At 41.8% G+C, this 72,089-nt stretch overlaps 2 pseudogenes; one reads left to right on the top strand and one right to left on the bottom strand.

Annotated features, from left to right (window-relative positions):
* The first annotated feature begins 38,830 nt into the window (after positions 1-38,830).
* LOC138083434 (phosphatidylethanolamine-binding protein 1 pseudogene) lies at positions 38,831-39,531 on the top strand (annotated as a pseudogene).
* Positions 39,532-46,286: 6,755 nt separating this feature from the next.
* LOC138083433 (pregnancy-associated glycoprotein 2-like) lies at positions 46,287-56,438 on the bottom strand (annotated as a pseudogene).
* Between the last annotated feature and the right edge of the window lie 15,651 nt (positions 56,439-72,089).

Here is a 72,089-nt window from a genome sequence, read left to right as displayed (position 1 = left end):
AACCGTGAAAAGACATCTGTTTTTTGAGAATCAGGGAAATTTGAACATGGGCTGGATATTAGATGTTAATATTTTGGAAACAAAATACATTGTGGTTATGTATATTTTGTGAAATGTAATTTCTTCCTTAAAATATTTCAGGAAAAATTAATAAATAGTAAAAAAAAATAAATGAGAGTGTCTTAAAACAGGTCTGCATGGCTGCTATGGATTGAATTGTGTCCACCCCCCAATTCAGATGTTGAATCCTTAAATTCTGATATGATGGTTAGGGGGTAGGACCATTGGGAGGTAATTAAGTTGATATCAGGTCTTGATGGTTGTCCCTCATGATGGGACTAGCCTTTCCCTCTTTCTATCTCTTATTCTCCCTCTTCCTCCTTCCCCCTCCCTATGACATGTGAAAACATAGCAAGAAGGGAATTGAAGCAAGTCAAGAAGGGTCCTCACCAGGAACCCAATTGTCCACCACTTTGATCTTGCACTTCTAGCTTCTGGTATGACAACTTGTGGGACTAAGAGAGTAGTTTTGTACTTATTGATGAGAGGGAATTTCAGAAAAACATCCACTTGCTTTCTTTATGATCTACTCGATGTTGGCAGCACTTTAACAGCATCATCTTTTAGGATTTTTAATAACTCACCTCCACTAGCTTTGTTTCTAGTAATGCTTCCTAAGGGCCATTTGACTTTATACTCCAGGATGTCTGGCTCTATGTGAGTGTCCCCAGCATCAAGCTCATCCAGGTCATTAAGACCTTTTTTTATCTAGTTCTTCTATGTATTCTTGCCATCTCCTCTTAATCTCTTCTGCTTCTGTTAGATCCTTGACTTTTCTGTCCTTTATTGTGCCCAAATCTGAATGAAATATTACTTTGGTATCTTCAGTTTTCTTGAAGATATCTCTAGTCTTTCTCATGCTATTTTTTCCTCTATTTCTTGTTCACTTAAGGAGGCTTTCTTATTTCTCCTTGCTATTCTCTGGGACCATGCATTCAGTTGAGTATATCTTGCTCTTTCTCATTTGCCTTTCTCTTCTCTTCTTTTTCAGCTATTTGTAAATCTCCTCAGACAACCACTTTGCCTTCTTGCATTTTTTCCCCTCTGGGATGGTTGGTCACCTTCCCTGTACAATGTTACCAACATCTATCCATAGTTCTTCAGGCACTCTGTATTGGATCTTCAGCTTCAGCATCAAATCAATATTGTTCTACTACTTCCCAAAACAAAACACATGCTTTCAATCACGTGACAAATAGTCAACTTTGGGAAAGATTAATACCACTGGGGTCCTGTCCTCAATACTGTCTCTACTCCAGGTGGAGAGAACTTATATCCAGCTTTGCCAACAGCAAGGTAGCAATGCCAGTCTGAGTGTAGAGTCAAAATTCTGAATTTTAAAGCCAATTAAGTAATGTTTTGTTATGTACAGATCCCCTGAAGGAGGAAGTGGCATTCAACTCCAATATTCTTGCCTGGGAAATTCCATGAACAGAGAAGCCTGGAGGTCCATGGGGGTCACAAAAGATTCAGACACAACTGAGCGACTAAAGAACAACAACAACAAATGGCAGGCAACACTTTTCATTCACACTAGTCAGTGCATGAATGAGCACATGCTCTTCACCCTGCCATGGCAACTGGTGACACTGCAGATGGTGAAGCATTCATCAGTCTGTATTCCAGGAAGACAATGTCCCAGGTCAGAGCCCCAGACAATAGTGAGATGCTTTCTCAGTGTCTCCCTCCATGCCCCACCCTCTTGTCTTCTCTGCATTGCTTCCAAGTTCCCTAAGCCCAGGACTAAGGAGCAACTGGATTGACCATCAGACAGATCTGAATTCAAATCTTGGCTGTACTACTTAAGGCCCTATATCCTTCAGGAAGAGGCTTAATGCCTCTCAACCTCAATTTCCTCATCTGTAAATTAATGACAATTTCACGCTTTCAAGGTGCCCATGAAAAGCACACAGGTAAATGCAGTCAGTGTCTATGGGCTTTTCAAAAGGATCAGGCTCTGTCCTTGTGAGACTGGAGTGGGCAGAGAACGCCTGCCTGAGGAAGACACATTTGAGATGGTGCTGAATGTGGAGAAGGAACCAGCCATGCAAAAAGATGGGAGAAGAACATTCTACATGTGGGAAATAGCCATTGCAAAGGCCCAAGGTAACCAAGATTAATAAATCGATACTTTTTCACCTCCAATCTTCCTTCCACTCTTGGAACTTGGCTACAGGTCACCCACCGAGACTTCATCAAATACTTCACTCATGAGATACCAGCAGGGAATCATCTCAACCTTCCAGAAGGGAAACCCTGGGGCTGTCACAGGGATGAGTCAGCTCTGAGCCCGGGGTCCAGTACACAAGGTGGTTATTGCCAGGGGCACCACAAGTGACTCTTAGCTGTTCCATGTGCTTGTCCTCTCCCCTAAATCCCCAGGGAACTGATTGAACTAAGAGACAAGTAATAGCTCCTGACTCATCTTCCCCTGTGTGATGATCCCGTGGTTCCCTGATCATACTGCTCTCTGGACACAATCTGTTTCCTCTATTCCTTCTCTGAAGGTGGCTTGTGAACAACATCAGCACCTGACCCTGAAGAATGGTATCTGGAACTTAACTGACAGTCAGCTAGGACTCAGGGATGCCTAGCCATGTCCTGTGCATCTGTCCTTTTCTCCAACCAGATGAATAAACCAAATCCTCAAAGAACATCACGATTCACTCCCTCTCAAGGCCTTCACAGTTCCAAGGGCTATTTTGAGCATCAAAAAAGGAACATATCCCTTGAATTTAGGCTAGTCTCAGCCTCCAACCTCACTCCGCCAGGGGTTCCTTGAGGAAATAGTAAGTTACTGCATCGAATTTGCCAGAGGGTTGAACAGAAAATGCTCCTCACTGTGAACACAGGTCTATGTGACCCAGTCTCCCAAGGGTCTGTGTTGTGTGAATGAGGACCGGGAGCTCTGGGCCTGCTGAGCTGGGAGTGAGTCAGCTACCACCTGCATGACTGCTTCCTGGGGCCACTCCAGCTGGGGCTGCCTCCACTGTGTCTGGAACCCAGCAGAATCAGCTCCCAGTATTGCTTTTCTGCTGCTACTGGAAGGCAAGTCAGCTGATAGAATTGCAGCCAGACTTGAGGGACAAGGAGAAAGGACTTTGTCACCCTGGCGCTTACAGACCTCTGAGAGCTGCCCAGCATTGGATGCAATTGAGTTTCCTCAGATCTTTGCTTTCCCAGAGGTCTCCCAGCCCAAGAACCAGAGGTCTTCGGTCCCAAGTTTTCACTAAGTTACCTGCAGCCTTAGAGTGAGTCACACACCCCAGGGTTCAGTTTCCCATCTCTTGGATGAGGGAGACTGGACTTTCTCCAGAACGCTTGTTCCAGACTGAAGCTCAATGTCAATCAGTGGACAAGTGGCTCAGAGGTGCATGTTGCCAAGGATGCTGAAGCTGCATCTGGTGGGCAAGGGGCCGTGACTGCCTGGTGATGCTCATGGATCCTGAGCTCATGACTGGGAGTGATAGACCACTTGGCACACAGCTATGTGAGGCCTTGCCTACTGACACTTTCCGTCACTTGGATTCTGTGTGATGAGGTTCTGTGTGATGAGTTGACTCATTGGAGAAGACTTTGATGCTGGGAGGGATTGAGGGCAGGAAGAGAAGGGGACAACCAAGGATGAGATGAACTGAAATCAGAAGTTGCCAACTGGAAGGCTGTAGATTCCTCTGCAGAAACCTGAGTTGGGCTGATGAATTAGCTCTCCGAAAGGAATTCTGGGAACAGGAAATGCCAGGACTCTTAGATAAATTAGGAAGTATTTTAAATGTTTTAGATGACCTGTCATTTTGCTGTCTAGCTTCGGATGATGCCCACAGTTAGAGTGGAATCAAAGGGCCCCTGGAGGGTCCCTCTCCCTATGGCTCATTAGCAGTGAGTATGGCTCTATCCCTTCATGTCCAGAGCAGGAATTCCAGCAGGAAGGAAGTGACCTTCAGTAAGGTTAACCAAAAAACAGTAGGCCTGGTCCTCTCGTAGGCACCATTCTTTTCCCAGTGCTTCTTCCTTCCTGGATCCTGAGCAATCTGCCCACCTTTTGGTAACTGGGTTATGAACTCCTGTTCTTTTCCTTTCCAAATGTCCCCACAGCCCCACTAGTGGTTCCCTCCCTACCCAAGCCCTCTCCCTCACTTGAAGATGGCACTAAAGAAGAGAAAATCAGGAAGCAGCTGCCCAGTTCATTCTTTTAAAAAATGTCCCCGTTCCTTCCACCTCCAGGCCATGACCTGACTCATCAAAGTCTCCAGCTGGATGAACAAGCAAGTTAGCAGGGGGGTGCAGGTGGGGGTGAGGGTGGGGTTGTTGGCTGTGGGTGATGGTGATCAGATGACAGAAGAGCTGGATAGAGAGCACGTGGGTCTCCAACCACTCAGTCTTTTGGGGGCCTGCCTGAATCTGCTTTTCTTGGGCCCCTCAGGGTACCACTAAGACAGAGACTTTAAAATAGACATTTTGTAAACTTCTGACTACAAAATGATTTCAAACATAACAAAAGTAATAAAGAATAGTGTCATGAACCCTGTATTTCATCACTCAGCATCAATAACTGCAAAACTACTCTCTTAGTCCCACAGGTTGTAGTAAACTGGAGACTAGAAGTGCAAAATCAAGGCAGTGGACAATTGGGTTCCTGGTGAAGACACTCTTGTTGACTTGCATCAGTTCTTTTCTGGCTGTGTTCTCATATGTGGTAGGAGAGGGGACAGAAGAGGGAGAATAAGAGAGAAAAAGAGGGAGAGGCTAATGCCATCATGACGACCCTACTATCATAACCCCATGTCAACTTAATTACCTTGCAAAGGCCCTACCCCCTAATACCATCACATCAGGATTTAAGGGTTCAACATTAGAATTGGGGGATGGACACAATTCAATCCATAGCAACTACGCAGATCTGTTTTTAAATCAAGACAGATCCTCACTTATTAAATTTCCTGAAATACATTAAGGAAGAGATTCAGTTCAGTTCAGTTCAGTTCAGTTGCTCAGTCGTGTCCGACTCTTTGCGACCCCATGAATCGCAGAACACCAGGCCTCCCTGTCCATCACCAACTCCCGGAGTTCACTCAGACTCACGTCCATTGAGTCAGTGATGCCATCCAGCCATCTCATCCTCTGTCGTCCCCTTCTCCTCCTGCCTCCAATCCCTCCCAGCGTCAGAATCCTTTCTAATGAGTCAACTCTTCTCATTAGGTGGCCAAAGTGCTGGAGTTTCAGCTTTAGCATCATTACTTCCAAAGAAACCCCAGGGCTGATCTCCTTCAGAATGGACTGGTTGGTTGCAGTCCAAGGGACTCTCAAGGGTCTTCTCCTACACCACAGTTCAAAAGCATCAATTCTTTGGCGCTCAGCTTTCTTCACAGTCCAACTCTCACATCCATACATGACCACTGGAAAAACCATAGACTTGACTAGACGGACCTTTGTTGGCAAAGTAATGTCTCTGCTTTTGAATATGCTATCTAGGTTGGTCATAACTTTCCTTCCAAGGAGTAAGTGTGTTTTAATTTCATGGCTGCAGTCACCATCTGCAGTGATTTTGGAGCAGGAAGAGATTACCATTTCACAAAATGTGCATAACCACAGTGTGCTTTGTTTCAAAACAATTAACATCTAATATTCAGCCCATGTTCAAATTTCCCTGATTCTCAAAAAACAGATGTCTTTTCACGGTTTTGTTAGAGAATGTGTTCATATGTTGCACTTGATTGTTCTCTTTTGAAACTAAATTAACTGTCTCTCTCCCAATTTTTATGCCATTTATTTGTTCAAAAAGTGGAAGGAGGTAGGCTGGTTTGAAGAATGTCCCAAATATTGGATTTAGAAGAGGGGTCCACAACACTGGTACCAGGACAAGTACCAGTCCTTGGTCTATTAGGAACCAGGCCACATAGCAGGAGGTGAGCAGCAGGCCAGTGAGTGAGGCTTCATCTGTATTTACAGCTGCTCCCCATCACTCTGCCATCACCCCTAGATGGAACAGTCTAGTTCCAGGAAAACAAGCTCAGGGCTCCCACTGAGTCTGTATTATGGACAGTTGTATAATTATTTCATTGTATATCACAATGTAATAATAATAGAAATAAAGTGCACAATAAATGTGATGCCCTTGAATCATCCCGAAACCATCCCCCCCCCCACCCCGCCACCCTGGTCTATGGAAAATTGTCTTCAAGGAAAGCAGCCCCTGGTGCTAAAAAGGTTAGAGACCACTGGTTTAGAGGATTGCCTCTCTCTTCCTTTCTATGTGTTATTTCCCTGAAAACTGGTAGTTAGATCTACACTTGAGTTCAAGCTTTTTTAATGGAAAATTTCATATGCAGATACGTATTTCTAATGGCACACTTCAAGAGGTTCATAATTTCTAGTTGCCTCACTCTGATAGATGCTCATATGCACTAGGTCCTGATGTTGCCAACCTCATACATGCATTATGTACTCCCTCTCTACCTTTCATTCATTGTTTTAGCATCCATTGATACCCTTTGCCTAGATCTGTTTTTTCATGAAGATGTTGCAGAACAGTGCTTTCCTGTTTCTACCACTCTTTCTGAATTTAATTACTGAAATTCTTCAATTTAAAAGGAGATTCTTTGGAGAGATTGGCCAATACCCTCCAATATTCTTGCCTGGACACGGGGAGAGGGGAGGAGAAGGTGAGATGTATGGAAAGAGTAACATGGAAACTTACATTACCATATGTAAAATAGATAGCCAATGGGAATTTGCTGTATGGCTCAAGAAACTCAAAAAGAGGCTCTGTATCAACCTAGAAGAGTGGAATGGGGAGGGATATGGGAAGGAGCTTTGAAAAAGAAGGCATATATGTACACCTATGGCTGATTCATGTTGAGGTTTGACAGAAAACAGCAAAGTTCTGTAAAGCAATTATCCTTCAATAAAAAATAAATTAATTTTTTAAAAGGCTTCTTTAACTGCAGTTACATGAAATATGTTTCATATAAACAAAAGCAGAATAAATATTGATAATTATTTTCCTTTCTCAGTGCTCAGAATGGTGAGTTGATGCCCTAGCAATCTGTCACAGTAACCGATTAGATGTTGTCTCTTAACTTTTAAAATACCTGACTTTTTAATCCATTTAATTTGTTCCAAAATATTGGATATTACGGCAAACTTTTCTCACTTTTGGCCTCTTAATATGAAATTCTAAACTTTCTGTCCAGTCCCCTCTGGTCTTTGACACCTCTCAACTTTCTGGACCTTCAAGATTCCCAAGATTATTTGGTGCATTTCTTTACCCAATTCTGAAATCAGTCATCTCTTTAAGAATCCATGGATCCTCTAGTGGGAATTGCATTTAGAAAGCACAAGTTTGGCCTCAGGATAGCTACAGTTATCAAGTTGTCATTGCTTCTAGGCTTTTCAGTGTTGAGAGCCAGATTTTCCTTAAATAAATAAAAAGGAATTAATTGGTTGGTACAAACTAATGTTTTCAACAGAAATTTTAAGATAGCGGGGTTTTACTTAAGCTCCCTTATGTGTGGACCTCTTTTCTCTAACCACTGAAAGTCTTACTTCAGAACATTAGCTTTAATTACTGAATTGCTTTAGCCTGTAAAATACACACAATACTGTCACAATAACAGAAGCGATATCAGCAACAATAAGTTATTGAATATAGTTTCAGATTTCTTTCCTTTTCTGCTTTTGGGTTTCTTTTGCTTTTGTTTTGGATGGGCAGTATTTTTGTTTGTCTTTGTCCTTAGAAGATATTCCACTGTGAATGTTGAGTCATAATTCTGAATTTTAAAGCCAATTAAGTAATGTTTTGTTATGTGTAGCTAGTCACCAACTTGATGTAATTAGACTTTTGTTCTCAATTTTAACAGATGTGATTTATCTATTTTTTGGTGCTGTAACACACTTTCATGGTTGCAAATCAAAGTATAAAACAAGAAAAATCTCACTTCCCTGCCCCTCACCCATAAATTACATTTTAGTAGTTTTTGGCTTATTCTTCTACTCTTTCTTAATGAAAATAGACATATGTGCTTACATAAAAACAACAGAATATAATAACTATTTTGGACCTTCCTTTCTTTTTTTTTTTTTACTACAAAACAAGTTATAAAAAGTTCTTTAATTGTGAATTGCCCTTGTCCACACTTTTCTCTTTCAATCATTCAAATTACAAATCTAGTTGAAAAAAAATCAGTAAAACATGATGAATAAGCCAATTATTTTCCTCTAGTGCTAGTCTTTAGGTGAAAATAGGGACAGCAACTTTACATACCATTGGTATGAGACATTTTAGTGCTAATACTATGAAATAGGTATTATTTTTATTAAAACTTCTAGATAAATTGTACTTATTAAAATTTTTTCCCTTTCATTTTCTTTTTTTTAATTTTTATTTTTTATTTTATTTTATTTTTTACTTTACAATACTGTATTGATTTTGCCAGACATTGACATGAATCCGCCACAGGTGTACACGAGTTTCCAACCCTGAATCCCCCTCCCACCACCCTCCCCATATCATCTCTCTGGGTCATCCCAGTGCACCAGCCCCAAACATCCTGTATCCTGTATCAAACCTAGACTAGTGATTTGTTTCTTACATGATAGTATACATGTTTCAATGCCATTCTCCCAAATCATCCCACTCTCTCCCTCTCCCACAGAATCCAAAAGTCTGTTCTTTACATTTGTGTCTCTTTTGCTGTTTTGCATACAGGGTTATCATTATCATCTTTCTAAATTCCATATATATGTGTTAGTATACTGTATTGGTGTTTTTCTTTCTGGCTTACTTCACTCATAATTGGCTCCAGTTTCATCCACCTCATTAGAACTGATTCAAATGTATTCTTTTTAATGGCTGAATAATACTCCATTGTGTATATGTACCACAGCTTTCTTATCCATTCATCTGCTGTGGACATCTAGGTTGCTTCCATGTCCTGGCTATTATAAACAGTGCTGCAATGAACATTGGGGTACACATGTCTCTTTAAATTCTGGTTTACTCGGTGTGTATGCCCAGCAGTGGGATTGCTGGGTCATACGGCAGTTCTATTTCCACATTTTTAAGGAATTTCCACACTGTTCTCCATAGTGGTTGTACTAGTTTGTATTCCCACCAACAGTGTAAGAGGGTTCCCTTTTCTCTGCACCCTCTCCAGCATTTATTGCTTGTAGACTTTTGGATCACGGTCATTCTGACTGGTGTGAAATGGTACCTCATTGTGGTTTTGATTTGCATTTCTCTGATAATAAGTGATGTTGAGCATCTTTTCATGTGTTTGTTAGCCATCTGAATGTCTTCTTTGGAGAAATGTCTATTTAGTTCTTTGGCCCATTTTTTGATTGGGTCGTGTATTTTTCTGGAATTGAGGTGCAGGAGTTGCTTGTATATTTTTGAGATTAGTTGTTTGTCAGTTGATTCATTTACTATTATTTTCTCCCATTCCAAAGGCTGTCTTTTCACCTTGCTTATAGTTTCCTTTGTTTTGCAGAAGCTTTTAAATTTAATTAGATCCCATTTGTTTATTTTTGCTTTTATTTCCAGTATTCTGGGAGGTGTATCATAGAGGATCCTGCTGTGATTTATGTCAAAGAGTGTTTTGCATATGTTCTCCTCTAAGAGTTTTATAGTTTCTGGTCTTACGTTTAGATCTTTAATCCACTTTGGGTTTATTTTTGTGTATGGTGTTAGAAAGTGTTCTAGTTTCATTCTTTTACTCGTGGTTGACCAGTTTTCCCAGCACCACTTGTTAAAGAGATTGTCTTTAATCCATTGTATATTCTTGCCTCCTTTGTCAAAGATAAGGTGTCCATAGGTGTGTAGATTTATCTCTGGGCTTTCTATTTTGTTCCATTGATCTATATTTCTGTTTGTGCCAGTACCATACTGTCTTGATGACTGTGGCTTTGTAGTAGAGCCTGAAGTCAGGCAGGTTGATTCCTCCAGTTCCATTCTTCTTTCTCAAGATTGCTTTGGCTATTCGAGGTTTTTTGTATTTCCATACAAATTTGGAAATTATTTGTTCTAGCTCTGTGAAAAATACTGTTGGTAGCTTGATAGGGATTGCATTGAATCTATAGATTGCTTTGGGTTGTATACTCATTTTCACACTATTGATTCTTCCAATCCATGAACATGATATATTTCTCCATCTATTAGTGTCCTCTTTGATTTCTTTCATCATTGTTTTACAGTTAGTTTTCTGTATATAGGGCTTTAGTTTCTTTAGGTAGATATATTCCCAAGTATTTTATTCTTTTCGTTGCAATGGTGAATGGAATTGTTTCCTTAATGTCTTTTTCTACTTTCTCATTATTAGTGTATAGGAATGCAAGGGATTTCTATGTGTTGATTTTATATCCCACAACTTTACTATATTCATTGATTAGCTCTAATCATTTTCTGATGGGCTCTTTAGGGTTTTCTATGTAGAGGATCATGTCATCTGCAAACAGTGAGAGTTTTACTTCTTCTTTTCCAATTTGGATTCCTTTTACTTCTTTTCCTGTGGACCCACCTTTCTAAAAAACTAAATACACAGTGCACCCTGAAGATGTCACCCATTCCAAATAATGCCCAGGTGTCAGGATGCCCTGTGCCCTTTTTCCACACTCTCCTGTGGATGGTCACTTCAGGTAAGTTTCTAATCTTTTGCTTTAAAAACAATATGTAGTAAATAGCTTGTACAGATGGCATTTTATATTCTCACCAGAGTAGCAATTGGATAGATCCCTGGAAGCAGAATTGCTGAGTTAAAGGGCATATGTATGTGTCATTTATTAGATGCTGTCATATTCCCACTGTTGGGATTGAACCACCAACACTGAATCTAAACAAAGGGCAAAAATGAGAGTTAAGGCATGGTGCACCATCTTATACACACCTGGTGACCAAGCCAGGCTCCTCTTGTTGTACCCAAGGGACAGGCCTGGATAGATCTAATGCAGGAATAGGCCCTGGGAGTCCTGGAAGGAGTCATAAAATACTATCATCTTTACTTTAACTGAAGTAAGAGTTTAACAGGTAGCTCTGTTCATCTCAGGCTGGGTTGGAGCTTTGAGTGGTTTCTTTGTCTTCTTTGATTGATAAGATACTTCAAAATAATTCCTTTGTAGTTTGGTTTGGCAGGCAAAATGTTTCAAGGCAATGACACTACTGGAGAATTGTATCAGAAATATATCCATTTATCTTCAGCAAATGAACCTCATTAAATGCCCTCCAAGGAGGCAGTGTGAACATTGACTGGACTCCGGGGACTGTCAGTTATTTTACAAGCTTAGCCATGAGGATATATCAGTCAGTCTGTGCAGTATGGGCAATACAAGCCCTAATGAATATCAAAATATGAGACTTCAGACTTCCCTGGTGGTCCAGTGGTTAAGATTTTGTACTTCCACTGCAGGAGGCAGAGCTTCAAACCCTGGAAGGGAAACTAAGATCCTACATGCCATGTGGTGGGAATAAAAAAAAAAAATGTCTCTGTCCATCACAAGTTGTCAGGAGCTCTGATTAAAGAAATCATCTCCTGGGGATGCAAACTGATGGAGGCTTCACCGTCTGCAGTGGCACTTGTTGTTGTGGCAGGAGGAAGGGCATGTACTAATTCATGTACTAACTATTGTGAATGAAAAATGTTGCCTCACATATCAGTAAACAAAGGATGTTACAGTCATCCAGCTATCACATTATATCCGCCCCCAATGGTCCACCCAGAAGGAATTCAGAATGGCAAAGGATGCCCTCCAACAAGCCCTCAGCTACTGAAGTCACTTATTCCTCAAAATTGGGTACCTAAAAGGGACTCAGGATGAGAAAAATTGGATACTTGCCCTAGATAGCTACGGTTCATATCAAAATAATGATTTCAATAAGCCCAGACACTTGCATCTTCCCAAACATTGAAAAAATATCTAAAATTTACTTTAGATATTTAATGTCTTTAATGAAGTTGTCTTTTGATGCTCTGATATCTGGGTTTTGTTGCAAAACCTCCGATCTACCCTGCCTCCTCCTTCCTCTTCAGGGTGGTCCCTTAGAGCTATGAGAGGCTGCCCCCAGGCTTGAAGTTCTCAGAAAGTTTGCCAGATAAAACATAATTGTTGGCGGTCCTAAGATGGCAGAGGAATAAGATGGGGAGACCACTTTCTCCCCTACAAATTCATCAAAAGAACATTTAAACGCTAAGTAAATTCCACAAAACAACTTCTCAACGCTGGCAGAGGACATCAGGCACCCAGAAAGGCAGCCCATTGTCTTCGAAAGGAGGTAGGAAAAAACATAAAAGACAAAAAAAAAGAGAGAGAGAGAGAGAGACAAAAGAGGTAGGATTGGAGCTCCATCCTGGGAAGGGAGTCTTAAAAAGTGAGAAGTTTCCAAACACCAGAAAACACTCTCACTGCCGAGTCTGTGGTGAGCCTTGGAAGCAAAGAGGGCAACATAACAGGGAAGAAAAATAAATAAATAATTAAAACCCACAGATTACGAGCCCAACGGTAACTCCCCCAGTGGAGAAGCAACGCAGACTGCCTGCACCCACCACTAGCAAGCGGGAGCTGGGCAGGGAGGTGCGGGCTGCATTGCTTAAAGTAAGGATCTGGCTTGAATGCCCTGAAGGCAATCTGAGGGAACTAACTTGGGGTAGCAAACCAGACTGTGGGATAGCTACCATGCGAAAAGCCCTAAGACACTGCCAGGCCCACACACAGAACAAAGGACTGAACAGAACTAGCTGGCTGCAGACCATCCCCCTCCGGGGACAGGCAGCCAGAGCCAGAAGAGGGGAATCGCAGCCACAGAAAGACATTTACTACCAAACTGCAAGCAGGCTTCTTTGCTAACTAAGACTTCTTGGGGTTCTGGACAGTCAACATCCGCCTGAGAAAGTGTACCAGTTGTACACCCAGAAAACAGAGCAGCAGGGACAGGGAAGGCAATAAGTCGCAGCGACCTTGCTCGCCAAACGCCTCATCACCTCAGCTGCTCGGACCTGGGAAGTGCACAAAACACAGGCCCAACCGAGTCTGTGCCTCTGAGGACTACCCAAGTGCCTGAACCTGAGCGGCCTAGACCTGGGAGGTACATGCAGCCCAGGGTCAGCCTTGGACGGTTCTTGGCAGAGCAACCTAGAGCCTGAGCAGTGTGAGCATGGAGGGTACACACTTCATGAGCGGGGGCAGGCTCAGTGTGGCTGAGCCACTGCGAGCACACTCCAGTGTTATTTGTTTGCAGCGCCCCTCTCTCCCCACAGCATGACTGAGCAAGTGAGACTAAAAAAAGTGTCCACCACCGCCCCCTTTGTGTCAGGGAGGAAATCAGACACTGAAGAGACCAGCAAGCAGAAGAAGCTAAAAGAGAGGGAACCACTTGGAAGTGGCAGGTGCAATAGATTAAAACCCTGTCATTAGTACCGACTACATAGGAAGGGGCCTATAGATCTTGAGAAATATAAGCTGGACCAAGGAACTATCCAAAAATGAACTAACCCCACAATACCCACAACACCACCAGAGAAAGTCCTAGATATATTTTTTACTATTTTTACTATCATTCGTCTTTTTTGATGTTTTTTTAATTATTAAGTCCTCTATTGCTCCTTTAATTTTCACTTTTATAACCTACTATTACTTTGCAAAAAAAAAAAAACTTTTTTAAAGGAAAATTCATATATATATATTTTTATAAATTTTGTGACTTTGTTTTTCTTCTTTTCTATATATTTTTTAAATTTTTAAGTCCTCTGTTACTTCTTTAATTTTCATTTTTATAACCTACTATTACTTTGCAAGAAAAAAGTGAGACCCTATTTTTTAAAGCAAACTTCATATATATATATTTTATAATTTTTGTGACTTTATTTTTTTCTTTAATATTGTATTTTTGAAATTCCAAACTCTACTCTACATTTTTAATATTTGCTTTTGGTATTTCATATCAATTTTATACCTTTAAGAACCCAATCTTCAGTACCCATTTTCACTTGGGAGCGAGATCACTGGCTTGACTGCTCTCTCCCCCTTTGGACTCTCCTTTTTCTCCACCAGGTCGCCTCTGTCTCCTCCCTACCCCCTCTCTTCTCTACCCAACTCTGTGAACCTCTGTGTGTTCCACATGGTGGAGAACACTTAGGGAACTGATTACTGGCTGGATCTGTCTCCCTCATTTTGATTCCCCCCTTTTATCATCCTGGCCACCTCTGTCTCCTTCCTCCCTCTTCTCTTCTCTGTATAACTCCGAGAACATCTCTGAGTGGTCCAGTTGTGGAGTGCACATAAGAAAGTGATTACTAGCTAGCTTGCTCTCTCCTCTATTGATTCCACCTCATCTCATTCAGGTCACCTCTAACTCCTCTCCCCTCTTCTCTTTTCCATGTAACTCTGTGAACCTCTCTGGGTGTCCCTAACTGTGGAGAAATTTTTCATCTTTAAACTAGATGTTTTGTCAATGGTGCTGGATAGAAGGAAAAGTCTTGAGACTACTGTAAAAATAAGACTGAAAACCAGAAGCAGGAGGCTTAAGTCAAAATCCTGAGAACACCAGAGAACTCCTGACTCCCGGGAACATTAATTGACAGGAGCTCATCAAACACCTCCATACCTACACTGAAATCAAGCACCAGCCAAGGGCAAACAAGTTCCAGAGCAAGACATACCATGCAAATTCTCCACCAACACGGGAACACATCCCTGAGCTCCAATATACGGGCTGCCCAAAGTTACTTCAAACCCACTGACATCTCATAACTCATTACTGGACACTTCATTGCACTTCAGACAGAAGAAATCCAGCTCCACCCACCAGAACACCAACACAAGCTTCCCTAATGAGAAAACCTTGACAAGCCACCTGTACAACCCCACCCACAGGGAGGAAACTCCGCAATAAAGAAAACTCCACTAACTGCCAAAATACAGAAAGGCCACCCCAAACGCAGCAATATAAACAAGATGAAGACACAGAGGAGTAACCAGCAGGTAAAGGAACAGGATAAATGCCCACCAAACCAACCAAAAGAGGAAGAGATAAGGAATCTACCTGATAAAGAATTCTGAATAATGATAGTGAAAGTGATCCAAAATCTTGAAATCAAAATGGAATCACAGATAAATAGCCTGGAGACAGGATTGAGAAGATGCAAGAAAGGTTTAACAAGGACCTAGAAGAAACAAAAAAGAGTCAATATATAATGAATAGTGCAATAAATGAGATCAAAAACACTCTGGAGAAAACAAATAGAATAACAGAGAAGAAGATAGGATTAGTGAAGTAGAAGATAGAATGGTAGAAATAAATGAATCAGAGAGGAAAAAAGAAAAACGAATTAACAGAAATGAGGACAATCTCAGAGACCTCCAGCACAGTGGTAAATACCCCAACATTCGAATCATAGGAGTCCTGAAGGAGACAAAAAGAAAGACCATGAGAAAACACTTGAGGAAATGATAGTTGAAAACTTCCCTAAAATGGGGAAGGAAATAATCACCCACGTCCGAGAAAGCCAGAGAGTCCCAAACAGGAAAAACACAAGGCAAAACACCTCAAGACACATATTAATCAAATTAACAAAGATCAAACACAAAGAACAAATATTAAAAGCAGCAGGGGGAAAACAACAAATAACACACAAGGAGATTCCCATAAGGATAACAGCTGATCTTTCAATAAAAACTCTTCAGGCCAGGAGGGAATGGCAGGGCATACTTAAAGTGATGAAAGCAAATAACCTACAGCCCAGATTGCTGTACCCAGCAAGGATCTCATTCAAATATGAAGGAGAAATCAAAAGCTTTACAGACAAGCAAAAGCTGAGAGAATTCAGCACCACCAAACCAGCTCTCCAACAAATGCTAAAGGATCTTCTCTAGATGAGAAACACAGAAAGCGTGTATAAACACGAACCCAAAACAATAAAGTAAATGACAACAGGATCATACTTATCAATAATTACCTTAACGTAACTCGGTTGAATGCCCCAACCAAAAGACAAAGACTGGCTGACTAGATACAAAAACAAGACTCCTATATATGTTGTCTACAAGAGACACAACTCAAAACAAGGGACACATTCAGACTGAAACTGAAGGGCTGGAAAAGAAATTCCACGCAAATAGAGACCAAAAGAAAGCAGGAGCAGCAATCCTCGTATCAGATAAAATAGACTTTAAAACAAACGCTGTGAAAAGAAACAAAGAAGGCCACTACATAATGATCAAAGGATCAATCCAAGAAGAAGATATAACAATTATAAATATATATGCACCCAACATAGGAGCACCACAATATGTAAGACAAATGCTAACAAGTTTGAAAGGGGAAATTGATGATAACACAATAATAGTGGGAGATTTTAATACCCCACTCACACCTATGGATAGATCAACTAAACAGAAAGTTAATAAGGAAACACAAACTTTAAACTATACAATAGACCAGTTAGATCTAATTGATATCTATAGAGCATTTCACCCCCAAAAAATGAATTTCACCTTTTTTCTCATGCACACACAGAACCTTCTCCAAGATAGATCACATCCTGGGCCATAAATCTAGCCTTGGTGAAGTAAAAAAATAATTGAAATCATTCCAAGCATCTTTTCTGACAAAATGCAGTAAGATTAGATCTCAATTACAGGAGAAAAACTATTAAAAATTACAACATATGGAGGCTGAACAACACAATTCTGAATAACCAACAAATCACAGAAGAAATTTAAAAAATCAAAATATGCTTAGAAACGAATGAAAATGAAAACACAACAACCCAAAACCTGTGGGACACTATAAAAGCAGTGCTAAGAGGAAAGTTCATAGCAGTAGAGGCATACCTCAAGAAACAAGAAAATAGTCAAATAAATAACCTCACTCTACACCTAAAGCAACTAGAAAAGGAAGAACTGAAGAACCCCAGGGTTAGTAGAAGGAAAGAAATCTTAAAAATTAGGGCAGAAATAAATGCAAAAGAAACAAAAGAGACCATAGCAAAAATCAACAAAGCCAAAAGCTGGTTCTTTGAAAGGATAAATAAAATTGACAAACCATTAGCCAGACTCATCAAGAAACAAAGGGAAAAAAATCAAATCAATAACATTAGAAATGAAAATGGAGAGATCACAACAGACAACGCAGAAATGCAAAGGATCATAAGAGAATACTATCAGCAACTATATGCCAATAAAATGGACAACTGGAAGAAATGGACAAATTCTTAGGAAAGTACAACTTTCCAAAACTGAACCAGGAAGAAATAGAAAATCGTAACACACCCATCACAAGCACAGAAATTGAAACTGTAATCAGAAATCTTCCAGCAAACAAAAGCCCAGGACCAGACGGCTTCACAGCTGAATTCTACCAAAAATTTAGAGAAGAGCTAACACCTATTCTACTCAAACTCTTCCAGAAAATTACAGAAAAAGGTAAACTTCCAAACTCATACTATGAGGCAAACATCACCCTAATACCAACACCTGACAAAGATGCCTCAAAAAAAGAAAACTACAGGCCAATATCACTGATGAACATAGATGCAAAAATCCTTAACAAAATTCTAGCAATCAGAATCCAATAACACATTAAAAAGATCATACACCATGACCAAGTGGGCTTTATCCCAGGGATGCAAGGATTCTTCAATATCCGCAAATCAATCAATATAATACACCATATTAACAAATTGAAAAATAAAAGCCATATGATTATCTCAATAGATGCAGAGAGAGCCTTTGACAAATTCAACATCCATTTATGACAAAAACTCTCCAGAAAGCAGGAATAGAAGGAACATACCTCAACATAATCAAAGCTATATATGACAAACCCACAGCAAACATTATCCTCAATGGTGAAAAATTGAAAGCATTTCCCCTAAAGTCAGGAACAAGAAAAGTGTGCCCACTTTCACCACTATTATTCAACATAGTTCTGGAAGTTTTGGCCACAGCAATCAGAGCTAAAAAGAAAAATAAGGTATCCAAATTGGAAAAGAAGAAGCAAAACTCTCAGTGTTTGCAGATGGTTCTACATAGAAAACCCTAAAGACTCCACCAGAAAATTACTAGGGCTAATCAATGTATACAGTAAAGTTGCAGGATATAAAATCAACACACAGAAATCCCTTGCATTCCTATACACTAATAATGAGAAAATAGAAAGAGAAATTAAGGAAACAATTCCATTCACCATTGCAATGAAAAGAATAAAATACTTAGGACTGTATCTACCTAAAGAAACTAAAGACCTATATATAGAAAACTATAAAACACTGGTGAAAGAAATCAAAGAGGACACTAATAGATGGAGAAATATACCATGCTCGTGGATCAGAAGAATCAATAGTGTGAAAATGAGTATACAACCCAAAGCAATCTACAGATTCAATGCAATCCCTATCAAGCTACCAACAGTATTTTTCACAGAGCTAGAACAAATAATTTCCGAATTTGTATGGAAATACAAAAAAACCTCGAATAGCCAAAGCAATCTTGAGAAAGAAGAATGGAACTGGAGGAATCAACCTGCCTGACTTCAGGCTCTACTACAAAGCCACAGTCATCAAGACAGTATGGTACTGGCACAAACAGAAATATAGATCAATGGAACAAAATAGAAAGCCCAGAGATAAATCCACACACCTATGGACACCTTATCTTTGACAAAGGAGGCAAGAATATACAATGGATTAAAGACAATCTCTTTAACAAGTGGTGCTGGGAAAACTGGTCAACCATGAGTAAAAGAATGAAACTAGAACACTTTCTAACACCATACACAAAAATAAACTCAAAATGGATTAAGGATCTAAATGTAAGACCAGAAACTATAAAACTTCTGGAGGAGAACATAAGCAAAACACTCTTTGACATAAATCACAGCAGGATCCTCTATGACCCACCTCCCAGAATACTGGAAATAAAAGCAAAACTAAACAAATGGGATCTAATTAAACTTAAAAGCTTCTGCAAAACAAAGGAAACTATAAGCAAGGTGAAAAGACAGCCTTCAGATTGGGAGAAAATAATAGCAAATGAAGCAACTGACAAACAACTAATCTCAAAGATACTCAAGCAACTCCTGCAACTCAATTCCAGAAAAATACATGACCCAATCAAAAAATGGGCCAAAGAACTAAATAGATATTTCTCCAAAGAAGACATTCAGATGGCTAACAAACACGTGAAAAAATGCTCAACATCACTTATTATCAGAGAAATGCAAATCAAAACCATAATGAGGTACCATTTCATGCCAGTCAGAATGACCGTGATCCAAAAGTCTACAAGCAATAAATGCTGGAGAGGGTGTGGAGAAAAGGGAACCCTCTTACACTGTTGGTGGGAATGCAAACTAGTACAGCCACTATGGAGAACAATGTGGAGATTCCTTAAAAATCTGGAAATAGAACTGCCTTATGACCCAGCAATCCCACTGCTGGGCATACACACCGAGTAAACCAGAATTTAAAGAGACATGTGTACCCCAATGTTCATTGCAGCACTGTTTATAATAGCCAGGACATGGAAGCAACCTAGATATCCATCAGCAGATAAATGGATAAGAAAGCTGTGGTACATATACACAGTGGAGTATTACTCAGCCATTAAATAGAATACATCTGAATCAGTTCTAATGAGGTGGATGAAACTGGAGCCTATTATACAGAGTGAAGAAAGCCAGAAAGAAAAACACCAATACAGTATACTAATGCATATATATGGAATTTAGAAAGATGGTAACGATAACCCTGTATGAGAGACAGCAAAAGAGACACAGATGTATAGAACAGTCTTTTGGACTCTGTGGGGGGGGGGGGGGGATGATTTGGGAGAATGGCATTGAAACATGTATAATATCATATATGAGACAAATCGCCAGTCCAGGTTCGATGCATGATACTGGATGCTTGGGGCTGGTGCACTGGGACCACCTAGAGGGATGGTATGGGGAGGGAGGGGGTTCAGGATGGGGAACACGTGTATACCTGTGGCGGATACATGTTGATGTATGGCAACACCAATACAATATTGTAAAGTAATTGACCTCCAGTTAAAATAAATAAATTTATATTTTAAAAAACATAATTGCCAACTTAGGTTGTGTTTTGTTGTTTTTTTTTCAGTCAACACTATCAAAGCATTTTCAGGGAGTAAGCCATGTCACTTCTCCCTGCATTATGTTGGTGTAAACAAGCCATAGGACCACAGTGAAATATGAGGAAGTATGGAAGTATAATCCAGGGTGAGTTTAGGATGAAGACTTGAAATACTTGGACAACAGCACCAATGGTACACAGGACAGTGTAGAAAAGGGGAACCAAGACCAGGTCCCAGGGTTGGGGGTGGAAGACTTGCTTTTCAAGCCAACATTCAAGATCATGGGATTTATCCTGTGGGCAGTGGGTATCTTTGAGTAGGTGTGTAAGATGTTAAAACTATGGAGAATGGAGGAGAAAAGTGGAAAGAGAGGATAAAACATAAGAAGGAGATAAAAGATGTTAAAAAGAAAGAGTTACATTAAGACAACCCAGAAGCTGTAGAAACAGGGTGGGGAAGTCTTTGGATACTTAGAAAAGGTCATGGCCACTAGCTTCCATTTCACTGAGAAGTGGGAGTGTGGACAGATATTTTGGAGGATTGTTTATATTGCAGGATCAAGACTTTGGTGGGAGCATAATGACCAACTTCAAGTCTCCAAGAGTTTTTCACATATAGGAAATAAGCTTCATTTATACTGTACATGAAACTTCAGAGTAGAACAATGAAAAGGTTAAATGGGATATAGGCAGATTGCACTTAATTTTATAGGAGCTTCTATTATTAACTTACCCTTGTTCTTTGCTGTTTGCCAGCACCTTGCAAAGACTGTGTGATGTTTGGGAATGTTAATTTCTTTCCAGTTCTCAGAGCCTAGGGAAGAAAGAATGAAAAGGTAATACTCAAGGCTAGGAGGGGGTCATAGTCAAAAGCTTTGTGGCATTCTACACTGAAGAAAGCTCCCATCTCCCTGATTATGTTTTGAAGGCAAAATTAAATGAAGTTAAAAGGGGAAGTGGGCAAAGGAGTAAGAGCCTGGATGGAAAGGAGGAAGCTCTCTCTGGGTGAAGATAGGTGGTCCACACTGAGGCTGGCTCTCCTCCTGTCATGTCTGCAGGAAGGAGCAGAACTTCTGACCAGAGACTGGTGTTATAATCTGATTGCTGAGCACGTGGTCTTTATAGGAGCTGGTGAGGCCCCCTAGAACTGTCCCTCGTCCCACCCGGGCCTTGGGAGGGGAACCTCTATGACTTGCCCAGAGACAGAGAGCAATGGCATGTCACCATGTGACTGGGGGAGCTGGAATATGATGGTGACACCACAGTGTCTGCACAAACATCACTTCCTTTCATTTTCCTCTTGACACCACAAGAGTCTGGAAATCTCAAAAGATTCCACAGAGGAGGAAAAAGAGCGAGGTATATGTACTGTCTGGCCTGGAGGGGAGAGACTGAACTTGAGTTAAAGATAAATGAATATGACACTACTTACAAAATGTGAGTGGGCAGAGAGCACAGCATATGAAAACACAATGCTAGAGCCAGAGAGCTTGGGTTCAAATCCCAGCTTGGCCATCCACTAGCTGTGTGACCTTAGACAAGTTACTTCCTCTGTCTGTGCCTCACATTGCCCACCTTTAAATAGGGGATAATAACAGAACCCAATGAGTTAATATGTGTAGGGTGTTTTGATTCATTGTAAGTGCTATATGAGTTTTATATATAAAGTTGTCAAATTTTTTTAAAAAGCACAATGTTAGTGTTCTGAGTTAAGTTTTGTTTGGGACAAAAGGTGGTATATAGAAGACAGCCTGTCACATAGATCTGAGGAACATTGCCTAAGAGGTGTGTGGGGGGAGGTCGGTAAGCATGTGATTTGGGGGAAAGGGGTATGTGAGTCAAGCATACATTTAGAAGAGGCTTGCTGCTAATCATGAGGAGTGGATATCTCTGTTCACGATGTTAGTGCTTTTCTAGATATGCAAAGGAACAAGATATTAGACTCATAAAGTTTTCTTTTGAAAATATTTCTTTGAAGGAATGTTCTGTCAGTTTCTCCAGAGTGCAGCATGACTCATTCCTGACATCTGCATTGTCCTCCTTGCATCATATGTTGCAAGTCAGTGACATCAGTGGGTAATGACTCCATCCTGGTAGTGTTAGGTGGTGAGGGACAGTGTGTAGATGGCAAAGGTGATCAGATATTTTGGGTTCAAGTTCATGCCTGTTCCACCTGCTGTATGTGAGGAGCTTGTTCAGTACTTGGGAGCTGCCTCAGGGTTATGTCATGATTTGAAGGACCATCTGGTTCCATCTCTGTAATCAAGGCCAGAAGGGACTAGGGACTAGGCTGAGGTTGCTATAGACAAAGGGATGTTAGTGACAAAAGAGAAACTTGAATTCAGGCAAGTCTGATCCCTGAGTCAGCCTCTTGAAAGCTGTGGGATTGCTGTATGGGGCTGTCCAGCTGTGGAATGAAGGTGCTGCTTTGTGGGACTCCATGCCTAAGCAGGGTGAGTGGAGACTGTCTGATCTCCAGCTTCTCTGGGGGCTGCCTCAGGATTGCTGCCTGGAGAAGAGGCACGTTTGTGCCCTCTGACATCTAGCTCACCATAGGGTTTGGGGAGTTGTGTTTGACCACCTGGAGCCGTATCACAGCAGATGCCAAGGTCAGTGGAGATTAAAGTGTGGGGGCTGCAGTGTAACACCAAAGTGGTCCAACCTAGAGACTGAGCCTCGCCTATTATAATGAGCCCTTTATCAGTTACTGGCTTCCCTTGTGGCTCAGCTGGTAAAGAATCTGCCTGCAATGCACAAAACATAGGTTCGATCCCTGGGTTGGGAAGATCCCCTGGAGAAGGGAAAGGCTACCCACTCCTGCATTCTGGCCTGGAGAATTCCAAAGACTGTATAGTCCATGGCACAAAGAGTCGGACACAACAGAGCAACTTTCACTTATCAATTACACCAGTCCCTGTTCTTGCTCTTAAAAAGTGTGTGTGTGTGTGTGTGTGTGTGTGTGTGTGTTTTAGGGGAATGAGGACTTAAATGCAATGTTAAAATGTTTTCCACTGGGGTGAAAGTACTCCTTCCTCTGGCTGGTGGCTCATTCCACCTTATGAAAAGTGATTTCTTAAAACAAACATGGAAACTCATGTACACCCATGGTGGATTCATGTCAATGTATGGCAAAACCAATACAGTATTGTAAAGTAAAATAAAGTAAAAATAAAAAAATTTTAAGTTAAAAAAATAAAATAAAATAAAAGGCAAATGTAGTTGGGAAAACAAACATGCTGAGTGAGAGTCCAACCTGGGCCTGGGTGCCAGGCCTAAGCTGACAGTGCCAGGTGGGGAGTTCAGAAGACCATCTCCTGGCATGGGGTGGTGCAAGGGCACTGCCTGCCTGGAAGCTGTGGTACCTCCAGATTTTCCACGGCTCTGTAAGAAGTAGCACCTCGGGAGCTGGGAGCTGGAATGGGACCTGATTTGAGATCAGTTCTTGGAGAACAAAAATTGTGGTGGCTTGAACCAGTTGCCCTTTGACCCTGTCAGCAACAATAAGCCCCTGCAGTTTGGTAGTGCCAGTGGCCCTCTGGTCACAGAAGGCCTCACTGAGAATGGAAGGGAGTCAAACAAGAAAAGAAAGAGAACAAATGCTCCTTCAGAGATCAAGCCCTGAGCCTTTGGAATGGGAGTACTGACTCCAAGACCATAGACTGCCAGAGAAATAACCCTAGGGAGTATCAAGTAGTGAGAATTCACATGAAAGAAACCACTTGAATGCAAGACCCGGCATCCCCCAACCACCAGTCACACCCTGTTCAGGATGCCTCATCTAAACAATAAACAAAACAAAAATACAAACCCAACCATCAGCAGACAGGATTATCACCTCACTCAGCCTTGCCCATCAGAGGAAAAATAAACAAAGACTCAGCACAAGTCTCACCCTATATGAAGCTTACACAAACCACTGTACCAACCTTAGGAAGACAAAAATAAAAAGGAAGAAAGAATTCAACCTTGAAGCCTGGGAAAAGGAGACCTCAAACACAATGAGTTAAAAATAAATAATGAAAAAACAGAGAAATACTACATAAATGAAGGAACAAAGTAAAAATACAGAAGTCCAAATAAATGAAGAGAAAATAGGCAAACTACCTGAAAAAGAATTCAGAATAATGATAGTAAAAATGATCAAAAACATTGAAAACAAAATGGAGAAAATGCAAGAATCAATTAACAAAAACATAGGAGAATTAAAGAACAAATATACAAACAACACAATTACTGAAATTAAAAATACTCTAGAAAGAATCAATAGCAGAATATCTGAAGCAGAAGAATGAATCAGTGAGTTAAAATGGTGGAAAAAACTTCTGAAGAGCAGAATAAAGTAAAAAGAATGAAAAGAACTGAGGATAGTCTCAGAAACCTCTGGGACAATATCAAACACACCAATGTTTGAATTATAGGGGTCCCAGAAAAAGAAGAGAAAAAGAAAGGGTATGAGAAAATTTTTGAAGAGATTATAGTTGAAATTTTACCCAACATGGAAAAGGAAATAGTCAATCAAGTCCAAGAGGCACAAAGAGTCCCATACAAGATAAACCCAAGGAGAAACACATGAACACGCATACTAATCAAACTAACAAAGACTAAACACAAAGAAAGAATATTAAAAGCAGCAAGGGAGAAGCAACAGTTAACATACAAGGGAAACCCCATATGCTTAACAGCTTATCGTTCAACAGAAACTCTGCAGTCCAGAAGGGAATGGCAGGATATATTTAAAGTACTGAAAGAGAAAAATCTACAACCAAGATTACTGTACCTGGCAAGGATCTCATTCAAAATTGATGGATAAATAAAAAGCTTTTCAGACAAGTGAAAGTTCACAGAATTCAGTACCACCAAACCAACTTTACAACAAATGTCAAAGGGACTTAGATAGTCAAGAAACACAAGAGAAGAAAAAAAGATCTACAAAATCAACCCCAAACAATTAAGAAAATGACAATAGGAGCATATATATCAATAATTATTTTAAATGCACCAACCAAAAGACACAGACTGCCTGAATAGATACAAAAACAATACCTATATATTTGCTGTCTACAAGAAAGCCATTTCAGACCTCAAGACACTTATAGACTGAGAGTGAGAGGATGGAAAAATATATTCCATGCAAATGGGAAGCAAAAGAAAGCTGGAGTAGCAATCCTTATATCAGACAAAATAAACCTTAAAATAAACAAGATTATAAGAGATAAGGAAGGACACTACATAATGATCAAGGGATCAATTCAAGAGGAAGACACAACAATTGTAAATATCTATGCACCCAACATAGGAGCACCTCAATACATAAGACAAACACTAACAGGAATAAAAGGAGAAATTGGCAGTAACACAATAATAGTGGGAGACTTTAACACCCCTCTCACACCAATGGACAGATCATCAAAACAGAAAATTAATAAGGAAACACAAGTCTTAAAGGAAACATTAGATGAGATGGATCTCATTGACATCTTCAGGACATTCCATCCAAATGCAGAAGAATACACCTTTTTATCAAGTGCACATGGAACATCCTTCAGGATAGACCACATCTTAGGCCACAAGTCAAACCTCAGTAAATTTAATAAAATTGAAATCATACAAGAATCTTCTCTGACCACAATGTTATGAGACTAGATATCAATTACAAGAAAAAAAAACTGTAAGAAACACAAACACATGGAGAGTAAACAACATGTTTCTGAATAATCAAAAGTTATTGAAGAAATCAAAAGGAAAATCAAAAAATTTCTAGAAACAAATGACAATGAAAACACGACAACTCAAAACCTATGGGATGTGGCAGAAGCAATTCTAAGAGGGAAATTTACAGCAATACAATCCTACCTCACAAGAAAAAGAGCAAATAGACAATCTAATTTTACACCTAAAGCAACTGGAAAAAGGAGAACAAAAAAGAAACTCAAGATTAGTAGAAGGAAAGAAATCATAAAGATCTGAGAAGAAATAAATGAAAAAGAAATGAAAGAAACAATGGTAAAGATTAATAAAACTAAAAGCTGGTTCTTTGAGACGATAAACAAAATTGACAAGCCTTTAGCCAGACTCATCAAGAAAAAAAAGAGAGAAGAATCAAATTAACAAAATTAGAAATGAAAAAGGAGAGGTTAAAACAGACAATGCAGAAATACAAAGGACTATAAGAGACTATTATGAACAACTACCAAACAATTGCACTCATCTCACATGCTACTAAAGTAATGCTCAAAATTCTGCAAGCCAGGCTTCAACAATATGTGAACTGTGAACTTCCTGATGTTCAAGCTGGTTTTAGAAAAGGCAGAGGAACCAGAGATCAAATTGCCAACATCCTCTGGATCATGGAAAAAGCAAGAGAGTTCCAGAAAAACATCTATTTCTGCTTTATTGACTATGCCAAAGCCTTTGACTGTGTGGATCACAATGAACTATGGAAAATTCTGAGAGAGATGGGAATACCAGACCACCTGACCTGCCTCTTGAGAAATCTGTATGCAGGTCAGGAAGCAACAGTTAGAACTGGACATGGGACAACAGACTGGTTCCAAATAGGAAAGGGAGTGCGTCAAGGCTGTATATTGTCACCCTGCTTATTTAACATATATACAGAGTATATCATGAGAAATGCTGGGCTGTAAGAAACACAAGCTGGAATCAAGATTGCTGGGAGAAATATCAATCACCTCAGATATGCAGATGACACCACCCTTATGGCAGAAAGTGAAGAGGAACTCAAAAGCCTCTTGATGAAAGTGAAAGAAGAGTGGAAAAAGTTGGCTTAAAGCTCAACATTCAGAAAACGAAGATCATGGCATCCAGTCCCATCACTTCATGGGAAATAGATGGGGAAACAGGGGAAACAGTGTCAGACTTTATTTTTTGGGCTTCAAAATCACTGCAGATGGTGACTGCAGCCATGAAATCAAAAGACCCTTACTCCTTGGAAGAAAAGTTATGACCAACCTAGATAGTATATTCAAAAGCAGAGACATTACTTTGCTGACTAAGGTCCATCTAGTCAAGGCTATGGTTTTTCCTGTGGTCATGTATGGATATGAGAATTGGACTGTGAAGAAGGCTGAGCGCCAAAGAATTGATGCTTTTGAACTGTGGTGTAGGAGAAGACTCTTGAGGGTCCCTTGGACTGCAAGGAGATCCAACCAGTCCATTCTGAAGGTGATCAGCCCTGGGGTTTCTTTGGAAGGAATGATGCTAAAGTTGAAATTCCAGTCCTTTGGCCACCTCATGCGAAGAGTTGACTCATTGGAAAAGACTCTGATGCTGGGAGGGATTGGGGGCAGGAGGAGAAGGGGATGACAGAGGATGAGATGGCCGGATGGCATCACGGACTCGATGGACGTGAGTCTGAGTGAACTCCGGGTGTTGGTGATGGACAGGGAGGCCTGGCGTGCTGTGATTCATGGGGTCGCAAAGAGTTGGACATGACTGAGAGACTGAACTGAACTGAACTGATGAACAACTAAATGGCAATAAAATGGATAACCTGGAAGAAATGGACAGATTCTTAGAAAAGTTCAATCTTCCAAGACTGAACCAGGAAGAAATAGAAATCATAAACAACCCAATTACAAGCAGTGAAATTGAAGCTGTGATCAAAAGCCTCCCAAAAAACAAAAGCCCAGGACCAGATGGATTCACAGGAGAATTCTATCAAACATTTAGAGAAAAGCTAATGCTTATCCTTCTATAGCTCTTCAAAAAATTGCAGAGGAAGGAACACTTCCGAACTCATTCTACAAGGCCACATCACCCTGATACCAAAACCAAAGACAACACAAAAAAAGAAAACTACAGGCCAATATCACTGATGAATGCAGATGCAAAAATCTTCAACCCAATTACAAAATTTTAGCAAAATTTTAGCAAACAAGGTTCAGCAACACTTCAAAATGCTCACACACCATGATCAATTTGGGTTCATTCCAGGGATGCAAGGAATCTTCATTATACTCAAATCAATCAATGTGATACACCATATTAACAAATTGAAAGATAAAAACGATATGATAATCTCAATAGATGCATAAAAAGCCTTTGACAAAATTCAGCACCCATTTATGATTAAAACTCTTCAAAACATGGGCATAGAAGGAAACTACCTCAACATAGTAAAGGCCATATATGATAAGCCTACAGCAAGCATTATTCTCAATGGTGCAAAATTGAAAGCACTCCCCCTAAGATCAGGAATAAGACAAACTTGTCCACTTTCAACACTGCTATTCAACATTGTTTTGCAAGTCCTAGATAAAGCAATCAGAGAAGGAAAAGAAATTGAAGGAATCCAGATCAGAAAAGCAGAAGTGAAGCTCTCAGTGTTTGCAGATGACATGACACTGTACATAGTAAACCCTAAAGATAGTATCAGAAAAATTACTAGAGCTAATCAGTGAATTTAGCAAAGTTACAGGATACAAAATCAGTACACAGAAATCACTTGCATTTCTATATACTAACAATGAAAAAATCAGAAAGAGGAATTAAGGAATCAATCCCATTCACCATTGCAACAAAAAGAATTAAATATCAAGGAATAAACTTACCTAAGGAGACAGAAGAACTACACACAGAAAATTATAAGACACTGATGAAAGAAATCAAAGATGACATAAACAGATGGAGAGATATTCCATGTTCCTGAGTAGGAAGAACCAATATGGTGAAAATAACTGTACTACCAAATGCAACCTACAGATTCAATGCAATCCCTATCAAATTACCAATGGCATTTTTCACAGAACTAGAATAAAGATTTCACAATTCATATAGAAATTCAAAAGACCCTGAATAGCCAAAGCAGTCTTGAGAATGAAGAATGGAGCTGAAGGAATCAACCTTCCTGACTTTAGGTTATACTACAAAGCTACAGTCATCAAGACAATATGGTACTGGCACAAAAACATAAATATAGACCAATGGAACAAGACAGAAAGCCCAGAAATAAACCCATGCACCTATGGGTACCTTATTGTTGACAAAGGAGGAAAGAATATACAATGGGGCAAAGACAGCCTCTTCAGTAAATGGTTCTGGGAAAACTGGACAGCTACATGTAAAGAATGCAATTAGAACACTTCCTAACACCATACACAAAGATAAATTCAAAATGGATTAAAGACCTAAATGTAAGACCAGAAACATAAAACTCTTAGAGGAAAACATAGGCAGAACACTCGATGACATAAATTAAAGCAAGATCCTCTTTGTCCAGCCTCCTAGAGTAATGGAAATAAAAACAAAATAAAAGAGTGGGACCTGATTAAACTTCAAGCTTTTGCACAGCAAAGGAAACTATAAGCAAGGTGAAAAGACAACCCTCAGAATGGGATAAAATAATAGCAAAGGAAACAGCTGACAAAGGATTGATTTATAAAATACACAAGCAGCTCATACAACTCAATGCCAGAAAAACAAACAATCCAATCAAAAAATGAGAAAAAGACCTAAACATACATTTCTCCAAAGACATACAGATGGCTAACCAACACATGAAAAGATGCTCAACATCACTCATTATTAGAGAAATGCAAATCAAAACTACAATGAGGTATCACCTCACACCAGTCAGAATGGCCATCATCAAAAAGTCTACAAACAGTAAATGCTGGAGAGGGTGTGGAGAAAAGGGAATGCCCTTGCACTGTTGGTGGGAATGTAAATTGATACAGCCAATATGGAAGATGGCATCGAGATTCCTTAAAAAACGAAGAATAAAATCACCGTATGACCCAGGAATCCCACTCCCAGGCATATACCCTGAGGAAACCAAAATTGAAAAACACTCATGTAGATCTAGTAACTTACCAGTTAACTTGGTAGTCAGGCCCGCAGTCTTAATATCAGCAGGTTTATATTCAAATGACCCTTACTCACTTAATAACGGCGCCCAAACTCTAGAGTAATGAATTGGCAGTTTGGGTATGCGGAAGAGAAGTCGTAAAGTGCTTCCTCCAAGTGAAAAGGTGACGTAAGAAGGAAAGAAGTCCTACGAGGAGGTTGCTTAGACCTATGGAGCTTCCTTCACAAAGGACTCTGAATGAAGTTGACAGTTTCTCTTCTCATCAAAATGGGTCTTCCTGCACAAATTACCAGAATATAAAAAGACCACCCCAAAAGCAGCAATATAACCAAGATGAAGAGACAGAGGAATACTCAGCAGGTAAAGGAACAGGAGAGTTGCCCACCAAACCAAACAAAAGAGGAAGAAGTAGGGAATCTACCTGAGAAGGAATTCCGAATATTGATAGTGAAAATGATCCAAAATCTTGAAATCAAAATGGAATCACAGAAAAATAGCCTAGAGACAAGGATTGAGAAGATGCAAGAAAGGTTTAACAAGGACCTAGAAGAAATAAAAAAGAGTCAAAATATAATGAATAATGCAATAAATGAGATCAGAAACACTCTGGAGGCAACAAATAGTAGAATAACGGAGGCAGAAGATAGGATTAGTGAAATAGAAGATAGAATGGTAGAAATAAATGAATCAGAGAGGAAACAAGAAATACGAATTAAAAGAAACGAGGACAATCTCAGAGACCTCCAGGACAATATGAAACGCTCCAACATTCGAATTATAGGAGTCCCAGAAGAAGAAGACAGAAAGAAAGATCATGAGAAAATCCTTGAGGAGATAATAGTTGAAAACTTCCCTAAAATGGGGAAGGAAATAATCACCCAAGTCCAAGAAACACAGAGAGTTCCAAATAGGATAAACCCAAGGCGAAACACCCCAAGACACATATTAATTAAATTAACAAAGGTCAAACACAAAGAACAAATATTAAAAGCAGCAAGGGAAAAACAACAAATAACACACAAGGGGATTCCCATAAGGATAACAGCTGATCTTTCAATAGAAACTCTTCAGGCCAGGAGGGAATGGCAAGACATACTTAAAGTGATGAAAGACAATAACCTACAGCCCAGATTACTGTACCCAGCAAGGATCTCATTCAAATACGAAGGAGAAATCAAAAGCTTTACAGACAAGCAAAAGCTGAGAGAATTCAGCACCACCAAACCAGCTCTCCAACAAATTCTAAAGGATATTCTCTAGACAGGAAACCGAAAAGGGTGTATAAACCCGAACCCAAAACAATAAAGTAAATGGTAACGGGATCATACTTATCAATAATTACCTTAAACGTAAATGGGTTGAACGCCCCAACCAAAAGGCAAAGACTGGCCGAATGGATACAAAAACAAGACCCCTCTATATGCTGCTTACAAGAGACCCACCTCAAAACAAGGGACACATATAGACTGAAAGTGAAGGGCTGGAATAAGATATACCACGCAAATAGAGACCAAAAGAAAGCAGGAGTGGCAATACTCATATCTGATAAAATAGACTTTAAAACAAAGGCTGTGAAAAGAGACAAAGAAGGCCACTACATAATGATCAAAGGATCAATCCAAGAAGAAGATATAACAATTATAAATATATATGCACCCAATATAGGAGCACCGCAATATGTAAGACAAATGCTAACAAGTATGAAAGGGGAAATCAACAATAACACAATAATAGTGGGAGACTTTAATACCCCACTCACACCTATGGACAGATCAACTAAACAGAAAATTAACAAAGAAACGCAAACTTTAAATGATACGTTAGATCAATTAGACCTAATTGATATCTATAGGACATTTCACCCCAAAACAATGAATTTCACCTTTTTTTCAAGTGCTCATGGAACCTTCTCCAGGATAGATCACATCCTGGGCCATAAATCTAAACTTGATAAATTCAAAAAAATCGAAATCATTCCAAGCATCTTTTCTGACCATAATGCATTAAGATTAGATCTCAATTACAGGAGAAAAACTACTAAAAATTCCAACATATGGAGGTTGAACAACACACTTCTGAATAACCAACAAATCACAGAAGAAATCAAAAAAGAAATCAAAATATGCATAGAAACTAATGAAAATGAAAACACAACAACCCAAAACCTGTGGGACACTATAAAAGCAGTGCTAAGAGGAAAGTTCATAGCAATACAGGCATACCTCAAGAAACAAGAAAAAAGTCAAATAAATAACCTAACTCTACAACTAAAGCAACTAGAAAAGGAAGAATTGGAGAACCCCAGAGTTAGTAGAAGGAAAGAAATCTTAAAAATTAGGGCAGAAATAAATGCTAAAGAAACAAAAGAGACCATAGCAAAAATCAACAAGGCCAAAAGCTGGTTCTTTGAAAGGATAAATAAAATTGACAAACCACTAGCCAGACTCATCAAGAAGCAAAGAGAGAAAAATCAAATCAATAAAATTAGAAATGAAAATGGAGAGATCACAACAGACAACACAGAAATACAAAAGATCATAAGAGACTACTATCAGCAGTTGTATGCCAATAAAATGGACAACGTGGAAGAAATGGACAAATTCTTAGAAAAGTACAATTTTCCAAAACTGAACCAGGAAGAAATAGAAAATCTTAACAGACCCATCACCAGCACGGAAATTGAAACTGTAATCAGAAATCTTCCAGCAAACAAAAGCCCAGGTCCAGACGGCTTCACAGCTGAATTCTACCAAAAATTTCGAGAAGAGCTAACACCTATCCTACTCAAACTCTTCCAGAAAATTGCAGAGGAAGGTAAACTTCCAAACTCATTCTATGAGGCCACCATCACCCTAATACCAAAACCTGACAAAGATGTCACAAAAAAAGAAAACTACAGGCCAATATCACTGATGAATATAGATGCAAAAATCCTCAACAAAATTCTAGCAATCAGAATCCAACAACATATTAAAAAGATCATACACCATGACCAAGTGGGCTTTATCCCAGGGATGCAAGGATTCTTCAGTATCCGCAAATCAATCAATGTAATTCACCACATTAACAAATTGAAAAATAAAAACCATATGATTATCTCAATAGATGCAGAGAAGGCCTTTGACAAAATTCAACATCCATTTATGATAAAAACTCTCCAGAAAGCAGGAATAGAAGGAACATACCTCAACATAATAAAAGCTATATATGACAAACCCACAGCAAACATTATCCTTAATGGTGAAAAATTGAAAGCATTTCCCCTAAAGTCAGGAACAAGACAAGGGTGTCCACTTTCACCGCTACTATTCAACATAGTTCTGGAAGTTTTGGCCACAGCAATCAGAGCAGAAAAAGAAATAAAAGGAATCCAAATTGGAAAAGAAGAAGTAAAACTCTCACTGTTTGCAGATGACATGATCCTCTACATAGAAAACCCTAAAGACTCCACCAGAAAATTACTAGAGCTCATCAATGAATATAGTAAAGTTGCAGGATATAAAATCAACACACAGAAATCCCTTGCATTCCTATACACTAATAATGAGAAAGTAGGAAAAGAAATTAAGGAAACAATTCCATTCACCATTGCAACAAAAAGAATAAAATACTTAGGAATATATCTACCCAAAGAAACTAAAGACCTATATATAGAAAACTATAAAACACTGATGAAAGAAATCAAAGAGGACACTAATAGATGGAGAAATATACCATGTTCATGGATTGGAAGAATCAATATAGTGAAAATGAGTATACTACCCAAAGCAATTTACAAATTCAATGCAATCCCTATCAAGCTACCAGCCATATTTTTCACAGAACTAGAACAAATAATTTCAAGATTTGTATGGAAATACAAAAAACCTCGAATAGCCAAAGCAATCTTGAGAAAGAAGAATGGAACTGGAGGAATCAACTTGCCTGACTTCAGGCTCTACTACAAAGCCACAGTCATCAAAACAGTATGGTACTGGCACAAAGACAGACATATAGATCAATGGAACAAAATAGAAAGCCCAGAGATAAATCCACACACATATGGACACCTTATCTTTGACAAAGGAGGCAAGAATATACAATGGAGTAAAGACAATCTCTTTAACAAGTGGTGCTGGGAAAACTGGTCAACCACTTGTAAAAGAATGAAACTAGATCACTTTCTAACACCGCACACAAAAATAAACTCAAAATGGATTAAAGATCTAAATGTAAGACCAGAAACTATAAAACTCCTAGAGGAGAATATAGGCAAAACACTCTCAGACATAAATCACAGCAGGATCCTCTATGATCCACCTCCCAGAATTCTGGAAATAAAAGCAAAAATAAACAAATGGGATCTAATTAAAATTAAAAGCTTCTGCACAACAAAGGAAAATATACGCAAGGTGAAAAGACAGCCTTCTGAATGGGAGAAAATAATAGCAAATGAAGCAACTGACAAACAACTAATCTCAAAAATATACAAGCAACTTATGCAGCTCAATTCCAGAAAAATAAACGACCCAATCAAAAAATGGGCCAAAGAACTAAATAGACATTTCTCCAAAGAAGACATACGGATGGCTAACAAACACATGAAAAGATGCTCAACATCACTCATTATCAGAGAAATGCAAATCAAAACCACAATGAGGTACCACTTCACACCAGTCAGAATGGCTGCGATCCAAAAATCTGCAAGCAATAAATGCTGGAGAGGGTGTGGAGAAAAGGGAACCCTCCTACACTGTTGGTGGGAATGCAAACTAGTACAGCCACTATGGAGAACAGTGTGGAGATTCCTTAAAAAATTGCAAATAGAACTACCTTATGACCCAGCAATCCCACTGCTGGGTATACACACCGAGGAAACCAGAATTGAAAGAGACACATGTACCCCAATGTTCATCGCAGCACTGTTTATAATAGCCAGGACATGGAAACAACCTAGATGTCCATCAGCAGATGAATGGATAAGAAAGCTTTGGTACATGTACACAATGGAGTATTACTCAGCCGTTAAAAAGAATTCATTTGAATCAGTTCTGATGAGATGGATGAAACTGGAGCCGATTATACAGAGTGAAGTAAGCCAGAAAGAAAAACACCAATACAGTATACTAACACATATATATGGAATTTAGAAAGATGGCAATGACGACCCTGTATGCAAGACAGGAAAAAAGACAAAGCTGTGTATAACGGACTTTTGGACTCAGAGAGAGAGGGAGAGGGCGGGATGATTTGGGAGAATGGCATTCTATCATGTATACTATCATGTAAGAATTGAATCGCCAGTCTATGTCTGACGCAGGATACAGCATGCTTGGGGCTGGTGCATGGGGATCACCCACAGAGATGTTATGGGGAGGGAGGTGGGAGGGGGTTTCATGTTTGGGAACACATGTAAGAATTAAAGATTTTAAAATTTAATAAAAAAATAAAAGAAAAGAAAAAAAAAAAAGAAAAACACTCATGTATCCCATTGTTCATTAAAGTACTGTTTACAATAGCTAGAACATGGAAGCAACCTAGATGTCCATCAACAGATGAATGGATAAAGAAGCTGTGGCACATATACACAATGGAATATTACTCAGCCATAAAAAGGAACGCATCTGAGTCAGTATTGATGACGTGGATGAACCTAGAATCTGTTATACAGAGTGAAGTGAGTCAGAAAGAGAAAGATAAATATTGTATTCTAACACATATATAATGAAGAATTTATTTACAGAGCAGCAATGGAGAAACAGACATAGAAAATAGACTTATGGACCTGGGAAGAGGGGAGGAGAGGGTGAGATGTATGCAAAGAGTAACATGGAAACTTACATTATGATATGTAAAATAGACAGACAACAGGAATTTACCATCTCAGGAAACTCAAACAGGGGTTCTGTATCAATCCAGAAGGATAAGATGGGGTGGGAGATGGGAGGAATGTTCAAAAGGGAAGGGATATATGTATACCTATGATGGATTCATGTTGAGGTTTGACAGAAAACATCAAAATTCTGTAAAGCAATTATCCTTCAATAAAAAAAGTTTTAAAAAAATTCCCAGTCTTCCATATGGTTACCAATGGAAAGGTAGGAGAAGAGTGATAAACCAAGAGTTTGGGATTAACATACACACTGCTGTTGCTGCTGCTAAGTCACTTCAGTCATGTCTGACTCAGTGCGACTCCATATATGGCAGCCCACCAGGCTCCCCCGTCCCCAGGATTCTCCAGGCAAGAATACTGGAGTGGGTTGCCATTTCCTTCTCCAATGCATGAAAGTAAAAAGTGAAAGTGAAGTCGCTCTGTCATGTCTGACTCCTAGCGACCCCATGGACTGCAGCCTACAAGGCTCCTCCATCCATGGGATTTTCCAGGCAAGAGTACTGGAGTGGGTTGCCATTGCCTTCTCCACATATACACACTTCTAAATATAAAATAAAAAATCAAGGAGGACCTACTGTACAGCACAGGGAACTCTACTCAATGTTCTTTAATAACCTGTATGGGAAAAGAATATAAGAAAGAACATACCTATATATGTATAATGGAATCACATCCCCATACAGCTGAAACTAATACAATGTTGTAAATAAACTATGCATGCATGCTCAGTCACTAAGTCCTTTCTAACTCTTCATGACCCCATGGACTGTAGGCTGCCATACTTCTACATCCATGGGATTTTCCAGGAGTGGGTTGCCAGTTCCTCCTCAAGGGGATCTTCTGGACCCAGGGATCAAACCCACATCTTTTACATCTCCTGCACTGGCAAGCAGAAATCAACTATACTCCAATACAAAATAAAAATTAAATTTATAAAAAAGGAAAGGTTACATCCAGCTACCAAAAGGGTCTCTTTCCCCTCCTGGGATTCCTGATGTGATGCTGGAGAGGACAGAGCAGGTGCAGGACACCTTGGCATTATCTGAGATTGTTTCCCTGGCTTTGGTGTGCTTTGGTTTCTAGTGGGCCCCTTTGACTCAATTTTGGAGGACCTAAGGCAGGGGCTTATAGAAACCAGGTCAGTTGAAGGCTGAGATGTAGGTGCTGGTGGGAGTGTGAAAGCCCAGCTCTCTAGCCTTGGGTTGGGATACTTTTGAGGCAAACTTATGTTCCAGAGTTCCCTGTGGGAACAGGCTGCAGCTTCCCTCCCCAAGACTTGCATGAAATCACACTCAAGCTAGCTTCATCCCTATTCCTGTCCTAATCCCCCTGTGCCCTCACTGGTTTCTCTGAAAGGCCCTTTTAAAAAAAATTTAACTGTGCTGAGTCTTCCTTGCTGCATGGGCATTCTCTAGTTTCAGAGAGTGGGGACTACTCTCTAGACATGGTAAGTGGGCTTCTCATTGCAATGGCTTCTCTTGTTGCAGATGACAGGATCTATGGCCTAAAGTCTCACTTCTTGTGGCCCATGGGCTTAGTAGCTCTCAAAATATGAAATCTTCCCAAACCAGGGGTCCAACATGTCTCCTGCTCCAGAAGGCAGATTAGTAACCACTGGACCATCAGGGAAATCCTTCTGGGAGGAACTTTGAAATAAATCACTTGTACATGAAACCTTGAGTCATGGGCTACTTCTGGGGAGGTTGACCTATGATGGTTCCCTAATCAGGCAATTCCTTGACACCAGGACTGATATAGGTTCACTTCGCAAATGTTCCTACAGCATCTTGAAGCTGTTCCTGCCATATGGCTTTTTTCTTGCTTGAGTTTCTGAAACTCATACTAGACCACAGCTTCCAGAGGGCAGAGCTCTAACTTGACTCTCTTACAAGTCCACATGAGTAGGTCTTGTCTCCACCAGACTCTAATGTCAAAACAAGGCTAATACACAGACTTGTTATTGGGTTATGAGTGTTAGGTTACAAGCTGAACTGGCTGTAATCAAAGTCTAAATAATTTTGTCTTAAATGCAATACATTTTCATGCAATAATAGTTCCAGTCAGTCCACAGTGATAGGAACCCTGGTTTTTCTTGTTGAAAGTCATCTTCAACACGTGATAGTCACCTCTGGTCTAACATGGCTGCTCTAGCTCCTGTTATCATATCTGCATTCCAGAGAAGGGGAAGCAGGATATGTCCCTTTCCTTAAAGAGCATACTCAAAAGTTATAAAATTACTTTCACTCATTTCTCACTGGTTGCAATGAAGTCACAGAGGCATTTTGAGGTGAAAGAAAGGCTAGGAAATGAACTTTTTAGCTAAATGGCCCTAAACTGGGGTTTTAGTTACCAAATGAATGAGACAAATAGGAGTGCCTGTTGTACCCTTCTGATTCAGTGAAGAGGTCACTTACACTATGAACACATAAAAACCCCCAAATCTGAAAGTCGCAACATAACTAAGCTTTATTTCTCACTCACATCTGACTTTGGGGGACAGGGGCCCTACTCATCACACCCTTTCAGGGAGCAAAGTGGATGGAGGCTCCTTCTGGATACAAGGGAAGGGAGTGTGAGGCAAATTAGGATCTGATTCCAAACACTTCACTTGTAAGTGACATATCACCTCTACCAAATTCCACTGGCTGAAGTAACTTCCATGGTCATAGCAAACTTGAGGGTTGTGGGTACACAGAAGGGTGAGGGGAGTGATCCTACTGCAGAACATTCATTATCAGTAACAAGGGCCACCACCCTTCATCCATGTCCCTGTGCTTTGTTCTTTGGTTCTTCCCATGCTGCTCCTCCATCTCTTTTGGCCTGTAGATATAGATTTGGATAAGATCAAAAGAAAGGACATATGCTAGACTGTAAATCTATGGGGAAAACAAGAAAGGAAAGAAGGAAAGGCAGACTGCTGGGAACCTATGCTGCCCCGCTTCGGGAGTCCACCAGCCTCTTTCCCTGCTGTCCAACTCCCTCAGCTCTGTGATGCCGGGAGACCTCAGAAAGTGGCCTGGGCCCTTGAGCCTGCAGGAAGTGGATTAGAGGCTGCAGCACCCACTGCAGGTCAAATATGGCTGGGCGGAGGTCGATGAACTGGCCAAAGTGCTGACACCCACCCAGATTAAAAACCGGCCCACCAGCAATGCATTGGACGGGCTTGATTTAGGTTAATTGTACACCTTGGTCTTAACAGATCTGGATGCTCCTAGCAGGCAGGACCCTCAAAAACAGGGAATGGCACCACTTTCTGGTGGTCAACATGAAGGGCAATGACATCAGCAGTGGCACGGTCCTCTCGGATTATGTGGGCTCTGGGCCTCCCAAGGGCACAGGCCTGCACTGCTGCATCTGGCTGGTTTATGAGCAGGAAAAACCACTGAAGCTTGATGAGTGCATTCTCAGCAACTGATCTGGGGACCACAGTGGCAAATTCAAGGTGGCCTCTTTCTGCAAAATGTATGACCTCAGGGACCCCAGTGACCAGTATGTGTCACCAAGCTGAATGGTATGATTATGTGTCCAAGCTCTATGAACAGCTGTCTGAGAAGAAGAGGAGTGGGACACTGTCCCAGAGTTCCCAAACAGTGTTTCCCTTTAGTGATGCATGTAGATTTCTGCCCACACTCCCCCCAAACCACCCCCCTACCCAGCCACTCCCTGCCCGAGTCCTGAGCGGTCAGATTTAGGTTTAGGGTGACTTTTCTTTCCTTCTGCCTGCCCTGTATCATTCTAGGGGGTTTATGTTTTGGTCAAACTTGAACTGTGTTTTGGTGGGGGTTACTTTGCTACTGTGATGGAGTTTATCAAAATGTTAATGTGAGAATGACAACTCAGATTTTAAAGAAGAAAAAAAAATTCTGGTAAAAAGACAAGGTCTGCAATATTAGAACAGAGCATCAAAGAATCTTTAAGGGAGGTTGAAAACAAAGAAGAGATTGACTGCCTCTGCCTTTGTGAGCCCAAGTACAGAACTGTGTATGAAGGCACCTAATGGCATATGTTTTCACAGCCCTGTCTCACCAAGACAATGAGAGGCCGGCATGTCCACTAACCTCCAATGCCTCAGGCTGGTTACTGGGTATCAGTGTCCCAGTCTGGCTTCTGTATAGAGCAATACCAGAAAAAGCTACAGAGAGGAAGTTGCTTTGCTATTGAAGCCTGGCCATCTAGATAAGCAGCAGTTCTCGGTAAGAGATTATCCAGAAATCTGAAAGTCTGTGCTTGTTAACTTGATCACTCTTTGGTGTTTTAAAAAAAAAAAAAAGTCATTCTGGATGTTGCATTAATTCTGCTGTTTGCTTATAGTTAAATAAAAATAGAAACACTGTGTAGATTAAAAAAAAGGAAGAAGGAAAGAAGAAAATTAAGAATAAATATTGAAAAACATGTTTGTAATCACAATTTTGTATTTGTACAGCTTACATGATTTAAATAAATTTAAATTATTTAGGAATAAATTTATAAAATAAAAAATGGGAGATGAGCAGGAAAGACCACTGAAGTTTGATGAGTGCATTCTCAGCAACTAATCTGGGGACCACCGTGGCAAATTCAAGGTGGCCTCTTTCTGCAAAAAGTATGACCTCAGGGACCCCAGTGACCAGTATGTGTCACCAGGCCACAGGGATGATCCAGAGAGATGATATGGGGTAGGAGGTGGGAGGGGGGTTCAGGATTGGGAACTCATGTACACCCTTGGCTGATTGATGTCGATGTATGGCAAAACCAATACAGTATTGTAAAGCAAAATAAAGTAAAAAAAAAAGAGAGAGAGAGAGAGAGAGAGAGAGAAAGAGCAATTTAAAATATAAATGTATTCACTAAACCCAACAAAATAATACAGGCAGATTCTTTACCATCTGAACCACCAGGGAAGCCCAATAATCCCAATTTAAATCCTAGCTTGACCAGGGGCTTCCTTCATGGCTCAGACAATAAAGAATCTGCCTGCATTTCAGGCTTTGTTCAATCCTGGGTCAAGAAGATACCCTGGAGAAGAGAATGAGTACCTACTCCAGTATTCTTGCCTGGAGAATTCCTTGGACAGAGGAGCCTGGCAGGCTACAGTCCATGGGCTTCCAAAGAGTAGGACATGACTGAGCGACTAACACTTTAACTTTCTTTTTCATCAGAATCTCAAGCCCTAAGCTCTTTCCCCTACCTTTCATGCTGTGTAAACTATTTAGCACTGGGAGATGTGGAGAGATCTCTGTGAACCCAACCCAAGAAATTTGTAAAGATAAAGACAACTGGAAAAGTATCCTTTCTGGAGTATACTTAGCAACTTTGCAACTTGTGAGGCAGGTCACTGGAGTTTTGAGGCAAATAAGATGTGCATGCTTGGTGATTTGCTTCTGTCAAGTGTTGAGGGAAGTTAGATGACTGAATGTCTGGTTACTTGATTTCACAGCTGATATCATCCTGGGGAAAGAATGCTCATCAGATCAACACATATTTTTTCACTAAACAGCAGGGTTGGAAAGGTTTCTAAGGCCAACATCAGGTGTTTTTTACATCAAAGGTGTTCAGTTCACTCAGTTCAGTCACTCAGTCATGTCCTACTCTTTGCGACCTCATGAATCACAGCACGCCAGGACTCCCTGTCCATCACCGACTCTCAGAGTCTACCCAAACCCATGTCCATTGAGTCAGTGATGCCATCCAGCCATCTCATCTTCTGTCATCCCCTTCCCCTCCTGCCCCCAATCCCTCCCAGCGTTAAGGTCTTTTCCAATGAGTCAACTCTTCGCCTAAGGTGGCCAAAGTATTGGAGTTTTAGCATCAGCATCAGTCCTTCCAAAGAATACCCAGGACTGACCTCCTTTAAGATAGACTGGTTGGATCTCCTTGCAGTCCAAGGGACTCTCAAGAGTCTTCTCCAGCACCACAGTTCAAAAGCATCAATTCTTTGGCACTCAGCTTTCTTAACAGTCCAACTCTCACAACCATATATGACCACTAGAAAAACCATAGCCTTGACTAGATGGAACTTTGCTGGCAAAGTAATGTCTTTGCTTTTTAATATGCTATCTAGGTTGGTCATAACCTTTCTTCCAAGGAGTAAGTGTCCTTTAATTTCACAGCTGAAATCACCATCAGCAGTGATTTTGGAGCCCAAAAAAATAGTCTGATACTATTTCCACTGTTTCCCCATCTATTTCCCATGACATGATGGGACCAGATGCCATGATCTTCGTTTTCTGAATGCTGAGCATTAAGCCAACTTTTTCACTCTCCTCTTTCACTTTCATCAAGAGGCTTTTTAGTTCCTCTTCACTTTCTGCCATAAGGGTGGTGTCATCTGCATATCTGAGGTGACTGATATTTCTCCCAGCAATCTTGATTCCAGCTTGTGCTTCTTCCAGCCCAGCATTTCTCGTGATGTACTCTGCGTATAAGTTAAATAAGCAGGGTGACAGTATACAGCCTTGACATACTCCTTTCGTGATTTGGAACCAGTCTGTTGTTCCATGTCCAGTTCTAACTGTCGCTTTCTGACCTGCATACAGATTTCTCAAGAGGCAGATCAGGTGGTCTGATATTCCCATCTCTCTCAGAATTGTCCACAGTTTATTGTGATCCACACAGTCAAAGGCTTTGGCATAGTCAATAAAGCAGAAATAGTGTTTGTCTGGAACTCTCTTGCTTTTCCATGATCCAGCAGATGTTGGCAATTTGATCTCTGGTTCCTCTGCTTTTTCTGAAACCAGCTTGAACATCTAGAAGTTTGCGGTTCACATATTGCTGAAGCCTGGTTTGGAGAATTTTGAGCATTACTTTACTAGCATGTGAGATGAGTGCAATTGTGTGGTAGTTTGAGCATTCTTTGGCATTGCCTTTCTTTGGGATTGGAATGAAAACTAACCTTTTCCAGTCCTGCAGCCACTGCTGAGTTTTCCAAATTTGCTGGCATATTGAGTGCAGCACTTTCACAGCATCATCTTTCAGGATTTGAAACAGCTCAACTGGAATTCCATCACCTCCACTAGCTTTGTTCGTAGTGATGCTTTCTAAGGCCCACTTGACTTCACATTCCAGGATGTCTGGCTCTAGGTGAGTGATCACACCATCATGATTATCTTGGTCGTGAAGATCTTTTAGTCCCGTATAATATGGAGAGATTGAACTGTGCAGGTTGTCATGGTAACAGCTTGTTGTGTTACCCTAGGAGATAAGGTAAACTGACAAGAAACCAAAGGCCTTTACAACTCTCTTTGAAGTGTGATTTCAGGTTTGAAGTAGTGGCAAGGAAAGGATGGTTGGTAAGGGTGAGCAGGGGAGTAATCAGGGCCAGTGCTTTAGCTCCTCCTAGAGCCAAGAAAACAGAAGTGCCGGCTCAGTTAGGGTTCTGGTTATCTTCCACTAGGTCCTAGGTGAGGAAACAGCAATACGTTGTCTCTGCGGAGGGAATATAGATCAACACCTGTTCCTTTTCCATCTCAGGCCCAGTCTGATCCCCTTAGAGTGGGAAGTATCACCCACACAAAAGAGCTGCTGTCTCTGTACCTGTGGATGCCTCCCCACTTCCCAGGCCTCTCCACCCTGTCTCGGGCCCTATGGGTCTTCAGTGGCTCCCACGGTGGCCTTGCTGTCACCTGTGCCTGACCCTCTGACTTCTGTCCTGGGGTCTGAATCAAGGCAGAAAATCCAGGGTGTATATGCCTGGTGAGGATGCTGCACTGTCTTCCACGTGCTCTGCAAGCCTGGGCTCATGCTGTTTTATGTTCTGTTCTTTCCTCTCAATGTCCTATTGGAAGGATTTCTCTTAACACTGAATACTATTTTCAGGCAGTTGGTTGCATGATGGCCTGTCTATGCTGTGGACACTTTATGTTGAGTGGACTTTGGGATGTCTCAGATCTCCACTTTTGTTAGAGACTCTGAGGACTTCATCCTTGCTTCTTTATGTTTGTGGGTGCTTCTAATCATAGATTTACATAAATCTTACAAGCAAAATTGCTGGGACAAAAGCTGTACTTATATTTAGGACAAATCATCACCCAAGACTGTACTAATTTGCACTCTTACAAGAAGGGTTTGAGATCTTCCTTTTTCCTGTTTTTCCTACCTTTTCTATCTCTGAAGGCTATAAATCTTTGGTCTACAATTTGGAGTGGATAAAAGTGGAAGGAAGGTGGAGTAAGACTGTTGCTTTAAAGATCAGATTTACCCTCATGTTGGTGTCACAGGCTACAAATATAGAGCCTTAAGAGTAAGGAGTACCTTAACAGGCACCAGCTCCAGTCCTGGGCTTAGGCTGATCTAGGGTGATTTTTCCAGGTGATATCATGGTGGTAGCCATGCTGAGACCATGCGTGTCTCCTGACACGGATGCAGCACTGTGTTCAAGTGGAAGCATATACTAACTCATCCATTCATTTAATTAAAGTGTATTTCTTGAGGGTGGCTACATATCTATCACAAGTGTTGGAGCCAGAAGATAGGAGACATCTTTCCTCTGTACAATGGGGGTCATGCCTTCCCAGGGCTCATGGGGAGACAGTGAGCTAGCATCTATAATTAACCAGAGCAGTTATTCTTGCTTTTCTTGGTGATTTCTCACCAACAGCACCATTGTCTATGGTTCCATGGAGAAAACTTGGAGAATGAGTTTGACAAACTGTTCACTTGCCTCTCCATTAAGCCTGGTCCATGATATTTACTGTTAAAGAAAAATAACTGATTCTTCTCTCACCTTTTCCTTGTTTATCAGCTCTGCAACTGGACCTCTTTCACTCTCCACATGTCGATCATAATCCAGGGCATTCTCAAAGTGGCCGGGCACATATACCCGGGACATATGGCCAAGCTGCACACAGATAGTAACTGCAGGGTTTAGGAGTGTGTTTCAGGATCAGGGTGACAAGCCTAATGTCAACACCCCTCCTCTCACCCTATGCTAGCCTTTCCTTGTCTCCCTCAAGAGGAAGCCCTTTACTCCTCTGGCCTCCCATCCACACTATTGTCATTTTCTCCATCTGGCCCTCCTAGTTGGGAGTTGTCTCTTTATCTGTCTCCATGACTTGGAGGTGAGTTCCTAGCCCAGCTCTCTATCCCTGGGGTCCACTACAGCACCTAGCACATAGTAGGTGCTTAGCAAATTTGTACTGAATGAAAAGATGACTGTGTTTTCCACCTTATTTATTCTTTCCTGATTCTTCTCTATTCTGGATCTGACTCTGATCCTGCTGTCCCCAGCCTGGGCCTCTGCCTAGGGTCTCAAAATGAGAAAAAGTGATACTTCTCTCCAAAACTGGCAAACCATGGCAGCTTGAACCAAATAGTTTGTGACTCTGCCCGTGAAGGAAGCTCAGAGAGGCTGAGGGCTCTGTGCACCCTGGATTCCCCCATTTACATGAATAGCATCCTCCCCAGCATCACTGGAGGTCAAAGGAAGGCGCTTGCTAGACCCTGAGGAGGATGGCTCAGGAATCCACACGGGGCTGTCACTTGCAAAGTGGCACTGGAAAGGACAAAGCAGGTGTGGGAGGAAGAGAGCTGGTGACTAGGGTGGAGAAACAGAAGGGAACCATCTCAGTGTAAAGGGCCTTACCCATCTCTCCCTGCAGCAGAAGGTCACTGCCAATGTTCCTCCAGAATGGCAAGAATACAGTATAATTTTATTACCCCTTACCATCTCTCTGAATGAGGAGGTGGTGGAGTTGGTGGGGCACCCATAAACTCTTCCACGGTCTAGAACCTCTCCCTGACACTTCCTTTGTGGCTGCCTCTCAATCTCTAGTCACGTGATTCTGGAGTAAACTGTCAATCATATTTGGGGCAGGGTCAGGGCCACATGACCATGTAGGGCCAATTATAAGACCCCATGTCCTGACCAATACGACTGGTCCAGAAATGGACTCAGGATCTGAATTGGGTCAATCAGATCTCTCCCTGGAGCCCTGATGCCTTCTGAGTTTCTTTCCTTACTGACTAGATGCTTTAGAGATATAAAGCCCTGGGGCAGGCAGCTGCAGAGTCCTTCGGTAGGTGTAGAAGCCTGAGAGAAGGAAGTTGTCAGGCTAAGAGAATCTAAGAGAGAAGAGAAAGAGTGAGGGTGTCAAACTGTGAGCTGATAGCTTCTGATTTCTTGGGTCCAGTCCCTGAGATCTTTGGATCTTCTCTGGTTCCTATGTCCCAGATCCTGCATCCCCAGTATCCTTCCAATAACCCTCCCCTTTCCTTGAAGTCAGCTGGAGTTGGGCTCCCCTCACTAGTAGTTCAGACTTGATTCTAGGTCCTGCCCAGATACGATCTACCTCTGCCCAAAGAGAGGCACCCATTCATATCAGCATCATTGAGATGAATCCTTTATTCTTTACTGAGAATAGGGCTTGCAGAGCTTCAAACACAGTTTACCAGCATCCCTAGCAGGTGTGCACTGAGTTGAGAAAATGTGTGTTTGAAGTGGGCCTGACTGATTCCTGAGCAGCCACAGCATTTACACTGCAGGAGCCAGGCCAACCCTGCTGTTTCACAAACCGAGAAACACAGCCTCAGGAAGACGTCACCCAGGATCCAGGTCTCCGAGGAGTGCAAGTCCTCTGTGCCCCCTCGAATGCTGCTAATACAGACGTTCTGAGAACTCTGGGGAGATAGAAACACACATCAATCACCCTGGGCCACTACCTGCCACACCTATCGATATCCAGACCCGGCATACTTTTCGGTTTCATTTCCCTCCTTTGGTAAGAATCAAGTGGTTCTATCAGCACCTGAGGAAGTGGGGGACAGCGAAGAATAAGCAGGACCAAGACATGTGGTTGCCATGAGGCAGGTGGGTATGGGAAAGGAGGATTGGGAGTTTGGGATTATTAAATAAAAACTAATAAAGAGGATGGATAAACAACAAAGTATTACTGTATAACAATGGGAACTATATGCAATATCCTGTGATAAATTGCAATGGAAAACAATATGAAAAATACATATATATATATATGTTTGTATATGTATAACTAAGTCACCTTGCTTTGTAGCAGAACTTAGCGCAGCACTAAAAAATCAACAATACTTCAATCATTTTCTTAAAAGACCAAGAGTGGCCTGTAGTTCCCCTCATGCTCTGCTGTTTCTTCCCTTCTCACCTCCACTCACAGTTTACTTTGCAGAGAATGCCTGTTTTCTCTCTCTTCACCACAAACTGTTCTCTTCTTAAACATTTTTTATTTTAATACTTTGTTGTTTATCCATCCTCTATATGAGGTTTCATTTAATAAGCCCAAACTCCCAATCCTCCTTTCCCGTATCCCCCTGCCTCATGACAACCACATGTCTTGGCCCTTCTTGTTCTTGGGTGTACCCCACTTCCTCAGGTGATGAGGAGATAAAATTTGATTTTATATTGTTATTTTATAGCCAAATAACAATATCATGAACTTCAGGTGGACAGTACAAGGAATCAGCCATACATATACATGTAACCCTTCTCCCCCAAGGTTCCCCATCCAGGCTGCCACATAACATTGAGCAGAGTTCCAGGGCTACACAGTAGGTCGTTGTTGTTTATCCATCTTAAATATAGCAGTGCCCACAACTTGTTCTTTATACGGCACTCAGGAAGCCTTCCTGGACATACTCTTATCCTCCATGGCACTCTAGGTTGAGTTCAGTGACTTATCCCGATGCCCTCTTCATCTGTAGACCTCATCACCCTTAATGTGCCCCCAGCACCCCTTTGCACAACCCTAAGGGGTACCATGTTCGTGGAATCCAGTATAGAGTTGCCTAAACACAAGCAGGCTTCCTTATGCCTCCATGAGGCTGGGGGTTTAGAATTACTGAAATGTCTTCTTCTCCTTAAAGCCTTCTTTGAGCCCGCCAGCCTGCCCTGAACTCCCATAGGGAGCTGACATTAAGTCTTAACCCTGTGCCGGGGCTGTGCAGTCACCGTGCACCCTTTATTCACCTTAGCATCCAACCTCCCCGCAGAGGAGTCGGGTACCCCGACTCACAAAGGGGGGGACTGGGGCTTAGCAAGGAGAAGTTGTAGCCGAGGACTGGGGTAACCAGGTAGGTTAACATCCAAACCAGGACAACTGTGAGAAGGGAAAGGAGACTGTCAACCCCCATGGTGGGACGGCACACTGGGACTGTCCCCAGCCACCCTCCTTGTCACATGGCCTATTTCAGAGATTGCTAGAGCTGACTTTCCAGGTTTATCCATTTGAAGGCTTTGGTTGAACTGAAGACTTTTGAGGGCAGAGGACCTTAGCGTTCCCTTCTCCTTATGCCAGGTATCATGCCAGCACGGGATGGTGTCTCCACATTTCTTTCCAGAGGATAGATGTGCCAGACTGTCCTTTTCTCTCACGTGGTTGGTTTTGTGGGAGGCACTGGCCCAGCCAGAGTGGCTCAGCAACATCTGCAATGGTGTGACTTGGCCTGCAGAGGGCGCCCTCCTCCCAGCAGCAGCCCAAAGAGGATTCCTGCAAGTCCCAGATTTGAGAGCCAGCCCACAGGATTGGCCCCTCACCTGCCGAATATCGACTTGAGGGGGCACAGGGTAGTCAGTGCCGTTGATCGTGAAGATGAAAGGAGGCAGGGCCCCAATGCTCTGAAATGAAACCACGTGCTGTAAGAGAAAGAGGGAGGCTGGAGGTTGGTCCTGCTGATCCTTGGTATGCAAGGAGACCAGGAGTGACCCTGTGGCATGACCCTTCACCTCGTGATCCTTGGAGGCAATAGCATCGATGAGTTTCTGGATGTTGGTGACCACTCTACTTGGGCCAATCAGCAAAGAGGTCCCAATGTCCACAAGGGCCTGACATCCACCGGAACAACCAATCACCATCCCGTTCACAGAGATGCTGGGAGACAGTGAGACAAAGCGTGCACCAGGGTCACTCTGAGTCTCCCCCATGACTGTCCCCTCCCTGAAAGTCTCCTGAACAGTCAGGGCTTCAGCTCTTGCCCTGACTCTGTTTTCCTTTGCTCTGGTCATGTCACCTTCTTTGACATCCTTGAATGCAGTACTTGAAACTGCCAGGCCCTTTCACTCCTCAGGGCCTTGACAGGTTCTTGTCGCCCTTCCTAGAAGACCACCATCCCCTTTGTCTAGCTAATTTCTCCTCGTTTTCCAGGTTCCAGCTTAATTGCCACATTTTTAGGGAAGTCTTTCCCTTGGAGTGGATTAGTCTCCTGTCTTGGTCACTCTCTCTAGACTCTTCCTCACGTCTAGCATGCACCAAAGTGGTAATTCACTATGTGTGTGAGTCATTTCATGTACATATGCCTTACTAGATCTTAGGGCAAGTTTTATTCTCATTGCCTCGCTAAAGTACCTGGCACACAGTGGATGCACAATGTTTATTGAAGAAATGAATGAATAATTTAAAAAATGAATGGTGAACACCCAGAGACATGTATCTGGTTTCTGACCAATGATGGGTCAACCAACATAGTGAAAATGGAGGTTCCCTGGGGCAACAGATGCTTAGAGCGGTGGTGGGGAAGACACAGGCTCCCTGGGAGACACTGTCTCCCAGCACTGGTTCCTCGCCAGGCTCAGACACTGAGGCCCTGGCCAGGGGATGCCCAAGCCAGCCCAGACGACCTCCAAAGGACAGCTCAGTTTTTCTCTGAGAGTATCACATAGAATCTCCTCAATTATTGCCCCTTGTTCTCAGCTGCTTCTGGAACCCAGCTTCCTGATTCTCTAAGTCACAGCCCTTGCCCCACTGTGTGCCCAGTATGTGCGGTGGGGAGCTACGGTTACATGGGATATCTCTTTTTATGAGTTGCTCTCAGGTCTCAAAACTGCAGTCAACCTGTCTCCACTGGTGACTGACTAACTGACTAACTCCAACTGACTGACTTCTCCCAAAGGAGAACAGTTTTCCCCATTTTTTTCAGGACTTTGTATTTTTAACTGCCTGTTCTATATCCTGAGAACTCACTTAGTCCCAGTAACCTTGGACAGTTGGTCATTTTATCACAACCCTATGATGAAATTCATGTGATCCTCTTCACTCAACCCATGCTTCCTGCCTCACAGGACAGTGAGTACAGCCCTCCCCAGGCTGCCCAGTCCTCTCTGGATCATCTCAGGACCTAGTGAGAAGTCTCTGCAGGAGTCTGTGGTGATTATGAACCCATGGGCATGTGTCTGTGTTTATGCGTATGTGTATGTTTGTGTGTCTGTGTGTGTCTGTCTGTGTGTGTGTGTCTGTGTTTGTGTGTGTGTTTGTATATGTCTGTGTGTGTCTGTCTGTCTGCTTGTGTGTGTCTCTATCTGTGTCTATGTGTGTGTCTGTGTTTGTGTCTGTGTCTGTGTATGTCTGTGTATGTGTGTCTGTGTGTATATGTCTGTGTGTGTGTCTGTATGTGTGTCTGTGTGTCTGTATATATATGTGTTTGTGTGTCTGTGTGTGTCTATGTGTGTGTGTATGTCTGTGTATGTGTCTGTGTATATGTCTGTGTGTGTGTCTGTGTGTGTATGTGTATGTGTATGTGTGTGTATGTCTGTGTGTGTGTCTGTGTGTGTATCTGTGTTTGTGTGTGTGTTTGTGTCTTTCTGTGTGTATCTGTGTTTGTGTGTGTGTTTGTATGTGTCTGTGTGTGTATGTATCTGCTTGTGTGTGTTTATATCTGTGCCTATGTGTGCATCTGTGTGTCTCTGTGTGTTTGTGTGTCTGTGTGTGTATCTGTGTTTGTGTGTGTGTTCGCATATGTCTGTGTGTGTATCTGTGTTTGTGTGTTTGTATCTGTGTGTGTATCTGTGTTTGTGTGTCTGTGTGTGTCTGTGTGCCTGTGTCTGTGTGTGTGTATGTGTGTGTCTGTCTGCTTGTGTGTGTTTATATCTGTACCTGTGTGTGCATCTGTGTGTCTCTGTGTGTTTGTGTGTCTGTGTGTATCTGTGTTTGTGTGTGTGTTTGTATCTGTCTGTGTGTGTATCTGTGTTTCTGTGTGATCTGTGTGTGTATATCTATGTTTGTGTGTCTGTGTGCATGTGTCTGTATCTGTCTACTTGTGTGTGTTTGTATCTGTGCCTGTGTGTGCATCTGTGTGTCTGTGTGCATCTGTGTGTCTCTGTGTGTTTGTGTGTGTGTTTGTATATGTCTGTGTGTGTATCTGTGTTTGTGTGTGTGTATCTGTGTGTGTGTGTCTGTGTGTGTGTATCTGTGTGTGAGTATCTGTGTGTGTGTGTATCTGTCTGCTTGTGTGTTTGTATCTGTGCCTGTGTGTGCATCTGTGTGTTTGTATGTGTGTCTGTGGGGTGCAGTGTATGTTTGGGTGTTTGACAGAGTGTCTGAGAGCATGTTTGTGTCAGCATGTGTCCATGCACACGTGTGAGAGCATCACTTGGGGTGAACCTCAGAGGGAGAGGCTTGCCTGTCCATGGTTATCTGCCAGTACCCAACTTTGGTCACTGGTACCCAGTTGAGCTCTCCATTGTAGTCGGCGTGGTCCACTCCATCAATCATCCCCACGCTACCACTCTCCTTCTGGATGTCATGAGAAGGAAGAGAGGGGTTCTCTGGAGGAGAGAAATTGCCAGGCACTGTGTGAGGGCTGGGCTTGTCCACCCATCAGAGACACTACTGGAGTCCCCATTTTATAGATGCAGAAATTGAGGTTTAGAAGGATTGAGAACCCAACCAAAGTTGGTCACCAACCAATGGGTGGCACAAAAGAGGTTCAAAGCTGGGCAAACTGACTGGGCTTCTGAAGAGAGCCTGGTCCCCTCCAGTGACCTGAGTGCTCCCAGATCCCCTCAGGGTACACCATGCTGGAAGGGTCTGGCATTTTCCTTACCTAAACTGTCATTTTTCAGAAAAGTCAAGTCCTGAAGTCACCAAGGGCATGGGTTCAGGGGCACCCAGGGTCGGCTTCATTGATGTGTGACCTGCACCATCCATGATGTACTACCCATGAGGCCCCATATGCAACAGGCCCCTCACCTCTGTCACTCTGTCTTGAAATTCCTAATACTTGTTGAACAAGGGGTCCAACTGTTTCATTTTGTACTGGCTCCTGCAAACTGTGTAGCTCATCCTGGGCTCCCAGTGAAATGTTAGAAAGGAAGGAAATATTCCCGCAATCCCTCTCTTTTCTTCCATATCAAGTCCCTCAGAAAATCCTATTCTCTTTTCCTCCAACCCATTTCCTGACATCTATCATTGCTCTCTCTTCCCTCCATCCCCATGGACCAAGCTGCTGCCCTTGAGCCCACAAGCACAGTTGTGTTTCAATAAAGTTTTATTTACAAAAACCAGTGGTGGGGCCAGATGTGACCTTGGGGTCACAGTTTCCATGGGCTAGATTATCCATCAGGAAAAAGGTGGTCTGTAATTTTTTACGCAACTGCAAGCATCTTACAGATAATTTGAAGAGAGAGCTTGTCCAGCTCAGACTTATGTGCTCAAGTAGAAGGCAAAGACAGGCTCAGAAATGACACCTTGTTCCTCCAGGTTGTCAAAGATGGGGGTTATCTCTGGGGTGGAGAAGCTGGGGTAGCTCAAGCCCAGGATGTCATCAAAGGGCACAGGACTGAACCCGAACTCCTCCAGGCTCAGGCCAGATGGCTGAGCAATGCTAACAAGGTTGCCAATCTGTGGAAGAGGAGAGTGTTCCAACATCACAGTTTGGGAAGTGGGGCTGAGACATGTTGGTATGCCAATAGCATTAGAACCACAGAGAATAGCTGAGACCTAGCCTTGGCCTCACTTAATCTCAGATGGTGAGACCAAGTTGCGACAAGAATTCAGGTTCCATTTGTGTGGGGCTATGTATTTAATAACAGCTGCTCCTCTGGCAAACATCATCTGAATGAGTCAAGCTGACCTCATGCCTTGTGTACGTATGGGTCAATCAAGACTCAGGACCAAGCGGTTCCCCCTTGTGGGCAGAATGAATAGAGTGCAGGGTAGCCTTCTCTTTGGCATCACTATGATCTGATGACAGAAATGGACAGAATTCACTGAGGTGCGTTGTGGATTCTGCATCTGCCCAGAAGACAGAAGTCCATTATACAATGTCACTGGAAGGGTTCTTATGAAAACTCTGCCTGGGAAACACGCACTTGGGAATGTCTATTTGTGTGTGAGAGAGAGAGGCAGGGGCTGGAATACTCAGGTACTTTGGAGGAGGCAGGTCGTAGCTTTTATTAGATTCTCAAAAGCCCAATAGAGTGAGAAACCATTTATCAGGCCCCTCCCACATCTGTGACCCCTGCTTTCCCAGGCTGGATACCTGAAGCCCCAGACTTCCCCCAGAGGCCTCAGATCACTTTTATCCTCTCCCCAAACATCCCACCAGCTTGAGTCATGACTGGCCAGACCAGCTCTACTACTTACCAGATGCGTGACCTTGGCCAGGCCCTTACTCTCTACACTTCAGTTCCCTCATCTGTCTCATGGAGCTAATCATAATACCTGCTGCATGAGGTTGTTGCAGGATTAAACCAGTTATTTGCAAGAAAGTGCCCGGCACAGTCTGAAAATATGAAAGTGGGTGCTTTTTTCTCATCTCTCCCTGCTCCCAACAAAATGAACCTTGAGCTGCTCATGGGCAAAGGAGCTGCAAGTCCACACTCCAAGCCCCTCTCTGAGTTAGCCACTCTGGGAATTTGTGTGTCAGCAAGGGTGCTGTCTCCCTAGGAACAGGGTCCTGAGGGGTAAGCAGTGGTCGTTCCCAAGGCCAGTCCTGACTCAGCTTCTGTTGCCATGTTACCCAAACGGTGTCATAGCCAAGATCTGCGCTCATCCTCCCAGATACGTAGATGATGTTGAAGGACTTGTTTGTATACCGGAAGGTGGAGGACTCTTGAGGGCTGAAGGTAATATGTGTATCTGCAGACCCAAGAGATGAGTGTCTGTCAGTTGCCAAGAGTAGAGAAGGGGATGGGAAGGTGAGTACAAGATGGGGCGAGGGGTGAGTACTCATAACAGGCAGGACTGGAACAGTTGATGGAAGGCACCCACAGTTTAGATGAGCCGGTGTCAAAGAGGACCCAGAACTCCTTAGGGGGTGTCCCAGTGGTGATGTTACCAAAATAGGCTAGCTATGGGAGCCAAAGAGGGTGGGTCAGTGCAGATCTGGCTCCCCTCAATTCCCACACTGCTGTCTCCCTCTGGGTGTCACATGTGTCCTGAGATCATCTTCCAAATGCTATGCAGCTTACAGGCTTTGCTCACAAGGGTGTCTGCATTTGATCTGCTTTTTTTCCCCCAGTGCTCAGCAGCATGTGGGATATTAGCTTCATGACCAGGTGTTGAAGCAGCACCTCCTGCATTGGAAGCCCGGAGTCATAACTACTGGACCTCCAGGGAAGTCCAGTGACTTTGAGAAACTCTGCAGCCTCTTCTTCAAGCCCCAGTCTTAGTGCCTCCTTCACCATGTGGTCCTCCCAGGTCACCCCAGGCCACTCCCTCTAAACTCAGACCGTGTCCTATATATACCACACAGGTGGCCTTTCCATTTGACATGTATTTACTCTTTGCCTCTATCTAAGGGTGGCCTGTGCATATGTGAAGAGGAGGTAAGACTTTTTCTAAAGTCAATAACTATAAATATAGTGTCAGATTATTACATCCTCAAGTGCCTTATGGGCTCAGTACATTTTTACTGTTATCATTCTTGGATCTGCAGAGGATAAACTTTCTCTGCCTGAGGTTTCACCCTTGATGTGCAGTTGGCTTTATCTTTTGATTGGTTATAGTTCACCCTTTATCTGTAACTCAATGGCCCACTTCTTTCAGAAAGAACAATCTCCCTCAAACTAATATCTTTGGCACAGAAATGGGTGTTCACCAGCTAGCTGATAATGCTGGGCCCAGCCAACACAGCCCAAGAGTTGAGGATGAGAGTCCCTTCTCCTCTGGGAATGGCGTCCTTGTTCCCCACTCTTTCTGCCTCCTGCAGGAGCCCCAGCCCCAACATCCCACCTGGCACCTCCAGGTGAGCCCCAGTGCTAGGCCAGAGCACCAGGGGGCGCTGTGACGTACCATCCTCCGAATATACTCACATCCATTAAATTCTTCAGGGGGTGAGATAAGAATTTCTGGTCATGAGAGGAATTCTGGGACAGGTGATAAGCTTGTTCCTCCAGGAAATTGTTCAGCAAGTTTTTTCCATGAGAGTTTCTCGCATGGTCTTCATCTTCATTAGAGGGATTCTTCCACCAAGTGTGCAGAAAAGGAAACGAAGAAGCAGCAGTCAGCTGTCTGTGTTATAGTATGACTGCCGTACCTGGTATTATAATGGCACTGTATATTTTCCAGGCATTTTTATGAGTATTATCTTTTTATCAGAATACCATGCAAAGACCATGTCAGAGACCTCCATCTGAATACAGGTTCTGTTGTGTAATCATCAGTTCAGTCACTCAGTTGTGTCCAACTCTTTACGACCCCATGGACTGCAGAATGCTAGGCTTCCCTGTCCATCACCAACTCCTGGAGCTTGTTCAGACTCATGTCCATTGAGTCAGTGATGCCATCCAACCATCTCATCCTCTGTCATCCCCTTCTCCTGCCTTCAATCTTTCCCAGCATCAGGGTCTTTTCCAATGAATCAGTTCTTCCCGTCAGGTGGCCAAAGTATTGGAGCTTCAGCTTCAGCATCAGTCTTTCCAATGAATATTCAGGACTGATTTCCTTTAAGATTGACTGGTCAGATCTCCTTGCAGTCCAAGGGACTCTCAAGAGTCTTCTCCAACACCACAGTTCAAAAGCATCAAGTGTAATCATGAGTAAGCCATATGACCATTTGGAGTCTCGGTTTCCCTTTGATAAAAAGGTGGAATGTAATAATCCCCACTCCCAATGTAGAATGTTTTGCATGTTAAGTAATGTGATGGATGTAATGTTCCTGTTATATAGGAAGTCTCAACAATGAAAGCCTTTGCTGTGGCCATACCACTGTATCTTTCATAAGCTTTGAGAGGGAGTTAAAAGGGGCATCAATATCCTCTTTTTTACAGGGGAGGAATTTGAAATTTAGGGAGTCTGTGACTTGGCTATGGTCACACTGCTTCTCAGAGGGAAAGCAGACAAGAATTACCCCACCACTCTTTCTCCAGGGTTGAATAGAAGAGAGTGGTGAGAGAGGAAGCTAGAAGATGGGGAAAAAATTAGGGAAATTAAGAGGATAAAGAAGCAAGGAAGCATCAAAATTGAAAAACTGAAAGAAAACAACACAGAGAATTCTGAATGCACAGAGACATCGAAAGAGATGAAGAGATAAATGAGAGACATCAAGATAAAGACAGACACATACACACAAAATTAGAGAGGGAGGAGAGAGGAGACCTAGAAGCAAACGAAAGAGAAATGCTATTCCACAGAACCACACTTACAGTTGCATAGGTTGTGGACTGAAGTATTTCAGAGTGCCATCTAAACATAGATCATTTTGTGACTGGCACCCCCAGAATTGTGCAACTCTGCAGGCCTACCCAAGACCCCAGAGCCCCATGACACCCATAGCAAGGACTTATCAATAAGTGAAGGTTGAACTTTAAAACTGTCAAAGAATGATTGCATATTACCTCCTAACCCAGAAAGAGAGGTGATGACACTTACAGTCCCTGTACATACATGACTACACACTCTGAGAGGGTCACCAGCCCAAGGAGCCCAAGCCACTTCATGCTTCTTTCCTGGGTCCAAGTACTCAGGAAAGAGCAGGTTCTTAGCATGTAGTGGTGACAAGGAGCTCCTAGTTATATATGCTCAGATGTGCCCTAAATGTTCCCTTTAGGCCACAAATGGATTTGATAAAAATAGAAACCTCTCGATAAAATCTTTACCTCCATCAGTGTCCTTGGGGAGTGGACTTAGAGAATTCTCAGAATACAGAGAATTCTACTGTAATCTCTCCCTTGAGGCTTGGCTGGAAAATCAACCTGAACCACATGGACTCAGAGTGGGGAGATTCTTGCCACCTTGGAGAAAAGACTGCTATTAACATGATGAAAGTAAATGCTAAGGGCCCTGCTAGACATTCCTGATCCAATATGGTCTTCCTAGCAACTTCATGAGCAACTTCCTGCAGCATGCCAGGCTTCCCTGTCCTTCACCATCTTCCGGAGCTTGCTCAAACTCATGTCCATTGAGTCAGTATTGCCGTCCAACCATCTCATTCTCTGTCATCTCTTTCACCTCCTGCCTGCAATCTTTCCCAGCATCAGAGTTTTCTAATGAGTCGGCTCTTTGCATCAAAAGTTTTTCATGATAAAAAAAGTACCCTATGGCAAATTTTCGAGTAGAACAAGGGAAAGGTTAAATGGGACATAGGGAGATTTCACTCCAATTTGATAACAACTTCTGTCATTAACTTATAATTGTTATTAAAATTGTTGCCAACACCTTGCACAGACTGGGCTTTGTGTGTGATATTCAAAAATGTTAATTTCTTTCCTGTTCTCAGGACCTAGGGAAGAAGGAATAAAAAGGTAATACTGCAGGCTAGGACAGGGTGGTAGTCTAAAGCTGTGTGGCTTTCTCGAACAACCTTGAAGAAAGCGCCCACTCCTGCTGGTGTTTTGAATTCAGTTCAGTCACTCAGTCGTGTCTGACTCTTTGCGACCCCAGCACGCCAGGACTGCAGCATGCCAGGCTTCCCTGTCCATCATCAACTCCCGGAGCTCACTCAAATTCATGTCCATTGAGTTCATCTTCTGTCATCCCCTTCTCCTCCTGCCTTCTATCTTTCCCAAATCATGGTCTTTTCCAATGAATTGGTTCTTCACATCAAGTGGCCAAAGTATTGGAGCTCCAGATTCAGCATCAGTCCCTCCAATGAATATTCAGGATCGATTTCCCTTAGGATTGACTGGGATTATCTCCTTTCAGTCCAAGGGACTCTCAAGAGTCTTCTCCAACTACACAGTTTGAAAGCATTAATTCTTTGATGCTCAGCCTTCTTTATGGTCCAACTCCTACATTCATACACTACTGGAAAAACCATAGGTTTGACAAGATGGACTTTTGTCTGCAAAGCGATGTCTCTGCTTTTTAATATGCCGTCTAGATTGGCCATAGCTTTTCTTCCAACTAGCAAGCATCTTTTAATTTCAAGGCTACAGTCACCATCTGCAGTGATTTGGGAGCCCAAGAAAAAAAAGTCTGTCACTGTTTCCATTGTTTCCCCATCTATTTGCCATGCAGTGATGGGACTGGATGCCATGATCTTAGTTGTTCAAATGTTGAGTTTTAAGCCAGCTTTTACACTCTCTTCTTTCACTTTCATCAAGAGGCTCTTCAAATTTTCTTTGCTTTCTGCCATAAAGGTGGTGTCATCTGCATATGTGAGGTTATTGATATTCTCCCAGCAATCTTGATCTCAGCTTGTGCTTCATCCAACCTGGCATTTCACATGATGTACTCTGCATATAAGTTAAATAAGCAGGGTGACAATACACAGCCTTGATGTACTCCTTTTCCAATTTGGAACCAGTCTGTTGTTCCATGTCTGGTTTAACTGTTGCTTCTTGACCTGCATATAGATTTCTCAGGAGGCTGGTAAAGTGGTCTGGTATTCCATCTGTGTTTCCAAGGCAAAGTTAAATGAAGTTAAAAGGAGAGATGGACAAAGGAGTAAGTGCCTGGATGGGAAGGAGGAGGAACCTCTCTCTAGGAAAAGAAGGGTGGTCCAGGCTGAGGCTGGTTCTCCTTTTCTCACATCTGCATGAAGGAGCAGAATTTCTGACTGCAGGTCAGTTGTACTGTAATGTGATCACTGAACATGAGGCCTTCAGAGGATCTAGGGTGGTTCCCTAGGGTTGATCTTACTCCACTTGGGTCTTGGGAGGGGAAACTCCCAAGAGGGCACTGGCATGTCACCAGTAGGCAGTGCTAGGATATGAGGGTGACTCCACAGTGTCTGCACAAGCAACACCCCCTTTCATTTTCCTTTTGGCACCACAGTAGTCAAAATCTCAAAGGATACTATCGAGGAGTAAAAAGAGTGGGATGTAAGTTTTTCCTGGCTTCGAAGGAAGACAATATTGAACTTAAAGACAAAGGTAGGTGATACTGATGTAAGAGACAGGTGGGCTCCAGGTTAGACATTTACAATCAGCCTCCTGTTTTCCCTCTGAAATGGGAGTAATAGCAGAAACGGGGTAAAGAGTCGGTGTTTGTCTCTCGTAAACACCTGAAGATAATAGTCATGGCAAGGGCAAACAGGGGCAAAATGCTGTTTGAGTAAAGGATTAAGGGATCTGCCTCCCCAATCTTTTGGGACAAGGGAGACACTACACATGGGCATAACATTTCCTTGTGGGTCAAAAGTTAGGGATAATGCTGTTACTGAGTCCAAGCTCGCTCTGCTCACCACACATCAGGCCAATGAATCTGAAAGACATGGTGTTGAGACAAGGAAAGTGACTTTATTCAGAAAGCCAGCTGACCAAGATGGCAGACTAGCATCTTAAAATAACCATGGTGTCAGGGTCTGGATGCTGATCAGATAAGAGAGAAAGAAGCAATGGGGAACTAAAGTCAAAAAGCAGAATAGAGAGGGAGAGGCAGTGGGGAAGTAAAGTGAAAGGGTCTCCAGTGTTGCAAAGCATTTCCAAAAGAATGGCCAGCCTTTCGAAGACTCCTTCCAAAGAGGTCTTACTCTTAATCTTAATCCAAAGGGGTGTGTTAATCTTTTCTATTCATAGGTATGCATGCATGCATGCTAAATCACTTCAGTCGTGTCCAACTCTGTGGACTGTAGCCTGCCAGGCTCCTCTGTCCATGGGGATTCTCCAGGCAAGATACTGGAGTGGGTTGCCATTCCCTTCTCCAGGGCATCTTCCCAACCCAGATATCCAACCTTCATCTTTTATATCTCCTGCATTGGTAGACGGGTTCTTTACCACTAGCGCCACCTGGGGGAGTCATTCACAGGTGGGTAGGAAAAAATTATCTCTCTATGAGCTGAACAAAGGCACTTTAGTTTACAGTCGACCAGAGGGGCGGGGTCCACTGGCTCAAGCTATTAAGTATGATTATAATAACAAAAGCAACGAAAAGCAAGTCAAAAAAACAGTTTCCTACATGGAGTCAGAATTGGCTTCCTTCCTGCAACAATGCCTCACATGCTAGCAAAGTAATGTTTACAATTCTCCAAGCCAGGCTTCAACAGTATGTGAACCAAGAACTTACAGATGTTCAAGCTGGATTTAGAAAAGGCAGAGGAACCAGAGATCAAACTGCCAACATCTGTTGGATCATAAGAAAAGCAAGAGAGTTCCAGAAAAACATCTACTTCTGCTTTATTGACTACGCCAAAGCCTTTAACTGTGTGTACCAAAACAATCTGTGGAAAATTCTTCAAGAGATGAGAATACCAGACCACCTTACCTGCCTCCTGAGAAATCTGTATGCAGGTCAAGAAGCAACAGTTAGAACCAGACATGGAAAAACGGACCGGGCCCAAATTGGGAAAGGAGTATGTAAAGGCTGTGTATTGTCACCCTGCTTATTTAACTTATATGCAGAGTACATCATGCAAAATGCCAGGCTGGATGAAGCACAAGCTGGAATCAAGATTACCAGGAGAATATCAATAACCTCAGATACGCAGGTGACACTCCCCTTATGGCAGAAAGTGAAGAGGAACTGAAGAGCATCTTGATGAAAGGAGAGTGAAAAACTTGATGAGAGGAGAGTGAAAAAAAACTGGCTTAAATAAAGCTCAACATTCAGAAAACTAAAATCACAGCATCCAGTCCCATCACTCTGAAAGGTTGTTGTTGAATTATGACACCAGGATTCTTGGCCCCTGGAGTAGAAGAATTCATCCGGGGCCAGAGACGAGGCTTGATCGCTCAGAGCTTTTGTGTAATAAAGTTTTATTAAAGTATAAAGGAGATAGAGAAAGCTTCTGACATAGGCATCAGAAGGGGGCAGAAAGAGTACCCCCCTGCTAGTCTTCAGCTGGATGTTATATAGTCACCAGCAGTCTGTTAATGAAAGAAAGGAATGTCTCAAAACTCAGAATGGCACCAGGCCCCTCACCCATAAGATGTATTTTTGGATAATCTTGGCACCAAATGGGTTATCTTGGGCCATAAAAGGATTAACTTGCATCTTGAAGAAGGGCAGAGCACCATACAAATAGTGTCATTTACATAGATTAGAGGAACAGTATCGGAGTATAACATACTGATTTATCAAGTAGCTTCTGAGCCCAAAAGGGAACGGACTTGAAGACAGAGTTTCGGGTAAATGCATAGTACATTAGCATAGCTTAAGATAAACATTTCCATAAGAAAAAGGCAATGGTTAACTTCAAGTGAAACCAGGTATCATTATGGCAACACAGAATTTTAAGAGAAACCTCCTTTTAAATTTGTATAGAGAAGGAAAATACATCGCTAGTTTGTCTCCTCCTGCCACTTAAGAGAGATAAAAATGTCTGACATTTGCAGACTATTTCCTCCGTTTGGAGACCCCTGGCCTTCCTGCCTGTTACCCTCTCAACTTCATGGCAAATAAATGGGGAAACCCGGGGGAGTATGTAATTTCCTTGGTTCTGTCTTGTCATAACAAAGATTTGAAATGGCAGACAGTGTTATAGCTCAGTTTCAGTTCAGTTTCATTTGGCAAATAAAGGACAGTGTACCCTTAAGCTGCGAGGGCAGGCTGACCCCAAAGAAAGGCCTCAATCCGTCTTGGCTTCCTCCTTTTGTACATTTGTCTCCTCCCCACCTTGAGCCTGCCCAGTGAAAATTGGGCTAGCCAAGAAGGGAGAGTATTTGTTTCACCTGCAGTTCTCACTCCAGTCCACAGATTTTCTTTTGTTCCTTTTTTGTGGGCTTTTCCTTTTATTTGTCTTTTAGCCAGCCTTATTTTGGACTCCTTTTTCCTATTCTAACTACCTAACCCTCCCCCCTCAAGAGATAGGAGGCCCAATTCTTTGGAAATAGGGGCATCAAGGTCTCTCCCTGGCTACTTCCTGCTGAGCTGGGATGGCGAGGGGCACTGGGCCTCCCCCTCTTGCTAGTCTCAAGCCTCAGAGTCCTTATAGTGGTGTCCATCTAAGGGTGAGTGATATTTTCCAGGATTGGGTGTAGTTTTATATATCCTTGTTGAACCAGCACTGCATGTTGTAGCTTGTTGACCTGGGAAGAGACAAAATGGGTTAGACAAACGATAATACATGGAGCAATCATAAGCAGCATCAATATGGTAATAACAGGGATTAGTAGGGGCATTCAGTTCAGTTCAGTTCAGTCGCTCAGTCATGTCCGACTCTGTGCGACCGCATGAATTGCAGCAGGCTAGGCCACCCTGTCCATCACCATCTCCCGGAGTTCACTCAAACTCATGTCCATCGAGTCGGTGATGCCATCCAGCCATCTCATCCTCTGTCGTCCCCTTCTCCTCCTGCCCCCAATCCCTCCCAGCATCAGAGTCTTTTCCAATGAGTCAACTCTTCACATGAGGTGGCCAAAGTACTGGAGTTTCAGCTTTAGCATCATTCCTTCCAAAGAACACCCAGGGCTGATCTCCTTTAGGATGGACTGGTTGGATCTCCTTGCAGCCCAAGGGACTCTCAAGAGTCTTCTCCAACACCACGGTTCAAAAGCATCAATTCTTCGGCACTCAGCTTTCTTCACAGCCCATTTCTCACATCCATATATGACTACTGGAAAAACCATAGCCTTGACTAGACGGACCTTTTTTGGCAAAATAATGTCTCTGCTTTTGAATATGCTGTCTAGGTTGGTCATAACTTTTCTTCCTAGGAGTAAGTGTCTTCTAATTTCATGGCTGCAATCACCATCTTCAGTGATTTTGGAGCATTAGACAACTCTAAATCCCTCCTTGCCAAGAGAAAGATTACAGCCACCCCAGGAACTCTCAAGCTCATTTTGTGAAATCATGTAGGATATTGATGTTTTTCTTGAGGACTGTGAGACTTTCTTTAACTTGACTGGAGGTATTTACCCAGAAACATCACATCTCCTTCAAGATGGCTCAAGCCCCTCCTTGTTCAGGGATCAGGGGATCTATTGCCTGTCTATTTTGGAGTACAATCCCTGCCAAGCTGTGTTGGCTTTTTAGAGCTACCCTGAGAAATCTTATCCCTGGAAACTTAATTTTGGGGGTGTTCATTAAAATAGCACTCATTTATAGTCCTGAATAGGTAGCTGAGGTCCCCCAGGGCTCACAGATGTATTGAGCGTACTCCTGTTTTCTTCTATGCTTGACTCATGAGTAGTGAATCCAGGAGTCATGTCCTTGTAGCTTGATTGCTGTGAGGGTAGAAAGTATTACAGTATATAAAGTATTCCCTGTGGGCTGGAGTTGAGCCTATGGGGACCCATATTTCCAGGCTTTAATTAGGACTTGAGTCCCTGGAGCATACAATGGTGGCTCTTTGGAATCTTTTAGGTCCTGGTTGACACTCCACAAGCATATATCTTGTTGGAACTGCCCAATGGCCATGGTATAAGACTAGAGGGTCTGAGAGGTGGTCCTAAGATGGCAGAGAAATAGGACTGGGAGACGACTTTCTCCCCTACAAATTCATTGAAAGAACGTTTGAACGCTGAGAAAATTCCACAAAACAACTTCTTATTGCTGGCAGAGGACATCAGGCACACAGAAAGGCAGCCCATTGTCTTCAAAAGGAGGTAGGAAAAAATATAAAAGATAAAAAGAGAGACCAAAAAGGTAGGGATGGAGATCCGTCCTGGAAAGGGAGTCTTAAAACAGAGAGAAGTTTCCAAACACCTGGAAACACTCTCACTGGCGGGGCTGTGGCGAGCTTTGGAACCTCAGAGGGCAACATAACCAGGAGGAAAAATAAATAAATAAATAAATAAATAATTAATTAAAACCCACAGATTACATGCCTAACAGCAACTCCCAGCTGAGAAGCAGCTCAGATGCTCTCACTGTCACTAGTAAGCGGGGACTGGACAGGGAGGCGCGAACTCCATTGCTTAGGGTAAGGACCAGGCCTGAATGCCCCAAGGGCAATCTGAGGGAACTACCTTGAGATAGCAAACCAGATTGTGGGATAGCTATCCTGCAAAAAGCCCTAACCTAAGAAACTTGCAGGCCCACTCACAGAACAAAGGACTGAAAAGAGCTAGCCAGCTGCAGATTGACCCATCCCCCACGGAAGACAGGCAGGTGAGGGCAGCCAGAGCGGGAAGGGGGCAATCGTAGCCCCCAGAGAGGCATCCTCTACCAAACTTCAAGCAGGCTTCATTGCTAACCAAGACTCCTTATGGTGGAAATAAATGAAGCAGAGAGGAAAACATAATTAAAACAAATGAGGACAACTTCAGAGACCTCTGAGTCAATGTTAAATGCCCCAACATTTGAATCATAGGAGTCCCAGAAGAAGAATACAAAAAGAAAGGCCATGAGAAAATACTTGAGGAGATAATAGTTGAAAACGTCCCTAAAATGGGGAAAGAAATAGTGACTCAAGTCCAAGAAACCCAGAGTTTCCCAAACAGGATAAACCCAAGGTGAAACACCCCAAGATACATATTAATCAAATTAACAAAGAACAAATATTAAAAGCAGCAAGGGAAAAACAACAAATAACACACAAGGGATTCCCATAAGGATAACAGCTGATCTTTCAATAGAAACTCTTCAGGCCAGAAAGAAATGGCTGCTGCTGCTGCTAAGTCACTTCAGCTTCAGTCATGTCCGATTCTGTGCTACCCCATAGATGGCAGCCCAACAGGCTCCCCCATCCCTGGGGTTCTCCATGCAAGAACACTGGAGTGGGTTACCATTTCCTCCTCCAATGCATGAAAGTGAAAAGTGAAAGTGAAGTCATTCAGTCCTGTCTGACTCTTAGCGACCCCATGGACTCCAGCCAACCAGCCTCTTCTGTCCATGGGATTTTCCAGGCAAGAGAACTAGAGTAGAGTGCCATTGCCTTCTCCAGAAGGGAATGGCAGGACATACTTAAAGTGATGAAAGAAAAAAACCTACAGTGCAGATTACTGTACCTAGCAAGGATCTCATTCAAATATGAAGGAGAAATCAAAAGCTTTACAGACAAGCAAAAGCTGAGAGGATTCATCACCACCAAACCAGATCTTCAACAAATGCGAAAGGATCTTCTCTAGACAGGAAACACAGAAAGGGTGTATAAACTCAAACCCAAAACAACAAATTAAATGGCAACAGAATCGTACTTATCAATAATTACCTTAAATGTAAATGGGTTGAATGCCCCAACCAAAAGACTGAATGGATACAAAAACAAGACCCCTATATATGTTTTCTACAAGAGAACCTCCTTGAAACAAGAGACACATACAGATTGAAAGTTAAGGGCTGGGAAAAGATATTCCATGCAAATAGAGACTGAAAGAAGCAAGAGTAGCAATATTCATATCAGATAAAATAGACTTTAAAATAAAGGGCATGAAAAAAGACAAAGAAGAACAATACATAATGATCAAAGGATCAATCCAAGAAGAACATACAAAATTTTTAAATATTATACACCCAAGATAACAGAAGCAGAAGATATTAAGAAGAGGTGGCAAGAATACACAGAAGAACTATACAAAAAAGATCTTCATGACCCAGATAATCATGATGATGTGATCACTAATCCAGAGCCAGACATCTTGGAATGTGAGGTCAAGTGGGCCTTAGAAAGCATCACTGCGAACAAAGCTAGTGTAGGTGATGGAATTCCAGTTGAGCTGTTTCAAATCCTGAAATATGATGCTGTGAAAGTGCTGCACTCAATATGCCAGCAAGTTTGGAAAACTCAGCAGTGGCCACAGGACTGGAAAAGGTCAGTTTTAATTCCAATCCCAAAGAAAGGCAATGCCAAAGAATGCTCAAACTACCACACAATTGCACTCATCTCACATGCTAGTAAAGTAATGCTCAAAATTCTACAAGCCAGACTTCAGCAATACGTGACTGTGAACTCCATGATGTTCAAGCTGGTTTCAGAAAAGGCAGAGGAACCAGAGATCAAATGCCAACATCCACTGGATCATGGAAAAAGCAAGAGAGTTCCAGAAAAACATCTATTTCTGCTTTATTGACTATGCCAAAGCCTTTGACTGTGTGGATCACAATAAACTGTGGAAAATTCTGAAAGAGATGGGAATAACAGACCACCTAACCTGGCTCTTGAGAAATCTGTATGCAGGTCAGGAAGCAACAGTTAGAACTGGACATGGAACAACAGACTGGTTCCAAATAGGAAAAGGAGTACGTCAAGGCTGTATATTGTCACCCTGCTTATTTAACTTCTATGCAGAGTATATCATGAGAAACGCTGGACTGGAAGAAACACAAGCTGGAATCAAGATTGCTGAGAGAAATATCAATAACCTCAGATATGCAGATGACACCACCCTTATGGCAGAAAGTGAAGAGGAACTAAAAAGCCTCTTGCTGAAAGTAAAAGAGGAGAGTGAAAAAGTTGGCTTAAAGCTCACATTCAGAAAACGAAGATCATGGCATCCGGTCCCATCACTTCATGGGAAATAGATGAAGAAACAGTAGAAACAGTGTCAGACTTTATTTTTTTTGGCTCCAAAATCACTGCAGATGGTGACTGCAGCCATGAAATTAAAAGACGCTTACTCCTTGGAAGAAAAGTTATGACCAACCTAGATAGTATATTCAAAAGCAGAGACATTACTTTGCCGACTAAGGTCCTTCTAGTCAAGGCTATGGTTTTTCGAGTGGTCATGTATGGATGTGGGAGTTGGACTGTGAAGAAGGCTGAGCGCTGAAGAATTGATGCTTTTGAACTGTGGTGTAGGAGAAGACTCTTGAGAGTCCCTTGCACTGCAAGGAGACCCAACCAGTCCATTCTGAAGGAGATCAGCCCTGGGATTTCTTTGGAAGGAATGATGCTAAAGCTGAAGCTCCAGTACTTTGGCCACCTCATGCAAAGAGTTGACTCATTGGAAAAGACTCTGATGCTGGAGGGATTTGGGGGCAGGAGGAGAAGGGGATGACCCAGGATGAGATGGCTGGATGGCATCAAGGACTCGATGGACATGAGTCTGAGTGAACTCCGGGAGTTGGTGATGGACAGGGAGGCCTGGCGTGCTGCGATTCATGGGGTCGCAAAGAGTCAGACATGACTGAGCGACTGAATTGAACTTAAAATAGGAGCACCGTATATGTAAGACAAATGCGAACAAGTATGAAAGGGGAAATTAACAATAACACAGTAATAGTGGGAGACTTTAATATCCCACTCACACCTATGGATAGATCAACTAAACAGAAAATTAACAAGGAAACACAAACTTTAAATGATACAATAGACCAGTTAGACCTAATTGATATCTATAGGACATTTCACCCCAGAACAATGAATTTCACCTTTTTCTCAAGTGCACACGGAACCTTCTCCAGGACAGATCACATCCTGGGGCATAAATCTAGCTTTGCTAAATTCAAAAAAATTGAAATCATTCTGAGCATCTTTTCTGACCACAATGCAGTAAGATTAGATCTCAATTACAAGGGAAAAACTATTAAAAATTCCAACATATGGAGGCTGAACAACATGCTGCTGAATAATCAACAAATCACAGAAGAAATCAAGAAAAATCAAAATATGCATAGAAATGAATGAAAATGAAAACACAACAACCCCAATCCTATGGGACACTGTAAAAGCAGTGCTAAGGGGAAAGTTCATAGCATTACACGCTTACCTCAAGAAACAAGAAAAAGTCAAATAGATAACCTAACTCTACACCCAAAGCAACTAGAAAAGGAAGAAATTAAGAACCCCAGGGTTATTAGAAGGGAAAAATCTTAAAATTTTGGGCACAAATAAATGCAAAAGAAACAAAAGAGACCGTAGCAAAAATCAACAAAGCCAAAAGCTGGTTCTTTGAGAAGATAAATAAAATTGACAAACCATTAGCCAGACTCATCAAGAAACAAAGGGAGAAGAACCAAATCAACAAAATTAGAAATGGAAACATGACAACAGACAACACAGATATATAAAGGATCATAAGAGACTACTATCAGCAAATATAAGTCAATAAAGTGGACAACTTGGAAGAAATGGACAAATTCTTAGAAAAGTACAACTTTCCAAAACTGAACCAGGAAGAAATAGAAAATCTTAACACACCCATCACAAGCACGGAAATTGAAACTATAATCAGAAATCTTCCAGCAAACAAAAGCCCAGGTCCAGATGGCTTCACAGCTGAATTCTACCAAAAATTTAGAGAAGAGCTAACACCTATCCTACTCAAACTCTTCCAGAAATTTGCAGAGGAAGGTAGACTTCCAAACTCATTCTATGAGGCCACCATCACCCTAATACCAACACCTGACAAAGATGCCACGAAAAAGGAAAACTACAGGCCAATATCACTGATGAACATAGATGCAAAAATCCTTAACAAAAAGCAACATATTTAAAAGCTCATACATCATGACCAAGTGGGCTTTATCCTAAGGATGCAAAGATCCTTCAATATCTGCAAATCATCAATGTAATACACAACATTAACAAATTGAAAGGTTAAAAACTATATGATTATCTCAATAGATGCAGAGACAGCCTTTGACAAAATTCAATATCCATTTATGATAAAACCCTCAACATAATCAAGACTGTATATGACAAACCCACAGCAAACATTGTCCTCAATGGTGAAAAATTGAATTCATTTCCCCTAAAGTCAGGAACAAGACAAGGGTGCCCACTCTCACCACTACTGTTCAACATAGTTTTGGAAGTTTGGGCTAAAGCAATCAGAGCAGAAAAAATAAAAGGAATCCAGACTGGAAAAGAAGAAGTAAAGCTCTCACTGTTTGCAGATGACATGATCCTCTACATAGAAAACCTTGAAGACTCCACCAGAAAATTACTAGAGGTAACCAATGAATATAGCAAAGTGAAAGTGAAAGTGAATTCACTCAGTCCTGTTCGACTCTTTGCGACCCTGTGGACTGTAGCCCTCCAGGCTCCTCCATCCATGAGATTCTCCAGGCAAGAACACTGGAGTGGGTTGCCATTTCCTTCTCCAAGTTGCAGGATATAAAATTAACACAGAGAAATCCCTTTCATTCCTATACACTAACAATGAGAAAACAGAAAGAGGAATTAAGGAAACAATTCCATTCACCATTGCAATGAAAAGAAACAAAAGACCTATGTATAGAAAACTATAAAACACTGATGAAAGAAATCAAAGAGGACACAAATAGATGAAGAAATACACCATGTTCATGGATCAGAAGAATCAATATAGTGAAAATGAGTATACTACCCAAAGCAATCTACAGATTCAATGCAATCCCTATCAAGCTACCAACAGTATTTTTCACAGAGCTAGAACAAATAATTTCCGAATTTGTATGGAAATACAAAAAAATCTCGAATAGCCAAAGTAATCTTGAGAAAGAAGAATGGAACTCGAGGAATCAACCTGCCTGACTTCAGGCTCTACTACAAAGCTACAGTCAAGACAGTATGATACTGCCACAAAGACAGAAATATAGATCAATAGAACAAAATAGAGAGCCCAGAGATAAATCCATGCACCTATGGAAACCTTATCTTTGACAAAGGAGGCAAGAATATACAATGGAGAAAAGACAATCTCTTTAACAAGTGGTGCTGGGAAAACTGGTCAACCACTTGTAAAAGAATGAAACTAGAACACTTTCTAACACCATACACAAAAATAAACTCAAAATGGATTAAAGATCTAAATATAAGACCAGAAACTATAAAACTCCTAGAGGAAAATATAGGCAAAACACTCTCTGACATAAGTCATAGCAGGATCCTCTATGATCCACCTCCCAGAATACTGGAAATAAAAGCAAAAATAAACAAATGGAACCTAATAAAAATTAAAAGCTTTTACACAACGAAGGGAACTATAAGCAAAGTGAAAAGATAGCCTTCCTAATGGAAGGAAATAATAGCAAATGAAGCAACTGACAAACAACTAATCTCAAAAATATACAAACTGCTACTCCAGCTCAATTCCAGAAAAATAAACTACCTAATCAAAAAATGGGCCCCAAAATTAAACAGACATTTCTCCAAAGAAGACATACAGATGGCTAACAAACACATGAAAAGATGCTAAACATCACTCATTATCAGAGAAATGCAAATCAAAACCACAGTGAGGTACCATTTCATGCCAGTCAGAATGGCTGCTATCCAAAAGTCTACAAGCAGTATATGCTGGAGAGGTTGTGAAGAAAAGGGAACCCTCTTACACTGTTGGTGGGAATGCAAACTAGTACAGCCACTATGGAGAACAGTGTGGAGATTCCTTTAAAAACTGGAAATAGAACTGCCATACGACCCAGCAATCCCACTGCTTGGCATACACACCGAGGAAACCAGAATTGAAAGAGACACATGTACCCCAATGTTCATCGCAGCACTGTTTAGAGTAGCTAGGACATGGAAGCAACCTAGATGTCCATTGGAGACGAATGGATAAGAAAGCTATGGTACTTATACACAATGGAATATTACTCAGCGATTGAAAAGAATGAACTTGAATCAGCTCTAATGAGGTGGATGAAACTGGAGCCGATTATACAGAGTGAAGTATTTCAGAAAGAAAAACACCAATATATATTAAGGCATATATATGGAATTTAGAAAGATGGTAACAACGACCCTATATTTGAGACAGCAAAAGAGACACAGATGTAAAGAACAGACTTTTGGACTCTGTGGGAGAAGGCGAGGGTGGGATGATTTGAGAGAATTGCACTGAAACATGTATATTACCATATGTGAAATAGATCGCCAGTCCAGGTTTGGTGCATGAGACAGGGTGCTCAGGGCCAGTGCACTGGGATGACCCTGAGGGATGGTGTGGGAAGAGAGGCGGGAGGAGTTTTTAGGATGGGGAACATATGTACACCCATGACTGATTCATGTCAATGTATGGCAAAAACCACTACAATATTGTAAACTAATTAACCTCCAATTAAAATAAATAAATGTAAAATTTTTTAAATCTGCTGTTGTATTTTAGTTCTTCTGTTCTTGTCCTTTTTTACCCCCTACACACTATATTTCTTTTATTACTTGTTTTAAATGACTGAATTATGATGTGTCTGGTGTAGTTTTCATATTTCTTGTGCTTTAGTTGGTTGAGTTTTTCTATATGTGGGTTTAAAGCTTTCATCAGTTTTGGAAACTTTTCAGCCAATAGTTCTTCAGCTATTTTCTCTGTTCTCTTGTCTCTCACTTCTTTGGGGACTTCAGTTACATACATTTTAGTAATCTTAAAGTTACCAGACCGCCTGACCTGCCTCTTGAGAAATCTGTATGCAGGTCAGGAAGCAACAGTTAGAACTGGACATGGAACAACAAACTGGTTCCAAATAGGAAAAGGAGTACGTCAAGGCTGTATATTATCACCCTGCCTATTTAACTTCTATGCAGAGTACATCATGAGAAACACTGGACTGGAAGAAACACAAGCTGGAATCAAGATTGCTGAGAGAAATATCAATAACCTCAGATATGCAGATGACACCACCCTTATGGCAGAAAGTGAAGAGGAACTAAAAAGCCTCTTGATGAAAGTAAAAGAGGAGAGTGAAAAAGTTGGCTTAAAGCTCAACATTCAGAAAACGAAGATCATGGCATCTGGTCCCATCACTTCATGGGAAATAGATGGAGAAACAGTAGAAACAGTGTCAGACTTTATTTTTTTGGGCTCCAAAATCACTGCAGATGGTGACTGCAGCCATGAAATTAAAAGATGCTCACTCCTTGGAAAAAAAGTTATGACCAACCTAGATAGCATATTCAAAAGCAGAGACGTTACTTTGCCGACTAAGGTCCTTCTAGTCAAGGCTATGGTTTTTCGAGTGGTCATGTATGGATGTGGGAATTGGACTGTGAAGAAGGCTGAGCGCTGAAGAATTGATGCTTTTGAACTGTGGTGTTGGAGAAGACTCTTGAGAGTCCCTTGGACTGCAAGATCCAACCAGTCCATTCTGAAGGAGATCAGCCCTGGGATTTCTTTGGAAGGAATGATGCTAAAGCTGAAGCTCCAGTACTTTGGACACCTCATGCGAAGAGTTCTCATTGGAAAAGGCTGATGCTGGGAGGGATTGGGGGCAGGAGGAGAAGGGGACGATCCAGGATGAGATGGCTGGATGGCATCACCGACTCGATGGACATGAGTCTGAGTGAACTCCAGCAGTTGGTGATGGACAGAGAGGCCTGGCGTGCTGTGATTCATGGGGTCGCAAAGAGTCAGACACGACTGAGCGACTGAACTGAACTGAACTGAAAGTTGCTTCAAAGCTCTCTGATG

This window comes from Capricornis sumatraensis, chromosome 8, assembly GCF_032405125.1.
Source record: "Capricornis sumatraensis isolate serow.1 chromosome 8, serow.2, whole genome shotgun sequence".
NCBI classification, from domain to species: domain Eukaryota; kingdom Metazoa; phylum Chordata; class Mammalia; order Artiodactyla; family Bovidae; genus Capricornis; species Capricornis sumatraensis.
Note: the sequence above shows the minus strand (reverse complement) of the source record. Positions and strands in the feature narration are given on the sequence as shown.